Source organism: Biomphalaria glabrata, chromosome 16 (assembly GCF_947242115.1).
Source record: "Biomphalaria glabrata chromosome 16, xgBioGlab47.1, whole genome shotgun sequence".
NCBI classification, from domain to species: domain Eukaryota; kingdom Metazoa; phylum Mollusca; class Gastropoda; family Planorbidae; genus Biomphalaria; species Biomphalaria glabrata.
In genome coordinates this window covers 7,524,622-7,580,069 of record NC_074726.1, presented here as the reverse complement: position 1 = coordinate 7,580,069, position 55,448 = coordinate 7,524,622, and the positions used below count along the sequence as shown (strand labels likewise).

General features: G+C 33.3%; 1 protein-coding gene across 1 annotated transcript; it reads left to right on the top strand.

Annotated features, from left to right (window-relative positions):
* Window positions 1–4,278: 4,278 nt before the first annotated feature.
* Window positions 4,279–43,883, top strand: LOC106059666 (ecdysone-inducible protein E75-like). Its single transcript, XM_013217341.2, has 10 exons — window positions 4,279–4,651; window positions 15,768–15,923; window positions 25,325–25,416; window positions 27,130–27,274; window positions 28,994–29,094; window positions 30,926–31,024; window positions 31,224–31,382; window positions 32,513–32,601; window positions 34,145–34,272; window positions 35,618–43,883. The coding sequence occupies exons 2-10, from the start codon at window positions 15,860–15,862 to the stop codon at window positions 35,911–35,913; spliced, it is 1,173 nt and encodes a 390-aa protein (XP_013072795.2). The 5' UTR covers window positions 4,279–4,651; window positions 15,768–15,859; the 3' UTR covers window positions 35,914–43,883.
* The last annotated feature ends 11,565 nt before the right edge of the window (window positions 43,884–55,448 follow it).

Here is a 55,448-nt window from a genome sequence, read left to right as displayed (position 1 = left end):
ACTTGAAGAAGCAGAGAAGACCGGGAAGAGCTGGGAAACCATAAAAAAGCTAGCAAGAGACCGTGGAGAGTGGCGTGTTTTTGTCGAGGCCCTATGTTCCATGGGAACTTAAATGAGTGATGATGATGATGATGATATTAGGCTACCGTCTCAGGCTTAGTGAACACAAACATAAAATAGAAACAATAGATAACTAACAATACAATATTCCATGTTCATAGACTCTTCGCTAGCAGAGTGGTTACCGCGTTGGCCTGAGAAGGATGAGAAGGCTTTAGCCAGCACTTTCGACATAGGGGTCACGAAGGTTACGCTTTAGCCCACAAATTTGAATTCAGGTCGTTCTCCTTTTTTTCATTTATTTGTATAAATGCTTTTTTTTTTATTGCTAGTCTAGATCTATTATACTGTTAATTACACAACTGATCCAAACTAATTGATACAAGTACGCTTAATGTAAGCTTTGTTTATATATATATATATATATATATATATATATATATATATATATATATATATATATATGTATGTATATATATATATATATATATATATATATATATATATATATATATATATATATATATATATATATATTTTTCTTCTTTTATATTCAATATTCAAATTCCAATGAAATGAATGAGGCCGCAAATGTAAACAACACTACCACGTGACATGGAAACAACACTACCACGTGACATGTAAACAACACTACCACGTGACATGGAAGCAACACTACCACGTGACATGGAAACAACACTACCACGTGAAATGGAAACAACACTACCACGTGACATGGAAACAACACTACCACGTGACATGGAAGCAACACTACCACGTGACATGGAAGCAACACTACCACGTGAAATGGAAACAACACTACCACGTGAAATGGAAACAACACAACCACGTGAAATGGAAACAAAACTAAGACGTGACATGGAAACAACACTACCACGTGGCATGGAAGCAACACTACCATGTGACATGGAAACAACACTACCACGTGACATGGAAGCAACACTACCACGTGACATGGAAGCAACACTACCACGTGACATGTAAACAACACTACCACGTGACATGTAAACAACACTACCACTTGAAATGGAAGCAACACTACCACGTGACATGGAAGCAACACTACCACGTGACATGGAAGCAACACTACCACGTGACATGTAAACAACACTACCACGTGACATGGAAGCAACACTACCTCGTGAAATGGAAGCAACACTACCACGTGACATGGAAGCAACACTACCACGTGACATGGAAGCAACACTACCACGTGACATGGAAGCAACACTACCACGTGACATGGAAACAACACTACCACTTGACATGGAAACAACACTACCACGTGACATGGAAACAACACTACCACGTGACATGGAAACAATATGGAACTAGCCCCATTTGGTAAAATCCATTGCAGGAGAAAACCTCAAATAAATGAGTCTTGTCAGCGTTACATTCCTTGGGCTTCAAGCTGAGATATGGTTCAGGATGTAAGAATACATTAGTTCAAATTAGCTCTTCAAATGAAGACATACATTTTGTTTGATACTCAAGGATGTAACCATGGATGTTCATGATGTGAACGTGAAGGTTAGAGAGTATATTGTCCAAAATGGGCGCATCTTGACTGTTTAAAACGAAAGAGTCACAGACCTATGTATGTTATACCTAAACTTAACAAACCTCCATAACATCACTGAGGGCGGTACTACTGCAGACCTGCCACATCACCAGAACATTTCTCAGTGGACACTGTTAAAGGTACTGCAATGCAGTGACAGAGAATGAATACTTGTTCGTTTCTAATATATAAATAATAAATGGCAATGTCTTCGAGTCCAAAGATTAAGGACGAGTGCAGTGACTTGGCCACGCAAACCCAGCAGCGACCTGCATATTTATACATATTCGGTGCAGATATAAAACCGTTTTATTGCTACGGTTATAAAAATGAAACAGGCCTACACGAAATTAAAAAGCCTAAAAAAGCAACATATAAAATACACTGGAAGTGTATATATTGTCTGTTTAAATGAAGAAAACTTTGCTTAAAATCAGGAGGGGGCGCGTGGCTGAGTGGTAAAGCGTTTGGCTTTCGAACCTGAGGTCCTGGGTTCAAATCTCAGTTAAGACTGGGATTTTGAATTTTGTTAATTTTAGGGCGCCCCTGAGTCCAGCCAGCTCTAATGGGTACCCGATTTAGTTGGGGCGGTTGGTTGTTGTGCTGGCCACGTGACACCCTGCTCGTTAACCGTTGGCTAAAGAAACAAATGAACTTAAAATCATCTGCACTATACATCGCAAGGTCTAAAAGGGGAACTTTAATTACTTTCTTTACTTTATAATCTGGGCGTGATTTCAGAAAGTGTAGGTCATGGGAAGTATTTTTTGTGCAAGCCTCGACTCAGTTTTTGATGACTTTAATGAAAATTATTAAATTATTGTTAGAGTAATGACACAGGTAGAAAAAGGACATTTCAACCAGGTAAATAGAGCCTTCTAGAAAGGATATAGTGAAAGGAGCACAAAGAAAAGGTCGTCCAAAGCAAAGCTGGCTGTATAATGTGAAAGAAGGGACAGGCTTCTCTCTTGATATTCTGCTAAGAACACCCGAAAGGGAAAGTAGAAGAATATGGTTATACGAACTGTCACTGCACCCTTACGACCATAGTCAAGGGACATAATAAAGATGAATGGCACATTAGAGTACTTGTTCGTTTTATGACAAATTTCTTTTTTTTTTCCTCACTTAAGAAGGTCAATAAATTTTTCTTCCCGACCCAGGATAAATGAGTACAATATTTCACGCGGCTACGCAGTCCCAGCTAATAATTTTAATTCCCCATTTCAGACTTTGCGATCTATAGGGCAGGATTAGAGGTCATCTGTTTCTGTGGCCATCGGTTAACCCAACCGCTTTTACTTTCCCCCAACTCATGTTAGGTACCCAGCTGCAACCTACATATTTTGCAACATCCAGCGTAGAAGGCCCATGTATTGTTTGCTGTCTTATATTCGATCCTGGCTTAGATCCCTTTTACACCTATCCCTTTGACTTTTAGACCGTTGTGGCATTATACATGACCTGTCGACCGTCTATCACCAATACTCTCAGTCTCTTGCACTGACTAGTGTTTTTGTAAAGTGTTTTGACATGTTTCGGATGTTCCTTCAGAGTTGAAGATAATTACTTCCTAGTCCAAACCTCCCGCAGGACCACGGGGGATGGGAGCGGGCAGGGTTTGAACCCTCGACCATCGATAAATCTGAACGACAGTCCAGCGCGCAAACCGCACGACCAGGCAGCCTTTTATGACAGCCCCGTCCATTCTTTGATGTTGTTTTCACATCGCGATCTCAGTCTGCCTATTTTTCTTCTCCCTGGTACTGTTCACTGCAGGAAGACATTTGCGAGCCCCGAGGACCATGGATTATATATAAACAAATCTGTATAAATAGAGACTACGATATTGCTTGTTTCCTAAAACGCTGGCTGCAAATTTTTTTTTAATTCCATGTCAATTGGCATAAAATGAAGTTACCATTTAAATTAAATTAATGTTGAAGACATTTTCCAATCACACTTGCACACAAGTCACAGTAGATCTTTACAGACTTGTACAGAGCTTGTCGAGATTGGACTTTGCGAGCTATCTAGACCTCAGAGTTGGCTAATTATAACTGTCACCCAAAAGTAGGTCATTTTTTCTTTCTCATTTTGTCTTAAGTTCCCAAGTACAGAGAGGTCTCCGTAAACACACCAATTTCTGGACAACTCGTAGAAATGATGAATGTACCATTTCATTTATTTAGATGTTTTTAATTTTAAGGAGCATTGGTCTAAACTCATGACGACAATACCTTATTTTGTTATTAAAGTAATAGGATAGTATTTAAAAAAAAAAAAAAGAATTAGCATATTCATATCTTTAAAGCTACGGTAAAAACTGAAGGTTTACGGTAACTGTCGGGTTCACGCGGACAGGACACATTTTTCCTCATTCTCTTTACCAGAGATAAAGGTGGACGGGTGGGTCGGTGGCTGGGGAGCAGCGCGCGGAGCAGTGTTGCGACCGCGGTGGTGGTGGGGGGAGGGGCGTGTCCTTCGTATAATTTCGTAACAGCTGTATCACCCACACATGAAAAAGGGCCCTGCTGGCGAGAGGAGAGTTAAGTGTGTGTGTGTGTGTGTGTGTTAAGGCTTAGAGAGGGGAGTGAGAAAGCTAGTCGTGTTTCGCGTCCCCCCTCAAAAAAAAAAAAAAATCCAAACTTTGCAGGCAGCTCTGTCGCAACGCAGGCGCCTCGTTTCACACGGAGAATCTTATTGGTTCGTGCGATTATTGTTGTTGTTTTTTTCCCTTCTGCTTCACTGTAGATAAAGTCTACCAAGAGTTCTCTCACGATCTTAATCTAATTGATTTATATAGATCTATATAGACCTAGATACAACCTAGATCTTAAGAAAACAAACCGTGATTTCTTATGGGAATAGTGGTAACTTGGATTATACGCCTTTGATAGTGACGTAGGTGGACCTACTGTAGCCTGCAAAGTTTCGGAAAATAAAACAGAAAGACTGTTGTCGGTGGATCTGTTAATGGACGCGTAAGCAATTCTTTTAGTTGAGGTAAGCCAATCTAGTAATATATAGCTCTTCCTATTGGATTATTTATATTTAAAACAAAACAACCATAAAATTGTAATTTATAGACATATTAGTTTCTCCTTGATATTGTAACGGTAGTTTAATATAAATCTAGATTTTTATTCAGGGCGGGGAAGTAAAGGTGCGTTATCCATTATCGATAATTAAAGATTATTATATATTTCTATTAGTAGTTTTAAAAATGCCATATATTGTTAACACATTAAGATATACATATAACATGTATGTGGACTATAGTTTCAAATGCCGGACATGGGCGGATAAGGAATGGAGGGACTGTGCTTTTTATGTGCCATTTTATGTTGTAGATCTATCTCTCCGTTTCGGATTTTGAATTTACCGAAGTTTCCAAGATACATTTAATTATTTAATATGGCATGGCAATCCTATAGACTTATATATATTATATCTAGACTGGATATATGAATCTTTTAACACTACAAAAAAAAAAATTTGAAAAAAAAAAAGTTGAAACAAGGCGTTGCTTTGTAGTTATAAGAAGCAAAGTGTTTTTTTTTCAACCCTAACCTATGTAATATAGAATCTATAATTTACTTTTTAGATCTAAAATATAAAAAATAAGAGTACTCTCTTTCATAATTATTATTTTGCAATTTTTAGATACATAATCTAGAAAGATCTAGGTAATAAATCTATTTAAATGTACATAATATGATTAAAATCAACATAAATGAATTATTTCGATCTAGAATTTTTTAAACATTATCTGAATGGAAACTTACAGGAAATGGCTTTGTTTCATATATCCCATTCTAAAGAAAATCAGAGAAATGATTTTGTACTATTTCTAAAATTTGAAAAGATTGATTGGGGCGACTTCCCTTACAGCTTGAAAAAGAGTTACGTACATAAATATATATTTATGTGATTTTGTGATTTTACCATCACAAAAGAAATACAAGACACCGATAGCAAAGACAAACAGACACAAACACTCTTTTGTTCCCCTGGCAATCAAATCATTAAATAAGAACAATCTGGTATAAACTTTGTCACATGTAAATTATGAGTGAGTCTGGTGTGAATGTACACTTTGGTTTCTTATAGTTATAATGTTTTTTGTTTGGTGTAATGCACAAATTGTAAGACAAATTTCCTAACGGATAATAAAGATTATTATTATTATAATATATATATATATATATATATATATATATATATATATATATATATATATATATATATATATATATATATATATATATATATATATATATATATAAGTCTGTGAATAGATCTATCGCGGATAAGAATTTGTTTCCGATTTCCAGTTTCCATACAATATATTTAAATATTGTTTCTCAATTCATCTAAATATAAAAGTAATGTACACCTAAATCTGGTTTCTAAATGGATCTAAATATAAAAGTAGGCCTATTGTAGACCTACATTTACATCAATCAAAATATAAACGTAATGTTTATCTAATGGATGTAAATGTGATAATCATGATTTGATACACAGCCCGAATATAACTTTACAATATGAACATTTCCAAAGTGAATATTCGTCCCCGTTTGTATTGGTAGTCGGCCCTTAATTAGAAAACAAGTTTTTATATCTAGGTATTCGATCTAAGTGAATTTCAATTTGTAAGTAAAAAAAAAAAAAAAAAAAAAATTCAAGAAAAAAACAAAAAAACAACGAATAGTTTATCAGATGGTGGATGTACATAAACATTTTACGATCAATCTTCTAGATTTAAATCTGTTTTGCTTTGAATATGGAAGAAAATAATTGGACATGTACAGACGTTGAGTAGCTCGCTATGTGAAGCAGTAGGCCTAACTCAATTTTGACAGGATATTTTAATGAAAAAAAAAATAATCTCTCCATTATTTTACTTTCTCTCTCACTTCCCCTTCTCTCTCCCTCCCCCCCCCCCTCTCTCTCTCTCTCTCTTACGGAATTTTAGTCTGATTAAATATCTTGTCATTTATCATCACAAATACTTCAAGCAAGTAAATAAATTAATTAATCAATTAAATTAATATAATTATGCTACTAATATAATTTATTTGCTTTAAAAAAAAACCCAGCTTGAATCGATTCTTGTTTACAAACACTCAGGAGTCTAGACAGAACTAATTACATTACTAAGGTTCATTTCAGTGCATAGCAAGAGATTGGCTGAGAAATGAGAATTCATTTACAATTTAGAAAAAAAAATGTAGAAATGATATATTTCAGGTCATATAGGTCTACACTTGCTATTCCTATTTACTAGATGTGATTATATATATATATATATATTTAGTTGTACACACACTAGACTCTATTTAGCTACGTTGAAAGAGTTTATATATTTGATATTTATTTTCGCCGGAGCCATATTTGTTTTTCTTGTATTCTCCATGACAACGGCCTGTATTTTCACGTTTACTCTGAATTACCGTATACCTTGCCTACCCCACCCCCTCTCAATAATAAAAATAAAAACCCTACGTACTTTCTCAGACTATTCTACAGTTTATTAATTCTAGCTCTAGTCATAAATGTAACCATTTTTATATATCCCCTTTTACATTTTAATAACTTATTACACACGCGCGTGCATATAGCTATTTCGTATTTTTGAAAAGAAAAAAGAGAAATGTCATTTAATTAAATAGTGTCTGAAATCGCGAGTATACAGTTTAAATTCACATTATTACTCTATAAGTTATATAGAGTAGAATCTTTTTTAAGAAATAAATATTTTTTTATCAAGTTTAGAGATCTGGACATATTGTTAAATAAAAGATAAATTATATTTAAATATCTAATTATCAATGTGATGCTTGAAATACATTTTGTATTTTGTTCTTTATAAACACACTTATCCAGACAACTGGTTTATTATAAAAACTTTAACAAGCAAACTGGTTTATCTACCCGAAGAGTGGCATGATTGGCTAGGTCACTTCTGCGTTTTAATGGCTACCTACATATTCCATCTTGATCAATCTTTGCACCGAAGTCAATGTCTAATTGTTACATTTATTGCCCCAGTGTTTCTCCACACCCTCCTTGCTCTTCTGTACAAATTGGCATTTAGTGGACGCTATTTATTGTTTGTCCAGTTTTTTTTAAACTGGGCTTTGGGAAATGTAAGGCCAGTCCTCACAATTTATGTTCTTCATTATACCGATCAATTTAAAAATAAAATAACAAACTAGCTTGTTCTTGAAATAGCTGTTGTTGTTTTTTAAATAAGTAAATAATTAAATTCATATTATTGTCATAGTGCTGTGGAAATAGATAATGTATGAAGGATTATATTTGTTTTAGTTATCTTTAGTTTTAAATTTATTGTTTTTACATTGGCAAAATGATTGGAAAATATTTTTTGTGTGTGTATTTTATAGGATTTTTTTTTACAAGCGGACCTAATGTACATGTCATATTCAGAAAATCAGAATTATTGGAGTTAAAAAAGCTTTTTATATATATATAATATATATATATATATATATATATATATATATATATATATATATATATATATATATATATATAATGTGTGTGTGTGTATGTTTATATATATATATATATATATATATATATATATATATATATATATATATAATGTGTGTGTGTGTATGTTTATGTATGTATGTATATGTGTGCTTGTATTTTGCACAATCTTACCCCTCACTGACTCGTCACTAAGTTCCCACGAGTTGGACGAAATAAATGAGAAGTGTTGATGTCTTACAATGCATATGCAGGGCCGGCCTTAGGCATAGGCAAACTAGGCAGCCCTCTAGGGCCTCTGATTGGTGGGGGCCTCACACAGGACTCAAAGAATTTGTCTTTTGAGACGAAATTGCCAAGCATGGATCAAATGTCAAACATAACAGAACTCTATGGCTCTATGTCTACCAGCCTAGCTCTAAGTTTCTACTATGATTCAAGATTTATTCTCAAATGCTTAGATCTACTTGTTAGACTCCTTATGTTTGAAGACCATTGCTTCTTCCTTTGGTGAAATGTCGAAACGTTATTTCTAGTCAAGTGATCATGAATCGTTCGTGAAGTACATTACTGCTATCGGCGCTTTATGAATGTAACTTATTTGTTGATTTAGATATAGGTACAGGATGGTTTACAATTTTTTACGTATTTTTCGTTTTTTTTTTTTTCTATTTCCTTTGGTGTCACCCTATTTGTCTAGGGCCTCCAATTACCTAAGGCCGGCCTTGGTACATGGAATAATATAGAAATTATTAGAAATTATTATATTGTTTTATTTGCCCCCAATACATCTTTATTTTTGTTTGAAAAATGGTTAACTAATTCTAAATAAACCAAGGCTATTTATATACAGGATTTTAATATTTGTTTTCCAGTGTATACATAAAACAAGATTATTTTGTGGGATGTTTTAACATTCTTGTTAGTTCTAGGTTTTTCACAGCTTTGGTTTTAATTTTTTTTTCTAGTTTTAGTTCTAATTTTTTTTTGTTTACTTTGATAATGATTTTATTAACGGCTTGATATCAATGAGACCAGTGTTACGTCTAAAACCCATTTCATTCACTCTTTAGTCACACTATAATTAAGAGTTTGTTCACCGAGTCTCAATCATCCTTAGCTGTTGGTTTTTTATTTTCTTTATTTTGGCATCATTTCTTATCGTCTGCACAATTTCTCAACGTTTTTGGGTTTAAAGCTTCCGTTTTTTTTTTCATTAGCCTGTATTGCAGAGGTTCTCAACCTGTGGGTCGCGACTCCCTTGGGGGTCGATTGACGATTAGCCAGGGGTCGCCAAAGACCATCGAAAAAAGGGATTGTTTTTGTCTATTCTTCTATTGCTGTGTGTATTTGCGGGGGGGGGGGGGGGTCGCGGCAGAGTGGGGGATTGTAAAAAGGGGTCGTCGAGTATAAAAGGTTGAGAACCGCTGCGACTGTATTGATTCTCTTTGTGTTTATCAGTTGTTTTTGTTTACTGCTCTTGCAATTCTTTCAATCTCCACTTTTCTAAGAGCATTTGTTTTAGTCCAGGATGTTGTAAATATCATTTTTGTTAAAACTTTTCTGTTCTTACTGTTTTCCACACTTGATCAGATTTTGGTTTCCCATTGGGAATTCGAGAAAAAATTTTCTATACTGAGTTTTTATGAAGAGACTGATTCAGGTGCATTTGTTGTCATTTTACGATCTAGAGAGCTTGTAGTTGATCTAGATGTTGGATCAAGTGGATTATCTATGTACAATTACAATGTATCAACCTGTCATCGTCATTGCAGTTAAGTTCTAGTTTAAGCCAAAGATTCAGTTCTACTCTTTTTTGCTTTAGACCTAGATTTGGTTATTTTTTGTACTTTCTGGTTTTAGTTCCACTTATACTCAAAGCTTTTTAAAAATTTTTAGCGGCCCCCGAAAAGGAAATAGACGCTATTAGTTTTGTGTGGAATGTCCGTCCGCCCGTCCGACCCGTTTAGATCTCGTAAACTGGAAAAAAAAAATAAAATCCGACATCATGATATTTTAGAGTTACACAATTCAAAGTTCTGATGCAACGGCTACTTTTTGCTGTTCTGATAACGAAAAATTAAATTTTTAAAATCAACTATGCAAGCAGTTTTTACATATAATTACACCATTTTTACAATTATTCACTATTAATAGTAAAAAACACGGGAGGCTATTTAGTAAGGGAGATGATTATTTACCATATTTACAACACATTTATGCTAACGGTTTTAGATTTTTCGACATATCGTTTTTCTTAGATTGCATTGCTAAGTTCAGTAAGTTCTGTCATAACTAACTATACATTTAAAAAAAAAAATTACTTTTTTTTTTATAGAGAAAAAATCTATTTAGTATGCATATAAGTGGAACATAAATTAAAACAGCAATTAATAAGTAGTTTTTCTTGTTATCGCGTGACACGGAATGCACAAAGAAGGAATCTTGTATTTATTTATTTATACGGAAATTATTCTTTTCTTGAGGCTTTGAATAAGAGAGTGAGCCTTTTCAAAACAACTAGATCAATTAGACACTCATTATAAGATATCAATTATGCCAGGTTCACATCCAACTTCACCTTTACTTTCACCTTAGCCTTGGTCTGCTGGACCGTTGAGGCAGCACACAAGATATGTTAACCTTCTTTCTCCATTCTTCTCTGTCATTTGCGTTTGATATAACTTTAATCTGATATTCTTTCTGAAAATATTGAAGCCTGCCTTTTTTTACCTATGTGGGTGGACCACTTCCGGGGTCCGATTTTGAGTTTGTTTGTTTCCACACAAACTGTCTATGTAACCTTATTGTTGTTGTTTTTTTCACTATTTGAGTGCGAATAAGTCTTTTCTTGTTAGATTGTAATTATTAACATTTCGGTCCTGTAATCTACAGTTGGAGCTTTGGTTACAATAATAATGTTTTTTTAAAAGTTCTAGCTCTGGTTACAATAATATTAATATTATGTTTATAATTTATTATTATTTTTTAAGTTATATTTTTAGTTCTAGCTTATTTTAGTTATAGTTTTAGGCTAAAAAAAACAACACAAAAATATTGAGTAATAATGCGAATAGAATTGATGAGCCGAAGAGTAGTCAGAGAATGTACGTAGGACAATAATTTTTATTTATAGGTGACTTGCAATGGGTGGTGGTGGTGGTAAGGCCTATTTATACTTCCAACTATTGATTTAGTTCTGGCTTTAGTTTTGGCAATTTTTTTTTGATTTTAGTTCTAGTGTTAGTTATTTATAGTCATAATTTAGTTTTAGAAACTCATCAAAAAGTATTCAACTTTATTATACCTGTTTTATATCTTAAATATTTCAAAGTATACGTTTCTCTTAATTTAACTAATACACACGACAATCAGAGACAGTCGGCACTTAATCCGAAAGCTTTAATAAAGATCCAATAATAAATAAAAAATATACTTATATCTAAAAGAATTCTATATTTTAGAAGAAAGAAATTAAGTACTTGTAAATTTAATCTCACTTTCCATTTTTTTAAAATTGATACGCATATTTAAGTGTAAAAAAAATGTTTATGTTTTGAATTTGTTTATTTGCCACTACCGTAAATCCGGAGCTGTACCGGTACTTACATCTTCCGAGCATGCTTCAACTACAAGAGAACATTTCTTAATCACAACATTGTTGCCAACCGATGTAAGATTTAAAGTGTTAGTTTTATAAATTAGAAAAAAAATAATTCCGACTCGTTGAACTTTTGAGATATTTTTCTCTTCTGTGGTGCCCCCCCCCCCCCCCCCCCCCGTGCCCTGGCAGCACGCCATACAATATGTAGGCTTACATCTTCTTAACAATATTTTACTATATTTTTCGACCATTAAGATTCTTTTTATTTTCAATAATATTTTGATGTAATGAAAAGGTTTAATAATTATTTTTTTATTCTTTGTAATTCAATGACTTAATTTAAATTAATTACTTATATTAGTTTCATTTAATTTTTTTTTTAAAAGGGTACGTTTGATAAATATCTATGTCGGGGCAACTTTCAAATAGGTCCAGGCGACGTATCAATTAAATAGTCACTAAATATTGATATATAGATATGTGTTTATAGCGAGAAAATATGAAAAGTTTTAAAAAGGAATTTAAAACTCATGTGGGCCACTAATATTTAGTTTCTATTAAGTATATCTGGTTAATGGGTTCAAAGCACAGAACTTATGTTCTGGTTTATTATTCATGTAATAAATTGTAATATATAATTTAATACGATTTACAAATTATTTTGAAGTTTTATTTTCTTTCTATTTTTTGTTTCTTAAAGGACTAAAACTTATAAACTTATTTAAATAATACACTAATAATTGTCTTTACTAATATCATTATGAAATATTAATGTCATGTATAACTGTATACTTTTTAAATCTTGAACTTACAATCGTTAATAGAAATTTAATTCCGTTTATCAATTTCAAAATCTGCTTCTATTAAGTCTAGTCACGTTCAATACACAGGCCTATATATATATATATATATATATATATATATATATATATATATATACATACATACATACATACATACATACATACATACATACATAAGTTGCAAAGGGAAAAGATCGTTTCTCGAGACGTAAAATGGCATATATAGGCCTATATATATATATATTCACAATTTAGAGGTGATCTTTTTTTAGAAATATTCTAATCAAATTGTCTAGACTTTTTGTGAAGCTCTGAAATTTTGTAAACATTTGTTAATAGTTTAAATATGTAACGCTTTTATCTCGTACCTTTTAAAAAGCAAAGCTTATCAACATTTCCTCTATTTTGGTACAAGGGCTACATCAAAACGCTAGCTATTTATAGGTTCTGCATGTATGACAAGTTCCGCTATTATCTTCTACTACTTTTAAACCTGGAAATACTTCTTTAATATTAAATAGTTGTATTTTGGTAAAAAACCAATTCCTCATTTTTATTTTTTTCAGATTTAAACAAAGTTTTGTTTATCTTTAAAAAGAATAAATTTTTGTTTATATATTAACAGATTATTTCTTATTCTCTTATGAGTACCAACGACTAGGCGTCTCTTGTTCATACTTCATAGGATTTTACAATTATTAACAAATAAAAAAATACTTTGATTGAACTCTTCATTCATTAATATCACACCATATATACAAACCATAAATAGTGTTCTGTATATATATATATATATATATATATATATATATATATATATATATATATATATATATATATATATATATATATATATAGACATTTATATAGACAGTGTTTTTTCTGTAAAAAATATTGCAATAGCTACTCAATGATGGATAGCCTAGCTTTTAACTACTAATAAATTAACAATAAACGTTAAAATTTAAGAAAAGTAAAAAAAAAAATGTCCCCACATTGAAAAACGTACGGGCACGCAGTACCGGTATATATATATATATATTATCGTCAAAAGTGCAAAATCCGAAATTCTCTAGAATGTCCGAAACGTCCAGGCCCATTGAGAAATGATTTCTCTATTACCTACTTCGCCTAGGCATTGAAAACAATGACTACCATAGCTTTAGGCAAAGTCTTAAATGATGATTGAAAGTATTTCATTAATAATATCAATTTCTCGGAATAACATTTCTATCCGCCTGTAATCTAAATAATTTCGTCTTGTCCTTTCACGTGTGGAGTTTGTTTCATTACGACTTAGTATGCATGCTTTGTACAACTTCGTTGTAGCCTACTAAGTACAAAGTGGATACAAAAATGTTTCCTATTGTGTTGTTTGGACGATGAAAGAAAATAGGTCTATAGTGTCGTAACCAAGGCTAATAGGAATGCTAAGAAGGAATCACTTGACTAGATATAGATTCAGCTGATAACATGTTTTGTTGTGGTGATCATGGAAAGCACAAGTTAATTCATCATATTCAACAAGGCTTCAGTGCCATTCATTTTTTGTCTGACATAGATATTTCGCCATTAAGAAAAAAAAGTGCTTATAAAAATAATAATTCATTTTACAGCCTAGGATTTACTTTGAAAGTTTTTAACGTTCGTTTTGTCTTGTTTTTTATTTTCTGTCGTCCTTAATGTGTTTGTTTTTTTTATTTTCTGTCGTCCTTAATGTTTTTGTTTTTTTTATTTTCTGTCGTCCTTAATGTGTTTGTTTTTTTTATTTTCTGTCGTCCTTAATGTTTTTGTTTTTTTTATTTTCTGTCGTCCTTAATGTGTTTGTTTTTTTTAAATAATAATCTTTATTGTCCGCAAGAAAATTTGTCTTACAATTTGTGCATTACACCAAACAAAACATTATAATTATAGAAAACCAAAATATACATTCACACCAGGCTCACTCATACTTTACATGCAAAACGTTTATATCAGATAGTTTCTTTAATGATTTGATTGCCACTGGAACAAAAGAGTGTTTGTGTCTGTTTGTCTTTGCTATCGGTGTCTTGTATCTCTTTTGTGATGGTAAAATGACAAAATCCTGACCCAAATGGTGATTTATAATTTCTAGAATCTTTTTAGCTTTTTTATGAATGTTTGTCTCAAACAGCTGTCCAAATGAGTTGTTTTTTTTTTTTTTTTTTTTTTGCCAATGAGTTTACCAGCAGTATTTAGAATTCTATGAAGTTTATTTTTATTTATATTGTTCAGATTGCCATACAAGGCAGTGATATTAAAACCTACATATTGCAGATGTGAGCGTGATAAAACATAGCCAAGGCCTTTTCGCTGACATTAAACGAAGACAATTTTCTCAGTAATCGTAATCTTTGCTGCCCTTTTATGGGTCTCACGCCGTTTGTTTCTCAACAAATGATAATTTATATGAACAAAGGAAATGTTGGAAATGTAATGAGACACAGAAATATAATATGTAGACTTTTCTTTGATTTATCGGCAGATTTTTAAAATTATCCTTTTATTATTTAAGTTAAGACAACTGATTAGAACATTATTATATTTATTTTTTATTTATATTTAAGAAAAAATTAACACAAATATTTAAAAGTAGGTGAAGCATTTAAGAGTTAATGAATTACTTTAATTATCTTTTGCTTGTTGCATGTAGACAGTTTTACCCACTCAATATTTAGGTATCTTTAATTTATCATCTTATTCTTATTCTTGAAGAAAGTCAAGAATTTTATATTTGCAAGTGCATATTATTATTTTAAATACGATTTGTAGGTTTAAAGATTGTTTATTTAAAAATTGAAATTGCATTTAGCATAGGGTATAAAAACATGGGTCTCTACAAAAGTATTTTTAGTCTTAAGAAATCCTGTTTTTTATTTGTTTTTTTTTTAATTATTAATATTTAATTTATAAATATCTTTCTAAATAATATTTTTTTTTTACTTTGCCTGACGCAGAACTAGACATTCTATAGAATTCCTTGGCAAATTAGGAAACAAGAGTTATTTCGTACTTGCCTGAAAACGCCCGGGATTATATAGAATGTCTAGGCATTCTATACTCTGCTTGCATTTCGCACTTTCTCAGTAACATATATATATATATAAACCACATTCTTATGCATAAAATTCTTTCAAGTTTATATTTATTATTGTTATTATTTTTTTTTAAGCTTTTGTGCATAACAACTACAGAGGTCTGTGCGGTATGATTGCAGTGTTCCATTGACCAAAGCTATACAAATAATAAAGTCAAGCTCTATGAATGGAAAAAAAAATTAAACAGCCCAAAAGCAGCATAAAGAACAAAAACTTGTTCCCTAAAAATGGTGAGTTCCTAGCTAACGTAGACCATGGTCTGTTTTACCAACAGCTTTGTCATTGACTGGGACATACATTTTAAAAGCCCACAGCTTGTAACGATACCATTCTCTACTTTATCTTTTAATGTCTACAGAATGTATATACTAAATGATGAAATATGATTTTTAAGAAGTCTTAATGTAATAAATAAATATAAATAAGTTGTGGGGTGAGCACAGAGCGAATGCACATTAAACTAGAAGTGATCGATTTAGACATGATATATAATAATATAACAGTTCGTCCATCGTGGTTCGATGATGACCACTTTTGCCATCTAGGGGGCTGAGGGCTTTGCACTGGGGTTTTGTGCCTCCTCGTGTGGCTGGTGAGACCTACGTCTTGACCAAACCTTGCTTTCCTGAAAAGGATGGGCTTTAGGGCGAGAGAGTGAGGTCGACGTGTTGCGCGAATCCTCCTCACTTAAATCCAAATTCCAGACATGATATAAATACCACACAAACAACCTATACGGCATTTAAACATTGGTACTAACTTATCCTTGCCATTATGATAATAGCTCTTGTAATAAAGAGAAATTATAATGAGTGAAATCAGCATTCAATATATGACATTTTTACGTGACAAAAAAATCTAGCAGAGATTCCTACTGAAAAATTTTGAGAGTAAACTCCTGCTTGAACGTTCGTAGCTTGATTTTTAATCAATAATTTAATTTTGAGACATTAATATCTTTTATTAGTTAACATTGATTAGGATATTGAAGCAAACCTCCTTAAAAAGAAGACTCAGGCGAAACAAATAATGAGAACATCAGAGGCGTCACTGAGTTTGGTGTCTCCCTTTCTCAGTCATCCCTCTAGCAAATAAAGTTTCCCCAAAGAAATCTTTAGATTGTTTACTCTTTGTGTACTTAGAGATAATTACAATTTTATTACCTTTCCACATCAAAATTTTTTAACAAATCTACTATGGGTATTTTTACAAAGTTTGTATCAATATCAACTTTATCTGTCTGGTCAAAAGTTTGAAGACGTTATTTCTCCCATTTCCAATCTCGCATCATTTTGAAATTTCGCACATTTATTTCTTGTAACTGACAAATCAAGAATCAATATATAAATTCAATTAACTATCGGTAATTAATTAATTAATTTTTTTTGTATTGAACATGGGAATGATATTGTAATTGACAGGTGTTGTGGTATAAGTTGAATTAATCCCTTTGTGGAGACGTGAGCTATGAATTGGAAGTCCGAAATCAAGTAGCGCAACTTTTTTTTCCCCCAACTGGTCCAGATTAGTGATAGGATTATAGCGCATTGATAAATCTAAAAGCATGAAATTGCGCTAAACAAAAACAATTGGTAAAATATTTCTAATCTCACTGATTTATTATTGTTAGTCTAGATCTATTACAAATTTAATTACATGTCTGATCCGAACCAACTACACTTAATAACGGCTTTATTTTTTTAAAAAGTATTTTTAAAAGTTTTTTTTCTGGTTATATAACATCCAACTTCTAACATGCGAAATTCGAAATTTACACCTGAAGCCTTTGCCTGGCCAGAGAACATCTTGAAGTAGATGACTTCCTGTGGTTGCGAATTGAAGAAAAGAATAATAATCACAGAGTTCTGGTTACATCGTATATAGAAAATATAGAAATAGAAAAACACCAAACTGGGGGGGAGATGGGTGGAGGTAAAAATATCGAGGTGCTAATCTTAGAGAGGAAGTGGAGATGGATTGGTCACACCCTTAGAAAAGATACTAGCAACAGAGCTAGGCAGGCCTTAGAGTGGAACCCCTCAGGGCACAAGACGTAGAGGAAGACCAAAAAGAACTTGGCAATGCATTGTGCTAGATGAAGCCGAGAGGAAAGGAAAGAGCTGGGAAGCCATTAAAAACTAGCAAGAGACCGTGGAGAGTGGGGCGTGTTTCTACTGTGGGCCTGTGGCCTCATGAGGAGCGCAATGATGGAAAGATGATGATGAACATCGTATTTTGGTCCCTCAAGCTTTGGGACATGTTTTTACATGAATGAAGTATTAGCATACTAGACAAACAAAACTTCCAAGCTTTAAGGGCTCTATAAAACACTTTCTGTGGCAGGGGACTCTTAAGTTTAACCCCTTTATTTCGAGATTTCAAAATCAGACGCAATTAAAAGTTTCTTAAACTTTAAATTTATTTTTCTATGCTCTTCATTTTTCTTTGTTAATTTGTTATGAATTTAAAAAAAAAACATTTTTTTTCTCATTATAATTTTATAAATGCATGATCAAAATGTTAGCAAATAACCAATAAAAACGTCATTATAACGATTGATACACCGAACGAATATATCACCAGGGGCATTCTGGGAACGGATCTGTGCAATCGACATTTTTGTAATGTATCTGAATGCCATTTTAGAATACAACCATTTTTAGGAAGGTCATATTTAATGCTATGACAAAAAATCTATATCAGAAAAATTCTTTGAAAATTCTGAATGGGTGCAGTGGATTGGAAAGCTGTAGGTTGACTCTAGGAAATAAAACAAGGCAGTAACACGGCAGCGCTACAGGACATCAAAATGCGATGGGACTTGCATCAACAAACTTTGATTTTGATAAATATCTCAGATCATAATAGTTCCTTCTTTTTTATAGGAGGGGGGGGGCAAGTAGGGACCACTGTAGAAGATCGATAAGAAACTTTGTTAAAAACGGAACGAGAATATATCGATCTATCTATCTAAAATAAGCAGGTTTCAATATTTTCAAAAAGAATATCAGAATGAAATTCTATCTAAAGCAAATGGCAGAGACAAATGGAGAAAAAAGGTTGACAGATCTTGTGTGGTGCCCCAGCGGTCCAGCATGTGAGCCAGGCATAACTGATGTGTTATAATGAATATCTAATTAATCTAATTGTTTTGTAAAGAGTCAATCTCTTATTCAAAGCCTAAAAAAAAAAAAAACTTTCGTAAAAAAAACAAAACAACTTTCGTTAAGTGAGTTATGGACCGTGTCGCAATGCTACAGTTGACGCGATAGTATGAAACACTAAATATTAATAGTTTTAAATTATGTTTCACTTATATGCATACTATATAGATTTTTTCTGCTTAAAAAAGTAAACATTTCTTTATAAATATAATAGTAAGTATGACAGAACTCATAGCAATACAATTGTTACAAATATTGTTTTGACAAAAATCTAAAACCATTAGCATAAATGTGATACAAATTTCGTAATATTTACCTACCTTACTAAATAGTCTGCCGTATTTTTAAATAATAATAGTGAATAGCTGTAAAAATGGTGTATAGTTGATTTTAAAAAATTAATTTTTCGCTTGCAGAAAAGAAAAAAGTAGCCGTTGCATCAGAATTTTGAAATGTCTAAAATATCATGATGTCGGATTTTCAATACCTTTTCTAGTTTACGAGATCTAAACGGGATTTTAGTTTTTTTTAGAAGATAACAATAACTGATGCATAGTGCAATCTTGTATGATTTGTTTATATATGTGAAGTTAATATATATACCCATCCAAAAATAACATACTTTGGTTCCGATTATTTCTTAACAATATTGAATGACTAAAACAAAAGACATACATTCGATGTTGAAATTTGCGCGGTTCAAGAAATATTAGAAAATTACTAAAATTATAAACTTACCGTCCAAAATGTAGAAATAAAAAAATAATTTAACTCTTTCTCTCCTAACTGACGATACCAGCGTTGATTCCACCAGAATCTGGTAAATAATTACGGAGAGAAAGAGTTAAAAAAGTGTTACAAATCTAAATCATCACTATGGAACTTTGAGCAAAGTTACTTAAAGTTAGTTAAAGCTACTAAAACAATAAATAAAGAGTAATACTACATTACCTCCTCTTTCGATTTATTCTTTAAAACAAAAATGTGTTACTATATTAAGTAATATTAACGGTTTACAGTTCTAGACGATTGATGGGCAGTGATATACATGTGGAATAGATGGCAAAATAAATTATAATAAATATTATAATAAAATAAATATAATATAATAAATAATATAATAATATAATAAAATAAATATTATAATATAATATTAAAATATAAATATTACTTGTTACTTAAAAATAACTGTTAATGGAGTATCTTAAGAGCTTCGGGGCTGGGGGGAGGGGAGGATGCGCAATGTGTAGGTAGGGGTGAGTTGTGATGCGGTCTAGTAAGGGTGAGGTATGGGTGCGGTCTAGTAGGGGTGCCACAATTATAAAGGCCATAACTTCTTTAACAATCTGAAGTTTTCCAAACAATTAAAATGACCGAAATATGGAAATACGGGACTTTACTGTAAGGAGAAATATCACTATTGGCAATAACCAAAAAAAAAAAAAAAAGATTTTTAATCATAGCCCAAACCTTTTGCCAGGCAGCAGGATATGGAAGTATTAGGCCATGAGTACTTGTGAAACAAGACTACATGTTTTCTATAGTACGTAAATACTTCAATTGCAGTCCATTAAACGTAATATGTCATGGCAAATGTTATGAGGTTTAGTTTATTGACTAGCTAAAATCTACATGAAATTTGATATTTTAAAATTAAAGTATTTAACATGGCTGTTGGTTGTTTAAGAATAAACGCATATGTTATATTCTATGTTATATGTTATGTTCTACCATTGCTTAAATAATTTACAGTAACTTTAAAAGAAACTAATATTTTTTTTTTTAGACAGGATGTACTAAATATAGATGAAGTCGTCCATTTTTTATTCCTTTAAACAATATTGTCTTGTTTCCGTTGTATTTTGACTAAGACTAGACTACTCTGAAAATTTAAAGCTACTTTTAAGTACTGATAAAATGGTCGTGGCATACCATCGTTATCAACCAGATGTGGATTTCTTTAAGAAATGGTAGCATCATTTATAGAGTCTCACTGTGCAACAGCAGAGCGACCTTAACATTGTTATCACTTTATTCGATTTTCAAGTGTCTTTAAACTAGAATATGTAAGCCCGCTGTACCGCTGTGCCCGCTGTGAGTGATCTGTAATCAATTCTTTACACTGACCAGTGGGATAGTAATAAATTCAACTGATGTAAAATTTTTATTGATATTCATAGTGTTAGGTTTTCTCGCCTAAGTTAGGTATTAAAAAATCCTTAGCCAAACATAACAATAACGTAATATATATATATATATATATATATATATATATATATATATATATATATATATATATATATATATATATATATATATATATATATAAAGTATAAATTCTTTGGCTTATAGCGACCAGCACAACGTCCTTTTTCCCCTACTTATGTCATGCCAATCAGAGTTGGGTAGAATCCTGAAATTCAAAATACTAGTCTTCACCGGATTCGAACCCGAGACCCTTTATTTCGGAAGCCAAGCGCTGTACCACTCAGCCAACACGCCACCATATGTTTATAAATACGTATGTAGGCCTATATCTCTTATCATTATATTGGTTCATTGTCCATTGTACGCTTTCCAATACCCTTAATAGTTAAAAAAAAACAACATTATTATTAAGCGATTTAGGATGTGATACTAGGACTTTAGTTTTAACAGCTAAGCTCTACCTGAAGTCTAAATCCACAAATCTTGCATGAATCCTTAAGTATGAACAAATATTAACTCTATATAGTAAATAAAGATATAATGAGAAACTATGTTGTTATTGTTGCAATTAAAGTCTATGTCCTATTTAGGTCTAAGAACACTTACATTCTGCCATGGGTAATTATTATTGTTAAGTATTGAATAAAGACTCAAGGCATCCTTGTTGTATCGATTAAAGAACGGGGTCAGGTTTGGGACACATTTCAAATTCAACTTGACAGGTGATGATAGGAATACCGTCTAGCTCGATATATTTTATTTTTTTAGGAACAAGTTTTATGGAAATGTGGGACAGCATTTCACGTCCTACAGCTTGACATAGAGTCTAGCTGTAGAGAAATACTCTTTCTGATTGGTGCATAATTTTTAACACAAAAGAAAAATCATTGGTCACGTTTCTCTCTAATTACCGATACTTTTCATTTTAATAAAGAAATGAAAGTCGTAAAATAAACAGCGTTGTGCCAATGAAGTAAAATTAAATTAATTATAGCTTTTATATAGCGCTACTTTCAAACTTATAGAATGCTCAGAGCGCTATGGTCCAATCTCGTTTGTGGACCAGTGGGGGAAGGGGGTATCTGGGAGAAGGTTTTTCCGTGCTGCCATTAGGTGCTCAGTAAACACAACTGTGCTCGAGTCAGGTGTCGAACCTCGAGCCCCATTCATAGGTAGCCAAGCCAAGACAAGTTCAATCGTTCTTAGCCTCTATACTATGCACACCACAATGTGATGAAACTTGAATAACGTTGGAAAATGGATTTTGTGATGTTATGTCTGTCCGTCCGTCACGTTTATATCTCGAAAACCCAAAGCGTGATTGAAAACTGTTGTTTTTTTTTTACAAAGGTTTTAGAGTGCCCAAAATATGTTCCACATCTAATTTTAGTGGGGCCTAGACTTAAAAGAAAGATTTTAATTTTAAAATAAAATATGATGTTGTTTTTTCTTTATTCATACCATTTTTCTTTCAATAAAAATTTAAATATTTAAGAAAGTGATACTGTCACTATTCTTCAGAGCCACTCTGTGGTGGCTGCAGATCGCAAATATGTTTCGTTGGACCTCTGGATAGTTCACCAGTACAGTGTTATTGCTAGGAGGGGTTGTCGTATCGTGGGGTCACTGGTTTGTGCCCTGTTCAGTTATTTGACCTTATATTTAATTCATCGTTTTTTCTTTTAAAAAAAAATCGAGATGGTAGTGATGATGACATAACAGAAACAAGGTGACCAGACGTCCCGATTTCGCCAGAACAGTCCCACTTATCACCACCTGTCTCTCTTTTCATATTATGTCCCTGCGTTCATAATGCTAGTTCGATTAATATCCCGCTTCTATTTAAAAAATCTGATTCAGTATATCGTCGCTTGATTAACAATGTTTAAGCTACCGCCTGCGGCGCTTTCCATCGCGATCCTTATTTAATTTTCTATCGCTCCCCTAGTTTCTCGCGTGTTTGACGCATGCGTAGTGCCGCAGTTTAAAATATTTGAAATAGAAACTTTCCTCAAGAGAAACTGCAGAGATTATTTGCCAATTTAATTGCGAATGATTTACAAAACCATGGACTGAAGGCTTTGACGTTACAGACGTTCTTAAAGAAAAAAACAACAACAGAAGATAATTATGACCTAACCGTAACCATTTGTTGATACCCATAGTCATCTGTCGTCATCGAGAAGTACATAGAAGTAGGTATAATTCATAAAGCGCTGTTTGTGAGTGTGTGAGCGATTTTCGTGTGTGAATGTTGTTGGTATTTGCAGCTATATTGCTATTGTTACAGTAGTTACGCTGAGGTGGTCAATTGTAGTCCATTTGATTAGGTAATAAAAGCTATCTTATTTGTATTTCATTGTAGTCTTCCATGTTAATTAAGGACATAGCCTTTCTAATCTTATTTAGGTAGGCTAATTAGATAATGATGGCAGTAGGGAAGAAGGAGCAACTATGTGTCGTCGTCTTTGTGTCATACCTAGTATTTTTTAAAATGTTTTTTTGTATTTATAAGTTTATAACAAGAAAAGTAGTTTTTACTTTAGTTTTTGTTACTTTTAACAAGTGACTTTTTTTTCCCCCGTGGAAAGACATGCTCCAATTTAATTTGATTTGTCACCCTTTGCGGGTGGCGAATGGTTAACAACCCTTGGCCTGAGAAGGCCCTGCGGTAGGGAGATTGTTTTCATTGTCTCCCGTCAGCCCATCATAGGCCTACAAATACTAACTTGAAGTAAGCTGATCCTCCGCCACACAAGTCCATGTATCCTCCACCACATAAGTCTATGTATCCTTCACCACACAAGTCTATGTATCCTTCGCCACACAAGTCCATGTATCCTCCGCCACACAAGTCTATGTATCCTTCGCCACACAAGTCTATGTATCCTTCGCCACACAAGTCTATGTATCCTCCGCCACACAAGTCTATGTATCCTCCGCCACACAAGTCTATGTATCCTCCGCCACACAAGTCCATGTATCCTCCGCCACACAAGTCTATGTATCCTCAGCCACACAAGTCTATGTATCCTCCGCCACACAAGTCTATGTATCCTCCGCCACACAAGTCTATGTATCCTCCGCCACACAAGTCTATGTATCCTTCGCCACACAAGTCTATGTATCCTCCGCCACACAAGTCTATGTATCCTCCGCCACACAAGTCTATGTATCCTCCGCCACACAAGTCTATGTATCCTCCGCCACACAAGTCCATGTATCCTCCGCCACACAAGTCTATGTATCCTCAGCCACACAAGTCTATGTATCCTCCGCCACACAAGTCTATGTATCCTCCGCCACACAAGTCTATGTATCCTCCGCCACACAAGTCTATGTATCCTCCGCCACACAAGTCCATGTATTCTCCTCCACACAAGTCTATGTATCCTCCGCCACACAAGTCTATGTATCCTCCGCCACACAAGTCTATGTATCCTACCAATCTGCACACAGAGACCGAAATACGGTGAGAGGAACTGCTACTCAGTATTTTAGATGCTTTTTCTTGGCATCTAGGTCAGTGATGCCCAAAATACTGCCCGCTGACCAGATCCTTCTGCCCGCCGAAACGTCGGCACTGAGTGTAGAAAATCCCCCCCCCCTTAAAAAAAAAGGTTAAAACATGTATCTTTACCTATGTTAGGGCCTTTACTTGTTCGCTGTTGGATTGGTACCATGACCTTTAACACTTGAATATAAAATCTACCGTCTACTTTTAGTGGAACATGACAGGTCAACATATTTGTCTTATAAAGAAAGTGAAACTGTTTAAAAAAACCAACAACATATAAACAGCGTTATGAAACAAATATGGCGGCATTGATGAGAATATTTATTAAAAAAAAGAGACAAGAAAATGAGTCGGTGGTAACGCTAGCTACAATGTTCCTCATATTCTAAGTAGAGAAATGACGCCATTTTCCGACGCTTAAAAAATAAACTTCAAACAGACCGTTCTAGACCTACAGATTTCTCATTAAATTAGTTTCAAGTTAATTTCATTTCTTTGGTAACTTTTCGGTAATGTGGCCCTTGACACGAGTGTCGGAAAATAAAATGACACGCAGGCCAACTTAGATAAGGCATCACTGATCTAGACAATCATCTTGCTGTTTCAAAATACAGTAATAAATACGCCCCTTGGTTTCGGATTTTCACTTACTTGCAATTGAGACTGACCTAGGGGCACCCCTAAATGCTAAGGCTGCCTGCAGAATTAATAATAATTTTTATTTTTTTAATCTATTCTTTAGTGAACCTGGGAGAAGGTCATATACTGTGCAAAATCTGTGGTGACAAAGCCTCTGGATTTCACTATGGAGTCTTTTCCTGTGAAGGTTGTAAGGTAAGTTGTCTGAAGCATACTGAAAAAAAAAAAAACAACTATTAGATCTATAAGTTAAAACAATTATTTTTAACTGTAAGCATGAATGCATAGCAATTAGGACAATCAGTGATGCTCAAATTCTGGTCTGCAGGCCATATTTGGTACATGAAACTTTCACCTTCACCTATCCCTTACTCTGTTGAACGTTGGGACACCATACGAGATCTGTTGACCATCTTTCACCATTCCTCTCTCTCTTTTGCCTTGGATAGAAATTCATTCAATGACAGACCTGTCCATTCTTATATGTTGTCCTCCCATCACTTTCTCTGTCTGCCTCTTCTTCATTTTCCTGGTACTGTTCCCTGAAGGAAGGTCTTTACGCACCATGAGGACCATGTGCTGTAGCCAAAGAGTTTCATTTTAGTTTTTTTGACAGTGGCTAGCAGGTCTTTGTGGGGTCCGTTATTTCTGTTTCTACTCTCTTCATTTGTGATGAGGCCATGAAGCCTTAAAGGTGGCTTCAGGAAGTGGGGAGGGAATTTCAGAAGTTTTAGAACAACTAAAATTGGCTAAAAAAAAAAGATGGTGGTCATTTAGCTGGCCACATGACTTTACCATCAGCCATAAAAACAGAGGACTTTTTCTGCCCTATAGATCGAAGGCATGAAAGGAAGTACCTTTACTTAATATAATTTTGTTACTATTTTGAATTTTGTCATTTCTTATCACTTTTCATTAGCTTGAAACAAACAGTTCATTACAAGATTGATTATATATCGTCATGTTCTTTGACTTAGGTAGACCAGTCTAGCCCACTCGTTATTTCTAATAAATGTATCAAGTGAATATTCTGCTGGTAGTTCTGGAATAATCATTTAGTAGATGTATATGGAAATGTTTAAAAACAGACAAAATGTTTTAAGTAAACGTTTCTCTGCTTCTTTCAATTTTTTTTGTTTCAAATTCTGATTTTGTTCTTCTTCTAGCCAGCTTTTTGCTGCTGAGCTGTGAGCTCTTTTTGCAGACTGTGCCATAAAAATATTGTGTGCTGTTCTCTTCAGTTGTTCAGTTGCTGTACAGAGTGTTGGTTATGTGGGGCTGTAGTGGTAGTAAGATCTGTCTAAGGCCTAAGGTGTATTAATTAAGATTGGGCATTCAAAGACTTTATTCTTTACGTTTTCATAATATTAGGCGTAGTGTCTACAAAGAAGTAGGTGTGTGGTATTTATTCTGCTATTCTGATATAAAAAAGGCTATATTTATAATATATATATATATATATATATATATATATATATATATATATATATATATATATATATATATATATATATGTATATATATATACATATTTTAAAAAGAATGATTTTTTTTCTAGCTGCTTTAAATTCTCTTTTCTTTTCTTTTTTTGTTTCTTACTAAATGATGAATTCAACTTTTAGAATACAAATTTATGTCAATTCAATAATATTTTAAAAAATTTATTATCTTTTTTTGTTTATCTTAATTTTTGTTTGAGTAGGACTATTTCTGTTTATTATGAAATATATTGGCATCTTATGTGACACAGATGTTTTGTTGTCTCAGAAAATTTGTGAAATACTTGTTATGAGTACTTTAATTACTAGTGGTCCTTATTTGAAGGTTTTATTATTTATAAAACATTATTCCTAATACACAACTACCGGTATTCATTAAACTAAAAGCTTATGCTAATTTTTGTTTTAGGGATTTTTCCGACGTACCATACGTCACCAACTCACATATAAACCCTGTGATACGCCAAGTCAGTGCCTTATAATGCGAATCAGTCGAAACCGGTGCCAGTACTGTAGATTACAGAAATGTATTTCCTTGGGGATGTCCCATGAAGGTAAACTTTTATGCAGTTTAAATTTATTGTAAAAAAAACATTATCATTTATTCCATAAACTGGTACATTATTATTGCATCTGAAGTGTAATACCAAACCTTTTCTTTTCTCTCTATGTGACATTTATCATCCTGTTTTATTTATTTTTTTTTTTTTTGTTTGTTTGTCTACTTTTTCTTATTTCTCTAACCATGCCTAGAGTAAAAAAAAAATAAAAAAAATTGCAGATTTTGATTTTTTTTTTTAAATCTGATCTAAGCTAAATTGAAAATGATCTTTTGATTTTATGTAAGTTGAACCATAGATGATTTTTCAGATTTTTTTAAAGTTAGATCTTTTATTATCTTTTGAGTTTATCCAATTTCCATTGTAGATGATCTTTGTTACCATTAAAACGATTATAAAAGGGTTGATTCTAATATAGTTTATCATTCACATTGAATGACACAGTTACACGACATAGAACAAAACAACAACTTATGTATTCTGGTGTTAAAGTAATTTGTACCGTTATTAACTTTTGTGCTTGGAGTTTAAGGCTGACAACTTTTAAAACTATCAAAATTTTCAAAGAGCCATTGAAATGGCCACATAAGAGGAGCTTATTAGTATTATTCAAACAAACAGATGCTAAAGCCTAATAGCAATAGCACATTCTTTTTACAAAGCTTTTATAAAGTCACTCTGACTGTCTGTCTGTTGGTAAAAAGTTAGTACATATTATTTCTCCCACACCCAATCTCTGATCAAGCTGATATTTCGCAGAATTATTCCTTTTACCTGACAACCTAAAATCAATTTAAAAAATTAACCAATTAGTAAATTAACTATTGGCAATTTTGTTTCGTTTCTAGAAAAAAGGGAAAGAAATTGTAATTGACTGAACTCCTCATATAAGCTGAATTAGTCCCCTTTATAGATCGTTGTCTGAGTCTTAATAGTGAACACAAACCTGAAAAATAGGACGAGTCTATAGAAACAATAGATAACTATACACTCATCCAATTTCATAAGCTCTCCACTAGCAGGGTGGTTACTGTGTTGGCTTGAGAAGCCTGAGAAGGTTTGAGCCATGAGTTCAAAATTCAGGTCGTTTCACCTTTTTAAAAATTGTTATAAATGTTTTTTTATTGTTAGTCTAGATCTATTACAAATTCAATTACATGACTGATCCAAACTAATTGATACAAGTACGCTTGTTTTTTTTTAAATTATTTCTTGTTTTTCTTACTTAATGCTCTTAACACTGAAAGAATGAAAAAACTAAACCTGTATACTGTTCTTCATAAAGTTAGGTTTCTTTTAACCCTTTAAACCCGTGTGGTAGTTTACCCTTAAAATATCAAATCTGGAATTCCATTTTGTATGCACTCATTGTAAAACAGCCCAACACTTTAAGGGTTAAGATTTGACAAGGCAATAATGATTTTGTTCTTGATGCCTTTACTTTGTACAGTCCCTCTAATCATCAAATGTCAAGTAATTTTAATAATTCATATATTACAATATAAAACATATCTTGACTATCTGCAATAGGAATTTATATATAGATGATCTAAAATGGTATTTTAACAGAAATATTGAAATACATAATCATCTTTGAATAAATAAGTAATATTAAATCTTGTGATCCAGAACTTATTTTGACCTGTTAAATCAAATTCTTAGTTTTGTTTAGTCTTTATCAAAAGTAACTATTTGAAATGTTAATGTCCTCAGCTGTTAGACTAGGGAGATGTCCCAAGAAATCTAGGCCATCAAGTAACAGCTTCTTTCGATTGCCACAGACACAGCAAGGTCATGTTGATCTGGACAGACAGGTAATAATTTTGTTCCTTAAAATTATTCTTCATCAAGGCAATGCTTAGTTTATAGTTGTTTCAGTAGATCAGTGGTGTAGCTATGAATTTGGGGGCCTGGAAGTTTGACCTCTTTAGGGGGCCCTACATTTTGACATTCGACATCATGATATGAGATAATGTCGTAATATTTAATGTAAAACCAAAATTTCAGACACTCATTTGGGGATCCCCTTCAAGTGGGGGACCTTGTGAATTTTCAAATTTGGACACCCCCTTCCCCCACAGCTGTAGCACATTATTACTGGGAGTTAATTAGTAGAAGTATTACAAGTAACTAATGAGGATTGAATATCAAGTTTTCTCTGGTGGAACTTGGTGCTAAAATTACACTTCTGCAACAGTTAATACCATTACGGCCTCGTTTTCACTGGTGATTGAACTCTTCCAAGTTTAGTTTTGCCAACCTCTCTTTTTCTTATCTTCTATATTACAGACGTTACTTCAAAAAAGAAGATAATTATGTCTACCCATTTCATGTGTCAATCTAGTCATGTATATTAATCAATGAATTAAACTCTGCTAAGTCGTTAGTTTTCTTGACTGATTCAGTCAACCCATTGCATTATCTAATAGTGCTAGGAAAGACAGAGCACTTGTTACTTAACTTTTATATACAAAATCACCCACTTGCAAACTGAGAGAGGTTTCAAATTTGGTAATTATGAAATAAAATTTTAGTTTTGGCATTCAATGTCTAACTTATTTAACAAAATGTACTTTCAAAATTTATGAGAAATTTAATTTTTCATTATAGATTCCAATCTTACACACACCTTGCCACTTATGTTTAGCTAAATGATGATAGGAGATAATTAAATTTAGATAAAAATAAAAGTTATTGGATTTTCATTTTTCATTCAAATCATCATCAAATTTTTAAAGTTTTGTGCACTTCTTCTGTCATACTTTCTGATTTCTTAATGTAACAAAAAAATGAGCTTGAGGTTAGCTTCTTATGTTGGCACTTATGACTTTTTGTAGTAACATCTTTTATAAAGAAAATAGAACAAAATAAGTGAAACATAGAAACATAGAACCATGAATGATTTGGCTGAATGAGACTTTTTCAAAGTGCAATGGTATTGGTCTAATTGCTAAGAATGTGATCATGATGCTCAATGTTTAAATGTAAATAGTAAAAGGCAAGATAGATGAGGGCAGTCAAGAAATATCAGAAAGTAGTAAAAGGCAAGATATATGAAGGCAGTCAAGAAATATCAGAAAGTAGTAAAAGGCAAGATATATGAGGGCAGTCAAGAAATATCAGAAAAAAGTAAAAGGCAAGATTTATGAGGGCAGTCAAGAAATATCAGAAAGTAGTAAAAGGCAAGATATATGAGGGCAGTCAAGAAATATCAGAAAGTAGTAAAAGGCAAGATATATGAAGGCAGTCAAGAAATATCAGAAAGATCAGCTCTTAACAATTTAAGTCTTTGATTAACATGCATGACTAGATTGATACATGAAATGCGTAGGACGTAATTATCTTCTTTTTTAAAGTAATGCCTGTATAAGCTAAGACAAGATAATAATGAAAAAACAAAGTTGCTAAGTATGTTTCAAAGAGCTATCTGACATTGTTCTTCCTATCATGGATACAAGAACAAAATTTCAAATGACCAACCAATCTCTATGTATGTTGTTTTTTTTTTGTATTTTTTTTTCATTATAGAAAACTCAAATCAGTGTTTTCTTTCAAAAAACATTTCTAAAAAAAATAGGCTAAATTTATAAATTCTGTTTTAAAAAATACTTATTGTAATAATTTTTCCTATTGTTTGCTTCTCAGTTAAAGACAGAACAAATGGTGTTGTATGTCCATGAAGCCTACAAGTATTCAATAAAACTGTTTGAAGAGTGCCAGCCATTTAGCAATAGATGTGATGAGGTAATCTACTTAAACAGTTACTTAACTTTACTTAACTTTTATATGTAAAATCACGCAATTGCAAACTGAATTAGGTTTCAAATTTGATAATTTTCACATAAAAGCAATTTTTATTAGTTTTGGCACTTAATGTCTAAACCTGTTTAACATAATGTAATACTTTCAAAACTAATGATAAATATACTTTTTTTTTCGTTAGATTCTGAGATGTGATCATACAAATTTCCCCACAATTTTTTTTACACAATATGTTCCCTCCATCGTCATGTTCATTACCACACTTGCCAAAAAGATTCCTCAGTTCCTGGATGTTAGTCAAGAAGACCAGAGAGCTTTAATAAAAGGTTCCATTCTAGAGGTGAGGTACTATTATATCTCATTGGTTTTATTTAGAGGGAACAATGGATTTTTAGTAGGACTGCCAACTTGTAGAAAATCTTGACATGTTTGTATGTTTCTTTTTTTAAAAAAATGCTTTAAAGCTAATACAAAAATATTTAAGAAAATAAAACTTTACTCCAAGTCAAACCTTTCATGCTATAGCATACTGGCTCCGTTTTTTTTTGGTTAGAGGAGAAGGTTTTCATGCTCTAGCATACTGCTCCGTTTTTTGGTTACAGGAGAAGGTTTTCATGCTATAGCATAGGCCCTACTGCTCCGTTTTTTGGTCAGAGAAGGTTTTCATGCTATAGCATACTGCTACGTTTTTTGGTCAGAGAAGGTTTTCATGCTATAGCATACTGCGCCGTTTTTTGGTCAGAGGAGAAGGTTTTCATGCTATAGCATACTGGCTCCGTTTTTTGGTCAGAGTAGAAGTTTTTTTGTGCTGTAGCATACTGGCTCCGTTTTTTTTTGGTAAGAAAAGTTTTTCATGCTATAGCATACTGGTTCTGTTTTTTCTTCAGAGGAGAAATTTTTCATGCTATAGTATACTGGCTCCATTTTTCGGTCAGAGGAAAAGGTTTTCATGCTATTGCATTCTGGCTCCGTTTTTTGGTCAGAGGAGAAGTTTTTCATGCTATAGCATACTGGCTCCATTTTTTGGTCATAGGAGTAGTTTTTCATGCTATAGCTTACTGCTCCGTTTTTTGGTCAGAGGAGAAGTTTTCCATGCTGCCTCTAGGTGCTCAGCAAACATAACTCAGATTTGAACTTATTTGGTAACATACTTGTTAATGTGTCCGCCAAACATCCTACAAGATTTGGTGATTTGTGCTTCACCTTCCCCTATCTCGTAGTCTGTTAGACTGTTGGGGCACCACACAAGATCTTTGGACCATCTTTCTCCATTCCTGTTTTTTGCCTTGTATAGAATCCCATTCAATGACAGGCCTATCCATTCTTTTATGTGGTCTTAGAGGCATTGTATGGATCCCATGTTACTTAATATTTACTTGTGTGAACTATATATGAATATAACTTTTTTTTTCCATAGCACTGAAAACATTTATCAATTTGTGTACATTTCTGTTTTTCTATTTTCTCTAGATTGCTTTTCTATATGATGCAACACATGTCAAGCTGATCCAAGACTGGTGGACAAATACAAAGTTGAAATTTTCTATATCACGCTCACAGTAATATGCTCAATTTATTATTTGAATTTTATTTGTTTATACGTTAGGCATATTCTATATTTAGCACTATATTACAAAGTACACCCATACAAGTTTCTCTTTAGAATGAGTTCAGGATTATCAGATATTTTTTTTCTTCTTTACATTTTAATGCTTTTAACAGTAGCTATAATTAAAGAGATACATAACTCAAAATGTATAATTATATTAGCCATTACTTAGCCATCACTTCATCTCTTATATTGCCACATAACAATAAAAATAAGTCGGAACTTATCCCAAATATTGCTAGAGTACTCTTATCAGTTTGTAAAAAAAAATTGGAAAATAAAAACATAGTAATGGTTTCCAATTAGGACTTCCTTAGATTTATGTCCTCCCACACTATTCAGTGCATAGGGCAAGCTATCTTCACAAAAGATCAGTCATATACGCAACTTTCACAGCCTCTTCCCACAAATACAAGCTGCTTGGTATGATTTGTAAAGTAGCTCAGACAGCTAATCTAATCTCTTTTGTAGGCATATGTATAAACTTAAAAAAACAGACATTTAAATTAAAGCTTAAAATTGTTCTTTAAATTTCAAATAAACTAACTTTTTATTTTATCCTCAATTTTTCAATATTGGTAAAGTAATATTACAAAAATAAGCTTAAATACAATAAGTTTCAGGATTCTCATGTATCTTCAACTCATTCAAATCAAATCTCTTTCCCCATTTAGTCTCTACAGGTCTCCCATTTCCTCAAGTATTCACTTTTTGGTCAAACATTGAATGTACAAAATTAAAAAAAAAACAATTAGAAATTTGTAATTCTCTAGAAAAAAAAATACACTTACTTCAGACTACATGCACGACCTCAGTCTAAACCCGAATTCCATAATAATAAAAATGAATTCATAATTATAGCCACATTTCTGAAATTGAAATTCTCTACTGATTATGTGGAATATGTAGCTGAGTGTCACACATTGCTTGGCTATCTAACTAAGATGTCCTGAAAGCAGCACAGAAACCTTCTTCCAAATACCCACAACCCCCACATGTCCGTAAAAGAGATAGGACCTGAGCACCCTAAGAAAAATGTATATATATGCTGTGCTAGATCTTATCTTATAAATAACAGACGTTGCTTCAAATGAAAAGACAGATTCCTTGTTCCATATGTTTGGACAAATTTATATGAATACTCCTTATTCACTAGTGCTATTAAAGCATGGAATGGGTTGCCAGAGTCAGCCAGGAAAACCAACAACTTGGCTGAATTTAAGTCATTGATTAATATGCTACATTGACCTAGGGACACATGCAGGATGTTATCATCATCTTTTTGAAGTAATATCTGTATTTTTATAAGATAAGAAAAGAAAATTACACAATCTATGGCACAATCTAGTCTTTCATGTTAATCAGAGACTTAGAATCTGCTAAGATATTGTATAAACATTGCTGGAATGAATATTGCAAAAAATAATTGTATTTTAAATTCTGGGAATGTCAGTTTTTGAACTATTTTTTTTTGTTTTGTTTTGTTTTTGTAGTTTAGAACAAATGTCTTTCATTGGTAAAATTATTGAAAAGTTCTGGAGTCTAATGGAAAAAGTTCATAAAATGGCTTTAACAGATGTTGAGATGTCTTTAATCTGTGCCCTGTTAATCTTTAGTCCAGGTAAGTATCCTTTTTTTTTGTTCTTGCCTTTCCAGAATGAACATTTTCAAATATGATGTGTACTGAGCAGCACAAACCACTTGGTTATCTTACAAGGGGGCTTGAATTCGAATTATGATTTAGCCATACATTTTTAATTAGGAGCTTATTTATGTATACTTAGCATTCAAAAGCAGCTCTGAAAATTTAAACAGGTTATTTTATAGTTCCTAGCCCAAGTGTAGCCCAGATCAAGTGAAACAGGTTATTTTATAGTTCCTAGCCCAAGTGTAGCCCAGATCAAGTGAAACAGGTTATTTTATAGTTCCTAGCCCAAGTGTAGCCCAGATCAAGTGAAACAGGTTATTTTATAGTTCCTAGCCCAAGTGTAACCCAAAGTCAAAATAGCCTGAGTATGAAGGTCATAAAAAATTAAAAGTAAAACAGGCTTTTAATAGGTGAAGTGCAAAGTTCCAAACAAAGTTGTTCCAAAAATGTACTCTAAATGAATATTGGCTAATGTAAAGTATGGAAAGTTCTTAGACAAAAAGATATATCAGATTCATGTCTTATAACTTCCCTTTTTAAGGCTTATTTCTATTATAAAAAATAGTTTCTTTTTGAAGCTTAGAAATGTTTTTCTCTTTATTGTATTATACTGATTTAACCCACCTCCATATTCAATAGTCTACAAAAGAAAAATGACCAATTAAAAATATATCTTCTTTTTGAAATAGCGTCTGTATTTTATAAGATAGGATAAGACGGCTTTTTTTTATTTATTCAACTTATCAAGACAGTATTATAGTTCTTATTTATATATTTTATATTTTTATCATGGTCATTGTTTATGCACATTTTTCTTGCTATATGCATGCTCTGTATTGTGTAATCAAAGCTCTTTTGTGGATCTCTTGTAAAGGGAGATACAAACATAACTCAGATTGAGTCAGGATTGCAACTCTAGCCCCTTAATAGGTAGTCATGCCACCTATGTCACTCAGTCGCACATTCATACAACATTTTTTTAAACTCTTTCTCTCTGTAGTTTTTTTCCATGATCCTATAAAATTATTCCTTTATGTTCATTTGAAGTTCACTTCCTTGTTATGATTAAAGTTGTACAACTTTTGTTATCAGAAAATATTTTATTTGGTATAGATTTGAAAGTTATACCTTTTTTCTATAACACAAATTAATGTTTATAAAAAAACAAAAATTAATATAATGGGGTCAAATCGACGATGGTATTGTCAAATAGGAGAGAAAGAGTTAAACATAATGTTTAACAAGCTACATTTTGTAAATTAACAATAATGAAACTTATAGCACTTAATTTTTTGTTTGTACTTTTATTTCCTTTTAGATCGGGAAGGTTTGACAACCATCAGGTACTTAGAAAATTTGGAAACAGAACTGGCAATGGCATTAAAATGCCAGTTGATCCTAAACCACAGTGACCTCCCTTACATCTTTGTTCACCTCATCGATATTATTATTGAACTCAGAGGTGTCTCAGCTCTCTACCTCGAGGCTGTACTGGAATCTAAGGTGGATAAGTCCACCCCTTCACTTTCTAATATTTATGCTGAGACTGAGGAGGAAACAGAAACTGCCTTTAAAAGCCCATTTTTTGGCCAAGCCAATCTGATCAGGACATAAGGAATCATTGTGTGGAAAAAAAACAAGTTGTGTATTTTTGTGGCCTTTGGTTATGCAGCATTTTTTTTGTTTTTGTTTCAAAAAAAAATTATCATGGGTATTTCTTGTGTTGTATGTGAGAATAGTTGTAACAGAATATGTTTTGATGCATTCAACTAAATGAATGAATACTTTTCATGAAGCGGGTATAAAACTGATCTTAAAAAAAAATGTTTGGCTTTTAACATAAGCCTTTCAACCCTACATAGAACATAAACTGCATTTCGATGTTCACCTCTATACATGATGAAGCTCAGACTGATTATCAATGTCACCTCACCTTCAAAATAATAGAAGTTTTGTTAGAACTTTAAACCTGTCACATTTCAATTAATCGCCAAAATTCAGTCTACCATCTAATTCAGTGCTGCACAAACTATGGCCCATGGGCCATAACCTACCTTAAAAACTTATGTGCACGATGCATATAAAAGACATAGACATAGAGAATCAATTCCATAAAACAACTTGATTTTTGTCTATAACGTGGCTAAGGACACTTGTTAAAACTTCATATGAAATGGCCCCCATGCCAAAAAAGGTTGTGCATCACCGACCTATATATTTGTGCCTCATTAATTGATCTTTATTAATAGCTTCTAAAATATGTTTTTGTTCAATCTGTTAAGTTATGTTGCAACTAATTATATTTGAAAAAAGACATGAACGAAATGAAAACAAGTCAACTTTTATGAATGTGAAATGTTTACCTATTATATTTTGTGAGTCTTTATTTGTTATTTTTTAATATATGAAATAATTGGTAATTTTGTTTCAAGGTAATTGCTAATTTTGCTAGGCCCTTTAAAAGAACTGTAGCTCTTAGACCAGAGGCAGCCTTATGGGGTTGCAAGTGGGGCTACCGTCCCAGGCCCTGTAGCTGAGATGGGGCCTATTATATGGAGATTGTTTATCGCCATCTGCCTATCAAACAAAAATTGCATCTTATCTAATGTACCATATTAATACACAATTTGTTAATTTAAAAAAAAAACAACAGTCGACCTAACATACACCTTTTAGGCATTGTTGAAGCTTTTCTAAAATTTATAAATATTGCCATCACAGTGAAAGCTTTCAGCATAATTTGCTTTAAATTTAGGCATGTGACATTCGCCCAGGCCCTGCAAACAACTAAGACTGCCTCTGCCTAGACTCTGAATAAGTTTAAGATTTCACCAAAACATCTCGTATTTTCAGTGCTAAATTTATCTAAAGGCTATATAAGCTATAGCTTAGGGCCCCCACTTGCTTAGTGTCCCCAAAAAATGGTCGCAGGGATATTTTCAATAATTTTGGAGAAATAGCAAACAATTAATTTACCTATCTTTCCATTCTGTCCATTCGTTGTCTTTTTTTTCATTTACTGACTGCAACATTCACTAACATTCCCCTACTTTATAGCTAAAAATACAAATACAACAGGAGAAATTCATTACAAAAAATTTTAGTGCAATTACATTAGGATCTAGCTGAATAAAAATTTGGCTAAGAACATGCGTACTTAATTTAAATTTAAGTCTATAGACACCAATTTATAGCAAACAAAATTTATCTAAACTGTTATACTTTGGTTGGTCTGCATTTGATGACAGATGAAAGTAAAAATACCATCAAGTTATATATAGAGAAAAGAAAATATCTGAACCTCAATGTAATGCTAAAATCCTATTTCAAAGGTTCTAAAAAAATGTGAAAACAAATTTTCTTTAGAAAATATAAACAAAACAAATAAAAAATAAGAAGCCTACTTAGGCCACTATTAATTTCATTGATAATTGTACATGGGTGTGCCCTGGCAATCTTTGGTTTTACATAGATCTTTTATTTAAGCTTATTGGGTTTTAGGGAAGTCTATGGTCTATGTGAACAATTTTTTTTTTTTAAATATGAATGTTATTTATCTCTGCCATGTTTTTTGCTTACTCCAGGTATATACATAGCAAGAATTTTTTGTCTGAATTATTAATGTCATTATGTTGGCTAGAATGTTTCAGGCTCAACTCAGATATTAAATCCAGTGTATTTTGTTGTTCAATAAATATATAAATTAATTAAAACCAACAAGCAAACATAACACCTTGGGGACAATGATTGTTTTAAAAAAATAAAGAAGATTAAACTTTTTATTGTCTTATTATTTGATGTGACATGTTATGACTATTGTTGGTTGCCTAGTATGTATTTATATTAAAATGTTTAACTTGCTAGAGTGTTCTCTTCTTTGCTATTCTTTGATAAGTTTTTGAGTTAATTTTATTTTAATTCTAAGAGCAGTTGTGTGTTACATTATTTATATAACAGCAATGTTTAATATTTGAAAAAGTTTTCTCTCTAACTAAAATGCAGATGTAAACTTTGTAGGTTTTTTTTCCTTCAATGTTTTTCTTATATATATATATATATATAAAAACAAGAAAAATGTTTATTCTGTTCATTTTCTTTTTTATTTAAAGCACACAAAAAATGACTTGATTGACCTAGGAACATGCATAGAACATAATCATCTTCTTTTTTGAAGTAATGTCTGTATTTTATAAGATAAGAACATCTCTTGAATTTTACTTCTAAAATAAAGTTGTTAAATTTTTTGTTTCCCTTATTGTGACATTATTGTATCTGAAAAAAAAAAGGGGTTAAAATTATTTTCCACATTATGTGGAGAGAAAACAATATTACATGCACAATGATTTCTCTAACATTATTTAGGGTATCTGTTAAATAGATTATGTAAATAAGTGCAGAGCTCTATAATAAGAGGTTTCATTGGTTTTATCGTTACAGTCCTAATGCCAAAGTTAAGTGGTGGAGTTTCTGGCTCTGAAATGGTAGAGGTTTGGTTCACATTGTATAGTGTTACCATCCTTCAATCTCCCCCAGTATGACCCATTCTTTTACATGGGGTAATAGCTTCTCATTCATGTTATGTAACCACCCAATTTCATGGTAAGATAGCGGGAATGGTGAAACCTGGAGTAAATAATTTAATCCATTAATGTCAAAAGTTATTTTCTGATTTTGTACATTTTTTTTTTTTTGAATTTTTTTTAAAAGTTCATTAGTGGTAGCAATAGAGCACAATTGTTTTAACATGTTTAGTACTGGAAGAAATTATTATATACACATGTTAGAAGTGAAGTGAAGCATAATCTAAGAAAAGTTATAAATGGAAACTTTTAAGGAGTAGCATCTTTGGTAGTCTCACCTAGAAATGGCTGTGATTACTTGATAATAAAATAATCTGGCAATGTAATTCTACAACTTTGTAAAATATTCATGATTATCTTTGGAAATGTAAGCACAGTACCTAACTCCAATATCTTTTGTTACAACAATGAAAGTACAGCAAGCCTTAACCCACGACTGAATCATTTCTTTTTTAACTGATTTCCATTCCATCTTACATTCCATCATATGTCAGAACTACTATTTGTTTGGCCCAGTGTTAAACACAGACACAGTAGCCTAATCAACAATGTGATATTTTACAATAGCCTTAAAATCTCTAAAAGTGCCAAGTGCTTGTTATACTTATGATTCTAAAGCTGTAATTTAATTTTTTGTAAATTAACTTATTTGATTGTGCATTTTTCTAAATTAAAAAGAAGACAAGAGCAAAGTCCCTTGACTTATAATTTGCATAGTTATTTTTGTAGCCAGAGTCACTAGATGTTTTACACCCAACTATGAACTGAATTTCTTATTCATTTCACACTTCCATCCCCTTTAAAATGTTTTCCTTTCTCTTTTTTTTTATTTACTCACCATAATATTCACTAACACTCCCCTACTGTAGAGCTAAAAGTACCCCCTTTCAGGCCTTCCTATCAATATGGCAGATGATGTATAGATCATCTTTTTCTATGGCCAATGGTTAACGAGGATGTCATGTAGCCACCAGAATGACCAACTGACTTCTACTTTTCCCTAAAAAATCCTGAAATTTTAAAGTCCCAGTCTTCATCAAGATTCTAACCCATGACACCTCGGATCAGTAGCCAAGCACTTTATCACTCAGCCATTAGGCCACCATGTTCTACATTTATTACTGCCTATCACAAATTGCTTAGAGTGTGTTCTTTATTTCAATCTGCTTTATCTGTTGTATGTTTAGTTTCTAAAGAAGTTAGCTATTCTGTTTAGGCTTAATGCTGCTGGTTATTGTTCTTTTGATCCATAAACATTTTTTTGTTATATGCATAAATATAATGCTCCTATGCATAATGTAAAAGTTTTATTTTATCTGACAGTGGTGGCACCGTGGACAGCTCATTCATTTATTCATTAATGATTCAAGGCTCATTTCAAGAAGGGTAAGATGAGAGCCTGGGCGTTGGCTATGATCAGAATAGTGTCACCCCCACAACAACTCATTCCTCTCTGTTCATTGGTTGGGTCCAAAGGAACAGTAATAGACAATACAGTTTCTGGTCAGCAGGACTGCAGGGTCGCTCATAGTGTAACAGTCTCCAAGGGTCCAGATTTGTTCTCAAGGTTGACTCCAAATGCATTACCATCGTCAGGGTTTAGCTGCAAGTAGCTTTGTGTTTACTGTTCTTTTTTTTTTTTTTTTTTTTTTTTTTTTTTTTTTTTTTTGAAAACCAAACGTAATGTCATGCTCTTCTCCTGTAGTTAACCAAGGAAGCATGCCACTACTGTCAGAGTGGGAGAGTGATGTCAAACAAGATATTTATAATTTAATTGTGCATTTTATTTTTTTTTCTTTTGGATTGAATTATATATTTATATAGGCTGTTTCATTTCAACTTTGTTTTATTTATTTTTTTTCAAAAGAAACATCGAATTTCTTATTCTTCATATCAGCCTGTGTTTATTATCACATCATATTGAAGATATTTATTTATAATTCACAATTATTTTTTGTCATTATTGTGAACAGATGTTTTCCATATATTGAACAATGATATGTGATCTTATTATGTTATTGTTTTATTGAAAAAAAAAAAAAAGAATTCATTTTATTACTTTGCTCAATAAAACTATTTCAAGGTTGCCAATCTGATGACATTCATATTACTGAAAAATGTTTTAAAACTGCAGCATCTTAAACTTTTTCATGGCCACATATTTATAAAATTGATTTATGTTTTTAATTGTAATACTAGCATGTTGTCATTTCTGTCTTGCGTGGGATAAAGACATTTCGGAGAATTGTCCACTATGCATTTAGAACATTTGTTGTGATCCTTTCTTTTTTCCATAAAGCCTGTAGTTTGGGAATTATTGTACTGAAGGTGTTTTAAAAAAAAATTATCGTGATGTTTGAAAATGTTCTTTTTTTCTTTAAACTCTATTCATGCAATTTGATCTGACATATTTTTAAACATTCTCTGCAACATTCTGCTTGTCCTTAACCCTTAAATTGCTATTTTTTTTTACAATAAGTGAATACATAATGAAATAACAATCCTTGTGTTTAGAGGTTAAACTACCATATGCATCTAAAGGGTTAAAAACATTTTATGGGCCTACAATTGATGAAATTTATATGAGATATTAGATTATAAATACTTTTATTAAAGCGATTCAAACTGTTTGTTTGGACACCATTGTGATAACTGGTAGGCGAAAGTGACACTAATTGCTTTCTACAGAAAAAAAATTTACTGGTAACATTTCAAGAAAAAAAAAAAAATGTTTATAAAACAAAAAAAACACAAGAGACAAATAAGTGTTACATAATCATAAACAACATATAAAATTAAATAAAAATCAGGTATCAGTATTTATATTAACAATCAGTCCTTGTGCTAGTCTCTTGAGCTCCAGTTGTGGTCGTGCGGTTATCGCGCTGGACTGTTGTTCAGATTTATCGATGGTCCTGGGTTCAAACCCTGACCGCTCCCATCCCCCATCATCCTGCGGGAGATTTGGACTAGGAAGTAATTATCTTCAACTCTGAAGGAACATCAGAAACATGTAAAACAAAACAACTAACGGAGTGAAATCCAATATGCCTTGTGGAAAAAAAAATTAGCAGTGAAGAAGTCATTTCACAAATTGTTAGCACTGAAGAAGTAGTCATTCCACAAATTTTCTCCATAAAAATAGTGAATCTTTAATTTCATTCATTGCACAAAATTTGGTCTATTTGTTCCGATATTAAGTGTCAGGTTTTTATAATTTAATCATCTTTTCTGCCATCTCTCCTCTACAAGGAAGTGCTCTCTTGTATCCATTCCTAATCCTTCATTCTTTATCTGTGTCATAATTGACTCCAAGATTTATGATTTAATGTTGACTATTTTATTTTGTTTTGTTTCTTGATGCAAAAGTGCTAGGCTTCTTAGTATCTTACATTGTGAACCTTTTTGATTTGTCTGTAACTACAAATGTGGAGTTCTGTCCTAACATTACCCTCTTTCACATCTAGCTCTGTTTTAGGATAGGGGAGGGGTAGAAAGGTTAGGCTAGGATTTTTATTATTTAACTTTTATACCACCAATCTTTTATGGAACATAAAATGATTAAATAGTCATTGTCCTAATACTCCTTGATTACGCGGAAACGTACATCCTACCATACAAAAACTGACTGTAACCTATGCTTCTTATAGTCCAATTAGTCATCATGATGATATGAATAATTAATTAGAAGTACAAACAGTTGAGAATCATGAATTCATGATACATTGACTAGCCTTAAGTATTTGATTCAGAGGATGTACATTTATTCCAGGGAGATAATAATATTAAATTCCAAAAAAAGAGTTACCATTAGTAGTTGATTTAAAAAAAAAATAAAACCTATATATTTCGGTATACGACAGTAAAGACATAAAAGTTATGACTAACTAGATCTACATTGTTATTTGTTGTTCGGAAAGCTTAAATTGTCATCCCACTGATAATATCATTTTTCAAAGCTGAAGTATGCAAAATTTGATACACCGGCCGTTTCTAGATTTAGTATAATTATGTTATATTCTTATCTGAAAATTTAGAAAATAAAATATACATTATCACAGTCAATAGGTGTATACCATATCAAATATATTGTTGGATTGAATGGTACAAAGCAAGACTGCCAGAGTCTTATTCTATAACTGTATAGAAATTTGAAGGGTTTAATTTCAAATAATATTTATGGGCTCTGTTACGGCTCACAACCCTTTGAAAAAAAAAATGAAGTAAGCTTAATTAGTCATTTCTTAGATTACATTGTTAACTTAAGAAGCGCAATAAAATATGGACTTCTCGACCTGGTCTAATCAGTGTATTTCCTATTTCAAAGCACAATACAAATGGAAAGTTTGTGTTATGCATTTCAACTGCTAAAGCAGTGTTTCTCAAACACTTATGCGCCCCCCCCCCCTTCCCTGCTAGCTTCGATATAGGGGAGCATTGTAAGCTCACACAGTGCGGTTCAGGAAGATTTTACCAAGAATGCAATGAAACATGACACATAAATATAGCATAATTTGAGAAACGTTGTAGTAGCGTTTAATTATTTATTCTAATGATGTGTTATTATTAATTTAAAAGTTACCTTTTCTTTCAAATATCGTCAGCTATATGCTATTTAAAACAAACAAATTATTAAGCACTCAAAAAATTAAGTAACGCAGATTCGCTTAATAACTCTTCCATTATTAAGCGTCATAAACCGCTAACCGTACACCTGCCGTGTAATTTATTTGCACAGATAAGAATATTTATGTGTCTGCACTGCTGCACATATAGGTTATAAATTAATAGTAAATAGGGTTGTCGTTCTTTTCACGTATTTCTGATGTTGTCACCAAAATCGTTTGCTCACACGAGTGTTTTCCCCTTTTGGTTAATGTTCTACTTGCAGTGGATACAGCATGTTCCGCTTTGCCCAGGCTATGATGGTTTATTGTGATGTTGTCATTGTTTATGATATTATGTCATTGTTATTTGAAAAATAAAAGGAAATATTATGCTTTATTTTATACAAATGTTTGTATTATTTATACATTTTAGTTGAAAACGTAACCACTACATGATGTAGCTGGCCAAAGAGTGTAGTGAGAAGTAACAATGCCTATAGGCAAGTAAATGCCTAATGAAAAGCAACTTTAAGCAACAATGCCTATGCATTAATTAGTTTCTAACGAAAAGCAATGCTTATGAAATATTAAATATCTTATGAATAATAACTTCAGTGTCTGATATATCGGCATATTTATATCATGGTAATAAGATAATTACAATATTCTGAATTTCAAAAAGAAGCTACATACTCGTAATCTTTCTGAATCTTATGCGCAATTCTTGAGCTCTTACAAGAAAAACTAGATTTGCTCTATAGTTTATGGATTGTTGCTGTTCTAGCTCAGACGTAGAACGACTAAGGCTCTTCGTACGTGCAGTGAGATTAATCCTGGATATTAGATATAGTTAGAACGATGCCAGCCCTCTCGACGTAGCCGATGTGTCCAAAGGAATAGCAAATACCTGATACAGTTTGGGATCAGCGGCGTTGTTGTTTCTGCTAGGATAAAGCAATGCGTGCTGCAAGCTGCCTTTCCATAGTGTGGGTATAGAGGCAAGGAGACAGAGGTTTGGATTCATATTTCTTTTTACAATAACAAAAAATACACCAATATAAGGCCTGGTCGCGTGGCAAGCGTTTTAGATAGTTGTCAGGATCAGTGGCGTCACTAAGATGGGGCGAGGGCCACACCAGGTGCTGACACAAAAGCATTTAAAAATTGACGGGTTTTATCTAGATACCAGCTCAAACTGGAGTAAACACGTTTAATATATGGATATAGATCTACATTATTTTTTTTATTAATAATGTTCTTCTTCTTATTATTATTAAAGTCTTTTGCGTGCACACAACAGGCCCAACACAAGATGTAAAAACGAGAATGAACATACTATGATAAATCCCATTACAAACTAACAAATTCTACTTACTAGAATGTCTCTCACACTTCAGTTAGGCCCGTCCCTCTCCTTCTTTAAAAAAATGATTTGACATGCATTCTTCTAACTAGTAGCAAATAGTGCGCTGTAGATCCAAGGCAAATGAGTTTCTGAAGTTTAGAATGCAACGAAAACGTTTGTCGGTCAACGTAGTTTTTTTTTTGTTGTTTTTTTTTTTGGTATTGAAAGGTTCACTATACACGTTTGAGAAAAACTGGTCAAATCTAAAACAGTCTCCATAATGTCTAAAAGTAATAAAGGGCTAATAAAGAAAACATGTTCAGTTTATGTTCAGTATTTTAAATCCTATTTTATAATCTTACATTTAAATACAATTAGGACTACTAACTTTAAATAAAATGTTATAAGCTAAGAATTAAAAAGAAAAACTTTCTTTAAAAAGTTTTGGTACACTCAATGAATGTAGAAAATAGTTTATTGTAATATGGACTTTTTATGATTCAATACAAATAACAATTTAACGATAGCTTTTACTTGGATTTTTTTTTTGTGAGTTAAGGGTGTACATTCAGCTAACTGCATCGGTCACGATAATCCTGTGAGGTGTTTGTTTGAGAGTTGTGGCTATATATGTGGAGTTATTCACCTAATTAGCCTTTGTATACGTTTTTTTCCTCCATTCTCGGATGACTTTGAAATTTCGCATAATTATTCATATTCAATGGCATTGCACGAATTAATAAAAAAAAACAAGGTTACAAAGACAGTTTGTGTAAAAAAAAAAAACTCAAAATCGACCCCGAAGTGGTCCACCCAGGCAGGTAAAAAGGCAGGTTTCAATATTTTAGAAAGAATATCAGAATGAAATTCTATCAAATGCAAATGACAGAGAAGAATGGATAAAGAACGTTGACAGATCTTGTGTGGTGCCTCAACGGTCCAGCAGACCAAGGGTTAGGTGAAAGTTATATGAACCTAGCCTAACTTATGTCTTATAATGAGTATTTAATTAATATACTTGTTTTGTAAAGGGTCAATCGCTTATTCAAAGCCTAAAGAAAAAAAAATCCTTTAGTTATGTGATCTATTGTCACTAATGCACACTGCTGTAATATGAAAAACGACTAATTAATTGTTGATTTAAATTATGTTCCACTTATATGCATACTAAATAGATTTTTTCTATTTAAAAAAAAGTAAACAATTATTTTGTATATGTAGTGCTTAGATATAACAGAGCTTACTTAACTTGGCAATACATTTGTAAAACAAATTTTGTTTTCACATAAAATCTAAAACCGTTTGATAAATGTTTAAAAGAAAAGGTAAATAGGCATCTCCCTTACGTATAATAGCCTCCCGTGTTTGTTAATATTAATAGTGAATAGCTGTAAAAATAGTGTATTTTTTATTACAAAAAAAAATGCTTGCGTAGTTGATTTTAAAAATTAGATTTTTCGCTTTCAGAAAAGAAAAAAGTAGCCGTTGCATCAGAACTTTAAATGGTCTAAAATATTATGATGTCAGATTTTCACTATCTTTTCTAGTTTACGAGATCTAAACGGGACGGATGGACGGACGGACGGACAGACAGACAACACAAAACTAATAGCGTCTTATCCCCTTTCGGGAGCCGCTAAAAACATAACCAAGTAGTTAATCAAATAATGGTAGTTAGTTAAATTATTCGTGCAGTTTTGAGATATGTACCAGAAAATTTGCGGTTCTTCCCCTTAGACAAGCTTTTTTAAAGATTTTGCTTTTTATTTTGCTTATTTCCTCATGGTCCGACAGCATTCGTCTTAGTGTCAAAATATGCGCCAATGAATAAAAAAAAACAGTAACGAATAATCTTTTACAGTAATCCCTAGTTCAATTGATAATGAGATCCACTCATTTCTGTTATGTCCAAACAAGGTCAACCTACTCACGGCAGGAAAAAAAAAGTTTAATGTCTTTCACCACATTTGCTTAAGGTGGCAAGATATAATAACCAATGAGAAAGTGCCACGAAGAGCAGGGTGCCAGGACATCCGCTGCGCTGTGTTATCAGCAGCAGACGCCTTGGCTGGCTTGGCCACGTTCATAGAATGCCATTAGGTCGACTTCCACAAGACATTCTGTATGGCGACCTAACAGAAGGCAGGGGAGCCGCTGGTCACCCACTTTTACGATATACGGATGTATGCAAGCGCAGCATGAAGCTCTTCAAAATCAACACTAGCAGCTGGGGAAAAAGTAGCACTGGATAGATCCACATGGAGATCGAACATAAAGGAAGGGTTCCGGATTGCAGACGCCTTACACAACAGAAGTAGAAAGAATGGTGAAAATGCAACGGCGCCTGGTGATTACATATGTCCAACCTGTGACCGCAGCTGTGTATCAAGGATTAGCCTCTTTAGTTTATTTTACCAAAGGAAAAAGATTTTCGAGTCGTTAAATACCACAGAATCAGATGAAAATTATATTTTGTTGGTCGGTTCGTTGCATGATCTGGAGACTACACCGATTCCGGAGTCAACCACAAATCACAATTATGATATTAAATAGTAAAACTTATGACCAAGTGTAGATTGAAACTAGCTGGGAATCCTCTACCAAGAAATGCAATAAAATCTCTCGCCGACCTGGCAAAAAAGTTTCTAACAACCGTTTGAGCCTCGTAATGATAACATTCGCCAACGAACAAGAACAACGCCATTCACTGCCGGAGATTACCTTTACTTTTACCTATCCCTTAGTCTGTTGGACCGTTGGGGCACCAAGCAAGACTCGTCGAACGTCTTTCTCCGTTTCCTCCCTGTCTTTTGCCTTAGAACCTCTTTCAATGGCATTCTTTTATGTTGTCCTACCATCGGCTTCTCTGTCTGCCTCTTCTTCTTTTTCCTGGTACTGTTCCCTTTAGGAAGGTCTTTGCGAGCCCCGAAGATCTTATAATATGGCCATAGATTTTAAGCTTGCGTTTTTTCACTATAGTTAGCAGGTCATCATTTGACGAAGATGCCCATTTAAACACTCCAATTCTGAGATGTTCATGTATTCTAGGAAGAAGATATTTTCCTTTGCTGCTTCTCCTGTTACTGAAGAGGCCCATCCTTGATACACATCCACAGTCACAGGTTGGGCATTGTAAAGTCAAAAACCCTGCAGCATTCTCAGCCTTTTTTTTCCCGCGTCTGGTGTGTTCACTAATCAAATACGTCCTGCAGGTCTTAAACTAAGTTAAGCCTATTATTTGTTGGTCAAAAGTGATATTATTTGTTTCCAATTCTTTTTTATGCTCCATTATCTTGCTTTCACAGTTCCCCACACATCTTTCTCTTCTTTTTACATAATTTTATTGTTTGCAAAAACGTAAACCGCATTTTAAAAAATCAAATGGTAAACAAAGAGTACCATATTTACCAAAGTATAAATATGATTTCCTCATAAATTAAAAAAATTGCGAAACAAAAAAATGTACATCAGTGTCTTAACCAGGTCTCAAATTTCTTGTATGTTCATCTCATTAATGAGACATTCATCCAAGGGCGGACTGGCTATATGGGCATTTGGGCAAATGCCCGGTGGGCCGGTACTCAAATGGGCCGGTAGGGCCACCGAAATGCCTGATGGAAGTCACTATGGCACATATCAAGTTGTTAAAGGTTTTATAATATCCTTATTATGTTATTATTATTTTTTTTATAAAAGACCATCTGAGCGTCGTGTTTAAACAAATCTTTCACAGACATTACAGTGTAATACTCTTTTAATCGAACACATTTTCCGAAAATAAAATGTAGAATGTTGACAGTGCCACTAGTAGGCTTCATCTTTTTAGGGCCTACATAATTGCTGATTTAAAAAGACGCTATATTGCTTATTAAGATATAGAGTTCACTGTAAGCATGCATATCGATACATTATCAAACTTAACAATGATTTTTAAGGACCGATACACCTACACCCATCACATTTGTGGGCCGAATTTTATAGAAATGCCCTGGCCGATTTTGACACCCAGTCCGCCCCTGCATTCATCAATTTCCCTGCATCGATGTTTTAATTTTGGAACAAAGGCGCAAGTACTGAAATACAATGAGGATGTAAATATTAATATAGTGGAAAAAGAAATAATTATAAATTAATTTTAAATCTCGAAGAGACTTAAGATCTAGACCAAATTTTTTTAAGAGCACAATTATCGAGTTCACTTGTCTATTTCTAACAAGCACACACAGAAGCACACACACACACACACACACACACAACTTCCTAGCGCAAATATTTGCCATGGTTCTAATTGTACATATTTTGAAATGCATTCAAAAGATAAATATTTAGTCAGAGAGTTGATCGAAATGTATGGCCTAAGTTGTCTATTCAAACAGAGAATCTAAACAATTAACAAAATCAATGCTTATGAGTGATAGCCTACTGTATACTCGCGTGATTAATTAGCGATGTCGCACTAGTGAAAATATTCTTGAACTACTCCTGACAAACAAATGATTTACCTACATATAAAATAAGATTATTGAACTAGGAAAGTTAATTGAAGCATGAACGATCACTTATCATGATAGTTGAATCATTGTCGTAAAGAAAGTTGGGCAAACATTTGTTGCTAGAGAATCTACTCTTGTCACTTCTTTGTATACATCTTTCCACTGCGATAATTAAGGTGAATGCTCTGATTGTAACTGTATTTATCAATGTCTAATGCTGCATACATAGTACACATAGAAAGGTAGCTCTAGGGACCAAATTTTTATTTAACGAAAATAAAAAACTGCACCGACGAATACGCCAAATCTAGCTGCAAACCAAGCGTACTAACCATTAGACCATTCAGATATCACATACACACACACATATACATACATACACATACATACACATACACATACACACACACAATCTTTCTGATTGTAGAATTAGCAAATCATGCACCCAGAGGTCAACGGTCTGTCCTAATCGGTGCATCCTTTTATTTTGTTATATTTAATTCACCATTTTCTGCCTGCCTTTCCATCCATCCCAGTGGCGCTACATCCCATGGAGGGCTCTGACCTGCTTTAACACATGCCTTCCATTCAGATCTCTCCTGGGCCTTTCGTCTCTACGCCCTAACCCCAAGCTGTTGCAGATCTGCCTCCACATCATCAATCCATCGCATTCGGGGTCTGCCTTTAGGGTCGCCTGCCTTTATAGTTTATATATGTAGTAGTTATGCATCATTCATTGTTTGAGTAGGCTACTTAGCTTCACAAGTGTGTCTAATATAATTAGCAAGCAAGTGCTATTCCACAAAGAAACAAAAATTGTTGATAAAAGAAAATAAAGTAGATTTTACGAATTCAACTTGAAGCTCTCGTGTCTGAAATAATTGCCAATATTCTTCTGACTTGTTCATTTGTATCTGTACGTTTCATTTTGTTCTCCTTGCTTTTGGTGGCCTACATTTACAAGAGACGTTCAGGAACAAAAAAAAAAAGCTTTCGCATTTTGAAGGTTTAAAACAAGAACAAAGAAAAATTTTAAAGAGCAAAAGAAATATTCAAAGAGTAGTATTTGTAAAATGAAACTTAAAAAAACATTATATATATATATATATATATATATATATATATATATATATATATATATATATATATATATATATATATATTAGCTTTAACACAGTGATGCCCAAACTACGCCCGCGGGCCATATCCGGCCCGCGACGTGGTTCTGACCGGCCCGCCAAAAGATCGGCACAAAATGTAGAAAATAAAAAAAAAATATTAAAAACAAAAAGGTTGAAAAATGTATTTTTTCTATTTTAGGGCTCTCACTTTTTCTTCTCTTGTTAGTTATTCATGTTAATTTTTTTTCTATAAGAACACATTTTTTTTTAGCGATAAGAATTGACAGTTGTTTTAGAGTCTTGGACGATTCCGCGGCTGTCTTGAGCTAGCAATGTCCTTGACATCTCATGTGTGTAACTTAGCGCATCTCTTCTACATCATTTTTGTTCGTATACTTCTGACATCAACACGATTGGTGCCGTTCCATGTAACATTTGTAGCTTCATGAAATGGGAGTGTCGAAGAAACGAAAATTGGATATTGAAACTTCCAGGACAAGTGGGCAGATCTTTATTAAATGTAAATTAACAAGCCAACATGTTTGAGTTGTACAGAAAGTGTGGCTGTTTTAAAGAACATAACATAAAAAGGCATTCTGAAATCAACCATTACAAAAATATGGAGGCACTGTTGGGTTGAGCCGCTAAGAAAAGAGTCGCTAAGTTACGTCTAGAGGTGAGGGAGTGACGAAAGTATTTACCAAGAAGTCAAGAAAATGAATCGGCTGTAATGGAGGCTACAGAGTTGATCACATTTTAAGAAATGAAGCATAAAAAGTGCTTGCTAGAAGTGATGGAATAAAATCGGCCTGAAAAAAATGCAGTTGAAAAAAATGCAGTTGAAAAAAATGCAGTTGAAAAAAATGCAGTTGAATCTGTGCCGCTTTTCTGGCATGACAACTGCAAAACGGATGGACGATGTTGGTGAAAATCTCCATTCAAAACTAAATGACAGAGCAGCAGATTTTGAAATCATTTCTATTGCCGCTGAGGAGTGACACCAACTGGAACTGATTGACTTAGAAAGCCAGACTTCCATGCTTGAGAAATTTCTAGCAATACAAACAAAAGATTCCTACGCCGTGTTGTCTACATAAACCTTGTACATTTCCGAAAACAATTGCTGTGTAGGATCACAATACTTAGAAGCATTCATTTTGTAGAAAAACTTGTTCAGTTTATAAGACGTCTGAGACCCTTGTTATGTAATTGACTTATGGGTGTAAGTAGGCCTACTGGAGCCACGGGATCGTTATAAAACTATTTAAAATGATTTATTCTCTATTTCATTTATCTGTGGCCCGCGACACGAGTGTCGGAAATTAAAATGGCCTGCAGGCTGTATAAGGTTGGGCATCACTGCTTTAACAATTTAAAAAAAAAAAATTTTTTAATCCACGCAATTATTAATGAAGTGATATATCTGAAATTATAAGAAAATGTGTTGTCACAAACTGCGGGTTTATGTGAGAAATTTCAGCTCGACTGGATAAAAAAAAGTTGTCAAAATAAGTTATGGCACTGTTGTGAATTGAGGCGCGGTGGCTGAGCGGTAAAGCGCTTGGCTTCCAAACCGAGTTCAGGGGTTCGAATCCTGGTGAAGACTGGGATTTTTAATTTCGGGATCTTCTGGCGCCCCTGAATCCACCCAGCTCTAATGGGTACCTGACATTAGTTGGAGAAAAGTAAAGACGGTTGGCCGATGTGCTGGCCGCATGATACCCTCGTTAACCGTAGACCACAGAAACAGATGACCTTTACATCATCTGCCCTATAGACCACAAGGTCTGAAAGGGGAACAAATTGTGAATTAATAGTAGAAATAGAAAAGTGAGATAACACAGAATTCTCTATTTACTTAGCATTGTCATACTTCTTTACACTGTCATTTAAATCTTACAGCCTAAATTTACTCAATAAAACAGTGGTTCCCAAACCTTTTTCCTTAACGGAACACTTTGCTTATTTTCAAGAGTTTAATTCACGTGTTGGCCTACTAGTTTATTATTCCAGTAGTTCGCGGAACACCTATTCATGCCTCTAGGAACACTTGGCTTCCGCGGAACACAGTTTGGGAAACACTGCAATGAAACAATAAATAAGCTAGATCTAGGCTACTTGAAATATTCATTATATTGAATTCGGTTTAACTTTTAAAGTCAACTTGCTTCACCAATTCACTCTATGAGTCAGTGACTCATAGAGTGACTCGCTGTGACAACTGAGAGTCAGTAAAGATTGGTCTTTATACCAGTGCTTCTCAAACTTTTCTAGGTCACAAATTGTACTTTCGCGTCCCAGTGTCTGAGGGCGCGCCCGGCAGGTCGAGAAATACTGCTGTAGAAGTCTAGTACTGGCAAACGTGTATCGTTTCGGGCGAACTAATTGGTCTGTTACAATTACATGATGCTATAAAAAAAATATTGCAAGACTGCAACTTTAATAATTCTTACGACAAAATTGAAATGGAAATCACCAACCAGGGCCGGCAGCAGTGGGCCCCGCACTTTCATAGGACCCTCGCTTATTCTACGTGTAAATTATTAATTTAACCATTATAACTTTGATCGTTATTTTGTACTTAGCAAAGAATGAATAAAATGCAAAGATGAATTTATTTTTTAATTCAAAATCTTAATTTTCACTTATTATCTTTATCCGTACCCAGACTTGGCCCCGCGCGATCGGTTTCGCATAGGGCCCCGACATTGTAAGGGCCAGCCCTGTGACCAACGATATACAAGACCTCTAGCGAATATATTTCAATGCAGAGGTGGCCTTAGCGGGTGGCGAGTGGGGCAATCGCCCTAAGCCCGGCGCCTTAGGTGGTTGGGGCTCTGCGATAAAGAGAATCTTTAATCATCGTATAAATTATTTGTGACCCTGATAGACACTCGCCCAGGAACCCGCGCACTGATAAGGCCGCCTCTGTTTCAGGGTCACGTGAAATCATATTTTTTTTTAAATTTCGCATCTTTGTTTAACTAGTGATATTTAGAGATTAAAATTTGGATGCGAAATATTATCTAGGTAAGATCGACCGTGTCTTTAATACGAAAGTGATGTCATTTTCATTAAAAGTTATTTAAATCTACAAGATAACCAGTAATTATGATATGGAGCTAATCGTTTGGCATTAGCAGCATGGAACTTACAGAAATTAATTGACTCGCGTGTGCAATAGTTTTTTTTTTTGGATCGATGCTTAAGTTATGTTTTTGTGCTAAATATTTTTAATACATAATTACAAAAATAGGGGAGGCGATTGAGTATTTCAATTGATCTGGAAAAATTGGGAGTAGGTTGATTATTTCCCCAGGCATTCACAAACGATTAAAGTTGTCAGTTGTTAGTAGTGTCCCCTGACGACCCCAAGGAAAAAACTTATGACAGCTGTAATAAGCATCGATTTGAAAAAGGGAAGTGATTGCGATTACCATTTGCCGAGTGCACCACCCCTTGATTTATTTTTATTCATTGATAATAGATAATAATAATAATGATTTACCAATTTTATGACAATAATAAAAATCATATTATAAAGCGTGTCATGAAATGTGATGTAGGAGCTACAACCATGAAAAATAAAAAAGTCCATTTTGAAGCCCAAACTTGAACAAAGTAACAGAGAAGCAGTGTCGCAACAGACAAACCAAACATGTCAGTCTATTTGACACTAAACAATACACTGAAAAAAAAGCTAGTGTTAGTTCAATTAAGATGTAGGGACCTCCCCATTAATAATCTTAATGGACACGCCCTCAATATCACAGAGACTCGTATGATATATTTATAAAATAAACTATTTATAATCTAAAAGAATTATATGCTGAGTATGATAGCATTATATTCTTGAAAAAACGGATTTGTTTGATAATTAACTAAGTCAATGGGAAAATATGCAGGTCACACATTTGTCTTCATAGCCAAATAAAACACTGCCCTCTATTTTAATTTTCGGAATCTGATACCTCTTATTGTTTTGTATAGGCGCAAATTTGAGAACCACTGAATATATTCTTACTGTAGAACACATTTTTGCGCACTCTATATGCTTATGTGTTCTTTGATGTTAATTCATGTAGACCTAATTTAAACACAATGTAGACCAAAAGTAGATATAGTACTGACCTAATGCTATACAACACCACATTGCTCATATGAACTCACTCTGTCTGTCTGTCTGTCTGGTATAAAGCTTGTACACGTTTTTTCTCCGACACCTAATCTCGGATCAAGCGGAAATTTCGCACAACCATTTCTTTTACCTGACATCACAGAATCAATAACCAATTAGTACAATTAACTATTCGTAATTTTGTTTGTTTGTTTGGTATCTCGAACAAGGGAAAGAAATCTTACTTGACTAAAGGTGGGGTACAAGTTGAGTTAGTCACCTTTACAGGTCGCCGCTCTAAAATGTTAATAAACAATATATAGCTATACAATCTTCACTTGACATAAAAACCTCACTAGCAGAGTGGTTAGCACGTCTACCTGATGAGGCGTGAGCCACGAGTACAAATTCAAGTCGTTCCCCCCTTTTTTTTTCCCTTACCTACTTTCTTCCCCCCCCCCCACCCCGAGTTTCCCAACTGGTGCAGATAAGTTATATGATCAAAGCGTATTGAGAAATTAAAAGCATGAAAAAGGGCTAAACAAAAAACAATCGGAAAAAATATTTCTAATCACACAGATTTATTGTTGTTGATCTAGAACTCTAGATCTATTACACATTTAATGACATGGCTGATCCAAACTGATCGAATAAACAATATATAGCTATACAATCTTCACTTGACATAAAAACCTCACTAGCAGAGTGGTTAGCACGTCTACCTGATGAGGCGTGAGCCACGAGTACAAATTCAAGTCGTTCCCCCCTTTTTTTTTCCCTTACCTACTTTCTTCCCCCCCCCCCACCCCGAGTTTCCCAACTGGTGCAGATAAGTTATATGATCAAAGCGTATTGAGAAATTAAAAGCATGAAAAAGGGCTAAACA

Excerpts from the sequence above, each read along its gene's own strand:
- LOC106059666 (XM_013217341.2), top strand. The coding sequence starts at position 15,860 with ATGGAAAAAAAAATTAAACAGCCCAAAAGCAGCATAAAGAACAAAAAC. Across the intron at positions 29,095-30,925 it reads ATGTTGATCTGGACAGACAG|TTAAAGACAGAACAAATGGT; the intron begins GTAATAATTTTG and ends TTTGCTTCTCAG. Across the intron at positions 34,273-35,617 it reads CCTGTTAATCTTTAGTCCAG|ATCGGGAAGGTTTGACAACC; the intron begins GTAAGTATCCTT and ends ATTTCCTTTTAG.